Consider the following 50,535-nt stretch of genomic DNA (forward strand, 5'->3'; position numbering starts at 1 on the left):
TCCATTTTCCCTGTTAGTCCAGAAATGCCATTACATTCTGTTTCTGTTAGTCATGTTAAAAACATGCCATTCATGTTGATATCAGTTATGAGTCAGGGCTCTGCAGAAGCATGATGAAGGTTCCCCTGCCAGCCTGTACTCCTGTCCTCATTTATCTGCCGCCACAAGTTCATCCATCATGCTGACAGTGCAGAGTCGATGTAACAGAGCAGTGGTAGAGCATCAGAGCTGGCAATAAGGCCATACTGAACACGTAAATCATATGTGTGTGAAAAGGTCATTCAGTCATCAACACCTCTGCCCAAAGCTATACACTAAAAAAAAATACAATGTTGGATCAGTGTAAAAAAAAAAAAAAAGTATTTGGGTCACAAAAATATTTGACATTGATATAACTTATTCAGTTTAACCTGTATTTTTTAATTATTATTTTTAACTCTATGCAAACTATTTTCTGAAGGTGAAGCAAATTGTTTCTTTATTGACTCAATGCAAAAACAAATTCCACTGAATTTAATCTGAAATGTTAAAACTTCATGTAAACCACTTTTTGAAGATTGGAGCAAACAGATTATTTTAAGTAGTCTCGAATAAAAAATACAATTTGTCATTGTTTAAAATACATAGCAAATTAAATTTCAAAAATGTTTTTGATGGATGACTATTAATTTCTGTACAGTGGAGGTGACAGAAATAGTTTGATGGTTTCAGTATCTGCTGAGTCTCATGGAGGCCACAAAAAATGTTGCATCTCTTCTTGTTCCAGTCTTTAATCAGATGAACTGTGAGAATCTCTCGAAGCAAAAGAGCAACTCTGCTATGGATGGAAACAATAAATTAATCTTCACCAACACAGATCAGATTTGTGCCGTCAACACTGTGTGTTCGCACGACGGAAAGAACTGCTTATCAAAAATTGAATCATTCCACAGCATTGTGGGATATGTTTCTCAAGTTGTTTTCTAAATTGGTTCATGTAAATGTTTTATCTTACTCCACATTAAGGTTTTTCTAGTAAAAATGCAGTTTAGATTGTAATTAAAGGTGCTACAAGCAATTCTGGAAAAAGATAGTTGAGCCTCATTCTAGTGAGTAACCTGAGAATGAGATTCAACAATCAACTGTCTTTCTTCAGAATCACTTGTAGCACCTTCAAATATAGGAATATCATCTTAAAGGAACAGTTCACCCAAAAATCAAGAGCATTTTTTTTCCCTCTTACCTTTAGTGTTATTTATCAATGTAGATGGTGTGAGTTGCAGAGTTTTTTAGATATCAACCACAGTGATGTCTGCCCTCTCTCAAACATAGTGGATCTAGATGCCACTCAGCTGGTGGTGCAAGTCTCCAAAAACCTTATTTGAAAAACTCAACAGCAAGGTCTCTTTCCAGAAACCATGACTTGGTCAATCACCAGAGGCTGTTGCAAAGAATTTCATGTAGGAACTATTTTCTTCTATGCCAAGCGTTTCACCACACTGCCTCAGTAATCGATCAGCGATCAATGCAGGGTTTCTACTTGTTATTGCATCATATTGTACAGATATTATTGTGCATGCCGCTGTGTGTATTTGGTGAGGAGTTCATTTCTCTTCGCCATCAACTGAGGAAAATTGTCATGTTGCACAATCGAGAGCCCAGCATGATAAACAGTGGGTGACACGGACATCAGCGCTCAACTCTCATGACATCCTGTACTTCTTTTTCGTTTGATGTCAATCTCTTCACCTCATTTGTGATGCAGCTGACCATTGTTTTTTGTTAACGTGTGCTAAATATAGCCTGCGTCAACTGCGATAACAGAGGTTGTCACTCTGTGAGGAAATAAGCACAAGTGTGGTTGGAAACTAACTCACCACAACCACCTCACATTTCCAGCAACAGAAAAGGAAAAGTATGAGCGTTTAACTGCACTCAGCTATTCACTGCTTTACTTTCTCTTTCTCTCATTCAAATATATTCAACAACAAATATAAACACCACACTTGTTTTTCCCACTAATTTTTAATGAGTTTAAGTAAAGATCTAAGACTTCTTCTGTGCACAGAAAAGGACACTCTAAAATGTGCAGTTTGATTTGGAAAAAAGGCATTTATTAGACACTCAATTTTTCTCTATTTCACATAGGGCTACTGATACTTTTTTCCCCATAGTGGGGCATTTTTGGCCAATCAATCAATCAATCAATCAATAAATAACAACAAAACTACTATTACTACTACTAATAATAATAATAATACCATGTTTCTTGCATTTATGAAATTACTACAGTAAAGACAACTTTTGACAGTTTTTGTTATTTTTATTGTGGGATGCTATCACCAACTAAAAACAAAAGTGAGGGGTGGCCAGGTAGCTCAGCTGGTAGAGCTGTGAGTCCTCGGCAGCGGCCGTGGGCTTAACTCCAACTTGCAGCCTTTCAGTGCATGTCACCCCTCAACTTTCTCCCCCTTTCCTGTCATATCTTCAGCTGTCCTATCAATCAAGCCATGAAAATTAAAAAAATATATATTTAAAACAAAATGGAACAATTGCAGATAAAAAAAATCCACTGGCATGGGCTGGTCCACTAGAGTAGAGTAGTGGTAAAGAGCTATGCGAGTCCTCCTGAGTGACTTCTCAGCACATGAAGGTGCTTGTTTTGGAAATGTCTTTCAGCATCACTGTTTTTGTTTGCTAATTTCTCACTACAGATCAACCATACCAGTAAGCCAAGAGTGTTGTTGGTGAAAGCAAATGAATCTGTCCATGCTCTATTAAATTATCTATTTTCCTCTGAACCTTAATTTGGATGTAGCATCCCTAGCATCCCTCGCCAAGTGAGACTCAAGACTACTCACCAGCAAAATTTAGACTATGACACATTTTAGTTGAAAAAATATTTAAAGTTTTCTTCTTTTTTTGGGTGTATAGGCTAAACATTTTTAGAATTCTGGAGTGTAAAAATGTAAGAATCACTTTAGGCCCCCAACAATGAAAAATTAAAATGTTAAAATATAAAATTTATTCATTTCTGGGGTTTTTTTGGTCAAAGTGACAGGGTGCTGTTGGGGCATAAGAGCCACATGAAAAAATTGGTATCTGTAGCCTTATGTGAAATAGCTATAGATCACTGCCAGATAAATGTTTCTTTTTTTTTACAAGATCAAATACAGACTTTAGAGTGTTTTTTTTTATTGTGACCAGTTCAAGTCACACCTGTGCAATAATCCTGCTGTTTATTCAGATCTCTATATGCCACAATTGTTAGGTGAATGGATTATGGATTCATGCTCAATAACATGGATTTTAACAAATTTGTGAACAAATTTTGAGAGAAATAAACTTGTTGTTTACTTTAGCTCATTAAAATTATTCACTACACTTGCTATTTATGTGCACTTTGTGGGCAGAATTATTCAATATGCTGAAAAATTCACAAAGCAGACGTGTTGTCATGTTGTAGCTTTATTCAGTAGTAATATAAATGAGTTGAATCAGCAGACAGTGAGAAGCACCACTGGGCCCCACAGTGAAGGGACTCATACTTTTCACATCAGAACCCACTTGTTAAAGGTTGTTAAAACATCACTGAAGAATCTATTCAACTGAACAAAAACATCAACACAAAGCAGGAAGAAAAGGAGATGAATTACAAAAAGAATCCAAAATACATGGATGTATGTGACACACTGGTACATGACTTTTCCTTAACACTGAATGTTTTTCTACACAGCTTTCATTTTAGTTTTACTGACAGTGTCCTATAGTCCAATGTATGATCCACATCACTGTACCTTTATTACTGCAGCTACGGTAGGTTTAGTGATCCCTCTGTATACTTTGTGACTAATTCAGCGTCACATTGCACCAAGTTTGAGATTAAAACACAAAGATACAGTGACTCACAATCAATGCAACCCATGAGTTTAGAGTTCAAAACAGAGGAATTAAAATAGTAAAAGTGATGTACCATGTGATGAAAACAATATCTACAAGTTATTCTGAAGACATGGAAGATTTCTACAGTTTGTGTGAAGACATTTCAAACAAAGACAATGTGAAAAAAATAAATACAAAGGGGTGAGGTGGGACAGCTGAGTCGATCATATGGATTGACCATTTGAATATACAACACATCTGAATGTAGTTATGGTTTCTGGTAGGAATGTGACTTAGTGTATTCAATATTCAATATTCAATATTTAATAATATGCATCTGTTAATATATTTATTACATCCTCTTTTTCTAATCACATAGTTCATTACAGATCCTCCTGGCATGGAGTTGCTTGGGAGCGGGATGAGAAAGAGAGAGACAGAGAGAGAAAGAGAGGAGGGGGGAGGGGGCACATAAGTTACTATGGGAGTTTGCAGGAGTGGGGTGGGGATGGGGGTTTAGCAGGAGACCTCCATGGTCTGGGGTCCGGCCTGGTTGTCCAGGCCCCCGGTGGCGCTTCCCTCCAGCAGGCTGTTGAGGTTGTTGCGGCTACGACTGCTGTCCATGGAGGTGATGCTGGAGGAGGAGGTGGTGCGCGAGCGAGCCAGACGAGTCATTCCTGCTGACGGCACTGAAAAAGAGAGACAGGCATTAATATTCCAGTCACGCTGCGTGGAGACTCGGTGCAGTGTGGGAACATTCACATACGCAGATGCAACGACAACATACCATGCAAACAGTTCTCAAAATATATGGAAACTAATCAAATAAAAGAAATGCATCACAGAAAATTATTGCACGAGCGTCCACTGTTGAAAAGAACAGGACATGGAAACGAAATAAAGCATCTGCAATCCAACTGAACTGAAGCAACAGCAGCAGGTCATGCAACAAAATCGGACACTGAGGACAGAATCCATGCTAAGAGGACAAACTAAACTCCTACAGAGAGATGAATGTGTGTCAAAGTATGCAGAATGATCTCACTGTGTGTAATAGTGGCTGTTTCCACCACACTGAGGAGCTGCTGCTGCTGCTGAATACCAATACGAAGCAGAGCTCTCTGGAGAATTTCTGCATATATTGACATTTTATCCACTGTGGAGTGTTAAAAGACCAGTGGGTTCAAAGCCTTTCTAGTCTGGCAGCTGCTCGAGAACCCGGTACCTGATTCGTTGCTCAGGTGACTGAGAAGAACGTAGGGAACTGTAAGCAGTGAGTAAAGAAGGAAAGAAAGAGGGAGAAAGGTTGAAAATGTAGCTCTCATGTTGCTTCATCCCACCGCAGTGTATTCTTAATTCTGTTGCAGCTCTGTAGCTGTAGAGGACATGAAGCTGATTGCTATCAACAAACAGGTAAGAAATAATAGCATGTGTGCAAACTACAATCTTGATTTCTGGTATTTTTCTGGCAATTTCTCATGTGCATTTCACACTGTGGCGATGTGTTAATGAGGGAAAAGCAGCTTTCACAAACACGCTGAGGTGTTAAGATTTATTTTCCACACTTTCTCTGTGTGAAAACACTCTTTTTAATCTGTTCTAATCCTGCAGTGGCATTTACTCAACAGGGGGACTCGGTGGCCTTTACAGCAACACTGAGGCACCGGCACATCGGCTACACCCAAGGGTGCCTCCCACAGTAAAGGGTTTGGGAACAGGAGAGAGCAAAAGAGAATTAGCATTACAGAAAAACACACACAGACAGGCGTCATGTGTATGGCCAGAGCAGGCAAACCTACATTCATCACTTCATCCATCCATGAAGTCTGGTTGCAGGGTTCCTACACATCTTCCATTTCAAAATTCCAGACTTTTTTTTTTTTTTAGACTTCTCTGTAGATTTTTTCAGATAATATTTGACATCTAGTAGAAATAGCTAAATGTTTGTAAGTAAATGGGTTTAAAATCCAACTGTTAACATGTATGTTACATTCTGACTATGTGTGTTATTATGTTGCCAAATAATTGCCAGAAAAAAAAGACAGTTTGTTTACTTTTCTGACAGCTACATCACATCATAATGTTCTGACAAATATTTGGTCATTTGTGATGTTATGAATTAGGGGTGAGCAGTACACCAGTCACATCACCGTCACTGGTGTCACATACACCCATGACATCGATTTTGCAATACTGTTGTTGAGAAATATACTATACTTGTAGAACTGGAGTTACACCAGTAACTGCTATTTTTTCTAATGCCAACTCCAGTATATATGCAGACCATTTTACTTTGGACTGTTTTCTTAATGAGGGCAAGTAAAAAGCAAGCTTCACTTCAAAATTGAAACTCAAGGATCAAACTTGGAAGCTTCAATTTATATTGTTTTTATTGTGCTTTACTGTTTATTTTGCAGGTTAACTGGTTGTACCTGGCGTTAGAGTGTTAGGGGTCTGTGGCTAACATCTGTTGTACTCCCACATACCGGGACAATGTTGGACTAATGTAATGAACTATCAAGAGAAAATATGTGAGCTTTGAGACACATTTGCAGCCAGTTAAATAATGTGGTTGATGTGGGACATCATGTTTCTTTTTGTGGAAGTTCATATTGCAACACAAGCTCAGCTGATTTTATTGTTACACTAAAGCCTCCTCAGCTGCACTGTGTGTGTCTGTTGCTGCCACATATAAAAACTGCTGACAGACCTGCCCCGTGGTACACTGACTTATATTCATATACTACTGGTTATCTGCCAAATAAATGCTGTTGAGATGCCTAATCCAGCCTTTGTCTAACTCCAAGAGTTGATGCATCACATTACGTTTACTAGTTAATCTACATTATGGGGCAGCTACCCCTCTTGAAACATGTAGGCCTAAACCTCATTTCCATTCCTATTTGGAGCCAATAAACACATCTGTTTTTTTTAAAAAATCTTTTTTCTTTCATAAGCTACATTGCTTTACATCGCTAAAAAGAGATAGAATCATGCTTTAAGTATGCCCTACTAAGTATTTAATTTCAACACCACCAATGCAAAATAAAATAAAATAAAACAAAATTAAATAAATAAATAAATTTTAAATTCATATCAGCCACCCCTACTATGTAAATATACAATTCAAAAATATTGACACATTTTCTTTCAGATTAATTTGGTTGTTGCTGTCAGGACAGTCGGTACATTTATAGCACACTTGGGGCAGAGCTGGCTTATTTTTCAAGAGACAAACTCAAGCTCACTCTGGCTTGCGCTCTCTCACAAAGGACACTTTTTCACCAAATAAATTGTGGTTCTTGAACTGGTTCTGTTCAAGATCCTTGGAACCTTGGTGAACCTGCCTTCATTTCCACTAGTTTTGAGCACAACCATTACAATCAATGATATCATCAACAGAGTCCGTTGGAAAACACAGAACAACCTACAGAATATGACACGCCCACTTTGGTTCCCAAGAAAAAAACTGACAATTTTTGGTTCCAGCTGGGAACCAACTTTCCGAACCAGTTCATTTTTAGAGGAAATGTTTAGAACGGTTCAAAATTTGGTTCTTGAACCAGAATGGGGTTGGTCCCATTTTGGTGGAAAAGGGCCCACATTGGTAAACATACTGTTTGCACTGGCTGGTTGCTCCAATGTCATGAAAAAGACTTATTTATTTATTATGACAGTATTTTAAAAATTCCTAATTTTATATTTCAGAAAACAGAATAGGGTCAAAAGTCTGGAAACACACATAATTTTCCATGCTCTTCTTTCTTTCATTGCATACTTGATGATAATTTTTGCAACACTATTTTCATTTTCACCCAAAATAAATAAATAAATAAATAAATAAATAAATAAATAAATAAATAAATAAATAAATATATGTATATATATATATATGTATATATATATATATACATATATATATATATATATATATATATATATATATATATATATATATATATATATATATATATATATATATATATATAATGATGATGTGACATTTATTGAGGTCTGCACAAAACAAACATGTTTTCCTAAATCTGGAGAAGTCATTTATGCAGCACTACAGTACTTCATTATAATGCTGTTTTGTATTAAATTTTTCCTTTATCAAAAAAGTGCAGCTTCTGCGATTTGAATGTTGCACATGGCCATATTCTGATTTTGGAAATATTCCAATTAACTCTGTACCCTTACTTAAATCAAATTCCATACTTTTCTATACTGCGTAGGAACCCCCTGGTTCGTGCACTGCAAGTCAGTATTTTTCTTTGCAGATGAATGACTGTAAAAACCTGAAGGCCTGTTTAAGTATGCACTTTGAGTGTCTCTAGAAAGAGACTGCATCATTAAACAGTTGTGGACAGAAAAGAAAAGCACACCAGGGAAAGAAAAAAAAACAGAGGGTATTTTTTGACGCCCACTTCGAACTGAACAGGAAGTGAATTGCTGTTCAGCACAACTCGAGTGCCACTGTCATTTCAGTCATGCTAGAAGCACTTACACCTCACCTACTGAGGGTTGTGGGGGCCACACACTGCAAAGAGCAGAGAGGAAATGGCGTTAGCATTCACCCAGCCGCTTGGGCTGCCTCTTCGTGACCAGGATGACAAAAAACTGTGTCTTTTCATGCACTGTTGGCTGCAGTCCAAACCCCATCGGCAGGGGTGCTTCAGCAACAGGCTCACTGCAGACAGCAGTGAAAACAATTCTCATTTAAGTAACTTTTGTCATTGCACTCACGTCAACAGGAAATTCAGTGAAGAGCACACCTTTACCACAACCACGTCAGCTCAGCAAGTAAACAACTCTCGGACATTCAGAGTCAGCCAGTTTGAACCAGTATCATTTTATATTTTGATGTTTTTTTTTGTTTTTTTTTTATCACTGACCACAAGAAGCAAACGACAAGTGAGCATGATTACTTACTGTAGCCCATTCCCTGTACAAAGTACTTGAAGGCCTCAGCAAGTTTCCCTGGCTGTGAACAGATGAAAGATTAAAGTTAAAAGATAATTTAGACAAGAAATCTGCTAGAAAACATGGATGTGTGTCTCCACAAACAAAAAAACCCACCTGCACTACTTGGGGCAAGCCTCCACAATCAGCCATCTAAGAGAAAATGAACAGTCTCATTAACAAATTCTTTACAGAGTCAAAATTTGAATATTTTATTCATTCATTCAACAAGTGTATTACAAAAAGCTTCACCTTTAGCAGTGTGGTCTTGGTTGGATTTAACCTGGAATTGCACTCCACCTGAAACAAAAATGAGAAGTTCATACTGAACTTAACTGCAAACTTTTCAAACAGCTTCTTAGGTTACAGAGATGATGAACTCACCACAGCTTCAACGGCAGGTGATGTGTCACCAACCACCAGCAACGCAGGGCACCTAGACAGGAAAAAGATGAGCTGTATATTATATATATAATTATATATATAATATTCTCAAAACTGTGCACTCAGACAGATGTTTATTTGTATCATCTCTAAACCTACGTTAGTGTGTTGACTGTGTCCTCATTCAGACCTACAATTGGCCTTTCGATCTCCAGGTCCCGACGGCTGGTGCAGGGATACAGATTATGAGTTAGTGGAGTGATCTGGCTACAATGTCAGGTGACTTGGCAAGAAATCCTAATTTCCTGTACAGCTCATAATTTAATATTATACCCTTGTTTGTGTTTAGGTCTGGCTAACTGCAAGGTCTGATACTGGAAGAAGAATTTCCCTTATCTGTACCAACAAATGTTAGAAACTGCTTACAAAAAATGTTAAAGTGATAGTTCAGAATATTTGAAGTGGGGTTGTATAAGGTATTTATTGAGAGTCAATGTATTACCTACAGTAGATGGCAGTCAGCACATCCCCAGTTTGGAGAAGCAGAGAGGAGTACCAGTATTTTCCAATGGGAAACTGCTGTGATTTTGGATAAGCCAAAATCAACCAGACACCTTTGGCAAAGTCAGGAATTTTACATTGCAGAACACCAAGCTGTTGATCACCTGTTGCCTTGATCTGTTATTTAATTTGTGTTATTGTGAGACTTCAGTGTCAGGATAGTTTGAATTCACAGGCGTCACTCAATAAGACAAAACAAACTAACCAAGTGAGGCAGGAGTAGACTGACAACTCCTTTTTTTCTTTTTTCTTTTTTTTCTTTAGGAATGTAATTGCTTAGGAGAAAGCAATATTTGGCTTACATAATGACAGTCTCCCGTTGGAAAAAGCTGTCTAATGGTAATGTAAAGGAGTGACAATATTTTAAGTATAGCATATACTTAAACTGGTATTGATATTTTGAAGTAGCTAAAATACATTTTGTTGCTGACCCTGTCCACAGCCCTACATTGCTTAGCTTCCTACACCAGTAGTCCTACTGCTTTTCCAAACTGGAGTAATTGCAACCGCTACTGTACACTGGCTATCGATAAGTACCTCATGAAAGCCCACTACATATAATCTGAGCTATCCCTTTAATGCATACTGTATACAAATGTGTTGCATCATACTATTGGTAGGAGCCACAGAAGAGGGCCAGGTTGTCCTGGTTGATGTCTTGGGCAATGTGGAGGCGGTAGGTCTGGATCAGCTCCTGGTTCTCTGTCAGCTCATCCTGGTAAAAAGAACAGAGTGAAAAAAAAATGAGAAAGATGTTTTGAGCCATAAAGAACTAGAGTGAAATAAAGAGGCACATCCCATCTAAAGTACATGAAAGTAATGTGTACTAAATGTACAGGGAGATTTTTAAATTTGCATTAGCCATCCAAACAAGCTGTGGGATTTATATGCTCAGTTCAGTTAAGCTTCAGCACCGTCAGGTATTAAACTGAGTCTGTACTCCATATGTCACAGTCTAGCAGTCTGCATATGCAGGAGGACAGAAGGAGAATAATTAGTAAATGACTGCTTTATGAGGTAAAGGTATCGAGGGAAATCAAGAAAAGCCTCCTGAGGTTCAGTTACTGTTTCACACTGTCAATGAAAAAGGTCAACATGAAGAAAAAAAAGCAGAGGGTGAGTAATGTACTGCAAAAAGGACTCACGGTGCTGAAGTGGTGAGCCATGACGATATCCACTAAATTACTGGTCCATCCAGACAGCTGCAGACAAGAGGAGAGACATCCAGTTATGACTAACAGTTTACTTCAGAATCTTATGGTTATGGCTGTATAACTATGCCTGTGTCTGTATATATATTTGACTTTGACATTTAAAAAATGAGGCAATTATACAGAGAAGCCAAGTTTAAGTTTTAGAAATCGTGACGGATGTGGCATCCTGGCGACATATAGTAGCAATTAAGATGCATACCATTATAAATGCAACCTTAGTGGCTTGATTCAAGCCATGCAGCTCTGATCAACGTCACACTCTCTGTCTCTCATTTCCTGTCTCATCACTACTGTCACTATCCAATAATCTTTTATATACTTTTGCTATCTTGAGCCAAATAATAACATGAGAACAGATAAAGTGTGTTGTTTTTAATCCATATGGTACAAAACTTATATAAAGGTCTGCCTGACTCCATGAATGTGTACAGTACCCACAGCAGTGTTCACAGTATTAAATTACTGTAGTACACTACAATGCTGTGACTCAGCTTGTGTCCTGTACTTAAAGCAAATTAGTCCACTCCAAATGAAACAAATCTAAATGAATTAACATGAGAAGTGCTCTGACAAGTTAGTCCAGTAAAATCTGAGTTTTGATTAACTTTGAAGTGCCTTTAACCCAAAAACTGCAGCCAAACAACAAAGGATCACAGCCCTTGTTGGTGCCATTAAAGGTGCAGTAAGTGATTGTGGAGAAAGGAAGTTCATTGTTCAGTCTCATTCCCAGGTCATCAATTACTGATGCTTTGGGTTGGGAAGCACCAATCGAAAGCATTGGTACTTGACAACCTGGGAATGAGAACCATGTCATTTCTTAAGCCTGAAAACAGAGCCGAGAGGAGGAGCAGAAGTCTAGCTTTGTCTCAGACCACTTCAGTTATAATATACTGAAAGATTACTGTGGGTTTTTTGCCAGATAACACCAAAAATAAACTGCCTGCCCCAGCTTTAACTCCAACACTTCTAGCCAGGGAAAAAAAATGTATGTTTTAACTTTTTCTAAGTATATCAATGGTATAAACGGTGGCTGGGTAATAGTAATCTTATTTACTTCTTCCATCATATAAAATAGACTAGAATAAAGTGCATGGACTAAATAACATAAAATGGTAAGCTTAAAATAATAATTAGGGTAGAGAGGATCAAGGAGAGTGGTTGAACTGCAAAATGCATTCATTAATAACAACCTAACAAAAAGGCTTAAAAGGCTGGAAACTGAACTGAAATGGCTTATTAATGATTTAAGCAGTAGCTCTGTGTTGCAGAGCATACGGACCACAGAGGACCTTCTAGGTTCATGATGCAATGACAATACTGACCTTTGAAGCTGCCCAGTCAATCCAGCCTTCAGCACATGGGTCGACATTGATCAGAACGAGCCCCTCGACCAGGGTGGGGTTGTTCAGCTGTGAAGGAACAGACACATGTCAGTGCCAACTCAAAGGTGTAACTGTATGAGCATGGGTGCCATCTTTCGGGTGCTGTGGTGTTCTTACAGTTCTCAGTTTTCACTTTTGTGCACACCTAGTGTGGTTTAGTCTTGACAAGATTCAGTGATCCAGGCAACTAAATCAGTGATTTTCAGATGCATTCATTATAATATTTATTTATTTTTTAAATTCTTAATTATGAAATGCTTCATAGTTCAACAAAAAATATTTAATTGTTTAAATTGAAAACAGTTCATAGATTCCATTCTAGTATAATATTTTCTATAACTCTTGATAAATATTTATAAATATATGAATCTTCCTCCCGCCAGTCAAGTACATGTCATCCATTAGTGGTAGGAACTGGGTCTCTCTACATTTCTTTTGTGTTGTTCTTTCACCATGTATGCATGTAGAAAAATGTGCAAAAAGTAGGTTATGTCAAGGGACATACATGAGAAGGTTCCTGGTATATTTCATATCTTGTAAGGGGTCCTTGGCTGAGAAAAAAGATGAGAACCTCTGAACTAAAGGAATTGTTCTCTGCATAGCAATAACTTCACAACGAGAGAATGAAGTTCATAATTTTTGCCCAAGGTTGTATGTATTCCCTCAGCAGTGAAGATACAGGATCAAACCGCTGCAGTTTTCTCTAACATGATGAAAAGTGAAGCACGCTGTGTGTTTAAATGAAGACATTAAACAATGGATGAAATTCTCGGTTTCTAAATTAAGGGGTGCAGTTTTGGAATAGCCTGAAGACAGAGAAGGGATGTCTGGGGAAATCTAAGATCCATCTCGCTCAGTGCTGAGGGAATACTGCGGATGCTGCTTTCAACACGATGCAAATGCAATGCAGCAACAGCTGCTATAAATCTATCAAGGGTAAACACATTTTGTTCCAAGGCAGTTAAAGAAAATGCATTTCAGAATCAATTTTCTTCATTAATTCTAAACAAGAGCAGGCTCTCTCTCTAATCCCAACACCTTCCCTTTTTACCCCCTGACCACCATCCTCTCTTTTCATTATTCATCTTTCAGCGCTCCCTCGCTCCTCTCTGTCACTTCTAGCTCTTTCTGCTCTATTGTACACAGATCATGCTTATTTTAGCTTCGTTGCGTTCAGTGTGGAAACAAGATGAAAGCAACTGAAAAGGAGAGAATCACCAAGGTGATTCATCATCTGGAGAATGGCAGCATATGCAGCAGACTGTGGAGAAACCTTATGCCCTGTGTGGGCTGGATGGGAGGCTTTAATGTTCAGTAATGTAACAAGCTGTGTGGCCTGAAAAGCTTCAATTATTGCAGGCGAGACATAGAGGACACACACAAAAAAAATACTTTGTGGGGGGAATAACATCAGAAAAATAAAGAGTTGAAAGTGTAGACACTCTGGTCCTGATGAGGACTCACTGCAAAACGGGTGAGGATGTACGCTCCTGCTCCCACGCCAATGCCGATCACGCTGTTGACCCTGCAGAGAAATCACCGGTTACTATGGGACTGGAGATGAACTGTCAATTTATGCACATTATCATTGATCAGCTATCGACACTCACTTGAGCTGAGTCATTACAGATGGCAGCATTTCAGCCAACTCGTCCATGGTTGGGTAGCGATAACTGGAGATGAAACACATGTATGGTTGTTTGAATTAATCAGAAAAACTGCGTTTATCATATCCATGAATGTTCTTATTCATCCGGGTCATTGTAATCTCAAAAAAAGATTAAATCAAAGGCAACTGGACTTGTTTTTATGTCTTTGAAGCTTCATCAGTTCGTGCCTAGTCTGAGTTAGTCTGACAGGCATGAACTGATGAAGCTTCTTGGATGAGAGGCAAAACGTCTTCAAAGAGATCCAGAGAGTCCAGTTGCCTTCGATTTAAGCTTTTCTTGAGATAGTGTGTTCATAAATTTAAACACTCAAACACTTTTCAGCTAATTGGCTGGACCATGAATGTGCCTCCATTAGTAAATGAACTACTGGTCCACTTTACATTCAAACGAAATGAACTGAATGCGGCACAGAAAATAAATGTGTTCCCATTCATCAGTGCATGTAAAGCCAGTCTGACACCCACCCACTAGGGAAGGGAGGTGCACCCTCCTGCTGGCCAGGCGCGTCCACGTGCACCACGGCAAAGTGCTGCGTGATCTCCTGCATGTCCTCATAGTTGAAAAGAGTGTTGAAGCACGACTTGTCTAGAAAGTTGCAAACAGAGTTTGTGAGAGTTCAGGAGTTTAAAGTCTGTCTGGGACCTCAGTGTGACCATCAGGTGCAGATGCTAAATTAAAACAGTCTCATCACGTCCAGGACATTGTGCATTGATGAGTCTATTTTTGGCTGACTTACGGTTGAGGCCGATGTCGTGATAGGTGAGGATGACGGGTCTGTTGCCCTTGGGAACACCTCTCATTGTCACATGGAGAACGCCATGGGGAGTCTCAATGTCATGCTCCTGCAGGCAGGGAGAAGACAAGAGTGTTCAGGACAGATGAAACAATATATGGTGTATGTAAAAAGTCTGCACACAAGACTTAATATTCAACAACTTTGATGACATATTTGTCTGTGGCATGGCCACTGTTGTCACATGTAAAGCAAAAAAGATGTTTCAATACCTTTTTTCATTCCTAATACTGACTCTAATATCTTTTCAGCAAATGATGAATACCAGTCCTTACCAACATTACTTTGCCATCCTGGCAGAAAAAGGCATACAGGACGCTGCTGCAGAGTTGCAGGGTCCTGCTTTATGCTTTATGTATTCAATCGGGGTTATTTTCCAATACTTGTACAGAAACAATTCTAATTTAAAGGAGAATTCTGACTGAAAAAAACAATGATTCTGTGTTTGCAGCTAAAGCCTTATATAGGTCTTACCTCAGAACTACAGAATCATCCAAAAACTATTAAAGACAAATAAAAGAGTCATACTGCTACATTTGCCTTCATTATGATGAACTAGCAACATATAGAACAATATCCTCCAGCACGCTCAGTAACTTCTGCACAACATATCATTAGAGGCATAGAAAATGCAGACTAGAGTTCAGGTGGACTAGCGGTTTACTAATATGGGTTTTTCGATGGCTGATGCCTATATTTCAAAATGTGATGTGGTATTTGAGAGAAAGTGGAATACATTATATCAGAAGTGATGTCATTCAACTGCATTACTCTATACATTATAACATAATATATATTTAATGTTAGTCAATAACGGCTTTGGATTAGATTTGTTGTCATTCAGGACAAATGTGTTAAATTTTAGAAAAGATGCTAGTGACTGAGGACTTTTGAGCAAAGGTTCAGCCTATAGCAGAACAGTGACAGTTTTAATACATGGTTTCACACTAAATTTTTCACCACCTTCTCAGAATTCACAAGGGTGAAGACTAATGTCATTCCACAACTGCCACTCTGACAAGGCTGTCTGCTGATGCGTCTACAGACACTTTCTGTCCATTATCTTTGAGCAGCAATTGGCTGATGTCGATTATCTTAAAATGCCAGATAATCGGCCAGATTAATCAGCTGACCGATTAACCAGTCTATCACTTATGCAGCCATAGATTTGTGTCAAAATTGTTAGTATTATTGTTGTTGTGCTGTCCATGTTATTTGAAATTACAGAATATCATCAAATGGAAATGAATCAATGGCTCTTCTAAGTATTTTTAATCATTTCTAAACCATAATGGAGTTCTTTGGCATGGAGGCACAAGCTATAGCACATAAAGCTGTGGCTACACAGGAAATATTAATCAGTAATATACATTAATTTTAGTGTTGTTTTATTCACAGGAAGCTTTATGCTTTAAGCAGTGGAATATTAATTATGCGGTGTGTGGGCTTTTTCACTTTATATGAACATTATCTCAGCCACGCACAAAGCAGGTTATCCATGTGAATCCCACAACAGACATAAAGTTACAATTTCAGTTTAATAAAGTGTTTATGCCATACTGACTGATAAACTAGACACATATGAACAAGGGAAGTGAAAAAAATGCAATCTACATCAACGCTTGAACAGAGATTTAACACAGTGATGATTTCATTCACAAAAATTTGATACAGGAGACACATACGGACACATACATAAGCAAACACACAGCGACTAACACAACATTTGGGCTCTATCTCAAATTGCGGATGCAGAGCATGCACCTCTTCGACCACACATCCCCTGTACCCTTGGACAAACAAAGCACTGAGGGCGGTCTGGAAAGCAGTCTTTTTATCCAAGGCTCGCAGTGCTTTCACAAGTGTGACTCTGCAAAAATGAACATCTTTGCCCATTAAACCCATTAAAAAAGCTCACACCAGCTTCATCGTTTCCTTTTGAATATCTGTCTCTGTTGAACACGAGGAAGCCCCATGTCAGTACTTCACAGTGCTTTCTACAAGAACACACAAAAACTACACAATAAACGGCTTAAGGGTGATTGCAGCTGACACTCTATTTGACTGGAAGACCCTGTTATGTTACTAAGATCAATGTGGGATAGGTTAAAAGATGACACCGCAAAACCAGTAAGGAAGTGTGACATGAGTGTTAATGAGATTCGGAAAGGCTGTAGGAAGTGACATAATGGGAAGCAATAAAATATACAGGAAGTGACAATGCCAGTGTCCGGACATCCCTCAGAATCACAGCATTATTTTGCATCACACCCGCAGAAAGATACACACTTCCCAAGGTCAGGATGACGTGGTGCTGCATACAATGGTGTGCAAAGATTTAGCTACGTGTATGTGTGTGTGTGTTTGTACTGCACAGACCCTGAGCGGCGGGCGGGGCACAGCACTCGCCTGGTCTGAAGGCCCACCGGTCATCAATAATAAAGAGAGTAAGCCTTGGCGGATGAGATACAGGTTATGGCTGACAGACACAGGGGGAGCGTGACTGTGACTGTGCACACTGCTGTTTCTCCTCCAGCATTCCCACTGCAGACACTTAGCTGATGGATATGTGTCACACTGTCTCCTCAGAGGAAATGAAGGTTAATTCTCAAGGACAAGGCTGCAGTCATTTGCATCTGCAATCTGTAATGGACACAGCAACACAGGAGAGAAACTACTCATCCTGTCAGCAATGGAATGAGAGATCTTCATTTGTGTGGGTGTTGCTACAGAGATTAGCCTGTCGCACAAAACATGACAACTACTGCACACGAAAGCAACACAACGCTGACTGTGTGCGACAGTGTTATATATCTCTCTTCTGAGATGGCATGAATCCTGAAGTAACTCTCCTGCTGACAAGAAGCCTTGAACTCATCGGAGGCCTTTTCACAGATAATGGAATGATTCTGCAACCTCGGCCTCGTGGAGAGGGCAGAACAGAACAACCTGTTATAGACTAGGTAAAGGGGAGTCTCCATGCCTGTGTTGCTGCTGCAGAATTTTCGTTTTAGACAAGGACGGAGTCAAGGACACACAGCGTAGAAAGAGGGGCCTTGCTATAAGGACTGAAGCAAAAACACTTGTTCAAATGCCTCCCTTCTGTCATGTCCATGTACTGTCCATGTGCCAGAAAAAGCAGGCGTGTATGCCCCGCCTGTGATAGGAAATGAAAATGGTGACGGGAACATAGAGGGGGAAACAGAGAATGAAGATGAGATAGATAGATAGATAGAAGAAGAGACAGAGAGAGTCTAGGAGTGGATGGGAGGAAATAGAGCGTGAAAGCAAGCAGGGACAGTGTGACAGAGACAGGAGAGAAGACAGAGGGAGTCCTGTATGACTAACACAAGGGTGTGCCGTAAAACAGAAGGGGCGCAGCGCTTAAATTTATCATGCCTTTCCAGCCATGTCCTGGCACAAACAAGGGTGGAGAATCAAGGAGAAAAGGGCTGTGGAAAGGGAGTAAGGGACCTTTTATTTAACAATTTGGCTTGTGGCATAGTTTGAAAGCTGTATTGATCTCAGGGAGAGCTCATATATAACCCAAACATGTATGGATTCATGTGTATTTCAAGAAAACAGACACAGGGTGGGGCTGATAGCCTGGACAGCTGGAGGGGAAAAAGAGGGAGAGCACTGCAATGGCAGCAACCCCCTTCTCCTCATTTGTGGTGGCTAGTAGTTTGACAATGTGGATGTGTGGATGTTTAGGGGTGTTGTAGGTGAGACAGTAATACTGAGTAGGTGTTTGTACTTGAGGAGAGGTTCAGGAGGTCGTCTGGGACAAGTAGGGGGCAGCTGGATTTTGGTCCCATGAACGAAGGGAGAAAGACGTGGGGTGAGGTGAAAAAAGCAGAGCAGTATGTCATGCTGTTCTCTTCCCGCAATCCCTCCTTTATCAATCGCGCCTCCCCCTCCTCCTCCCAATTTTCCCTGCCCTGCCATGAAGGGCATCAATCACCTCTGAGAGCAGCATTACGGGGCAAGAACAGCCAGCAAATGACTTTAGTTTACACATGAGAACATATGCAGACACACATCCGTGTTCTCCAGTGGGATCATGCCACCCTGCTCTCCTTTGACACAAACACAGCCCTCCCCACCTGCCGCACATGTACAGGGCGTGTGTGTCATCAAAGCAGTGGGTTGAAACTACAAACTCAAGGTCTCTGCAGGGGAGGGAAGGAGAAGTCGCTAGAGTGGTCTCGGTGTGTTGCTGCTACATTGTACATGGGGGTGAATGACCTCCCTGCCTGTTCTCAGGGATAACAGAAGACAATGCTGCACCATCCACCATTCACCAGGCAAAACACGCATCCCTGCAGTTGTGGACAAACACTAAAGTACACAGAAACATGCACCATATTGATGGACACCCACATGCTGGCAGGCACGTACACATCCTCTGCTTGTGGCTTTTGCAGACTCAGAGACACTTGAGTAGGAACTCCACACAGGCATCTTTCATATCAACACATTAAAATGCACATTTAGACTGCACACATGGGCACTCTGTGACCTGTAGGCACGCGCGCACACACACACACACACACACACACACACTAAACAAATGATCAGCCCACACAAGCAGCTGTCCGGAGAGAAATAGCCCAAAGTCTCAGCCGTCTGCTGTAAGTGGTGACAAGAAAGCCAGGAAAGACCCCCACCAGCTTTTCCCCTTTCCAGAGCCAGCTGCTGTCACACTGCCTTTTCTGGGGAGACCGTACAACAACCTCCACCCGCCCCCCTACAGACTAATCTGAACCAGAACCCCCTGCTGCAACCACCCAGCCAGGTGTGTCAAGGCAAGATGCATTTGTCACTCACCACTCCGTTCCCAGAGCATGCAATCTGGTCCAGGTCCAGAATAGCTGACATGTTTTTCCCACGCAGGAGAGGAGTGTGTTATGCTATGTGCGAGTGTGTGCTGGTCAGCTTTGAAGATCTCCAAAAAGGAGGAGGAGGAGGAGGAGAAGGAGGAGGGAGGGAGCGCTGTTTGGTAGGAAGGGAGGGATGTAAAGGGTGAGGCGGCTAACAGCAGCAGCGAGCGGCAAGGAAGAGAGGGAGGAGAAAGACACAGCAGAGAGGGAGTGAGGAGGAGATGGGTAAATAATCTGAATGAAAGCAGATGAGGGGAGGGGTGGAGACGATGCAGAGAGAAGACAAGAAGAGAGAGACAGAGACAAGAGGTGGGAAAGAGAGCAGGAAAAAGAGACAGAGGGGGAGGAGAGTGAGACTGCAGTTTGTGCTTGGTAGTCACAGCGCGTCCATACATCCAGTCACCAGTGCATCTAATTGGACTACGGAGGGTCAGGTGGGTAGAGAGAGAGGGTGGGGCTTGGAGGAGAATGGAGGAGAGGAGGGGGTGGGATGTGTGTGTAGAAGAAGAGGGGTGATGGGGTGCAAAAGATGCAGAGAGAGGCAGTCCTGGAAAAAAATGGGCAGGCTGCTGACGTCACTCAGCGATACTGATAAAGAGAGGAGAGGAGAGGAGAGGAGAGGAGAGGAGAGGAGAGGAGAGGAGAGGGGCTGACTTTGACAGCTCGCCCTGGGCTGCATCAGCAAAATGGCTGCTCTACAATGAGATTTACCAACACTTATCTACAGATTCACTTTAACTTCTTCACCTTACTGAAATAAGAAAATATCTCAGCATTCATATCATAATCAGATCTGTTAATGACTTCTAATTGCAAAGGTGAGTCACTCTGCAGGACTAGCGTAAAATGCAACAGTCTGACACACAGCCTCCCTGCAAACGTTGGCTCATACCGCAAAATCTTCTTGTAAATCTTAGTAGTCATTTCCGTATTGATATTCAAAAGATAACCCTCATTATATTTCACAGTTGCCAGAAAATAAACCCACTAGGAGATACTATTTTTATTCACCATTCACAACCCTACATGAGAGGATCTATTTCCCCTCAACCTGCCTCTGAGTTATTTGATCCACATAGTTTATTGATCTCTCCTTTTCTACTCTCCTCTGTCTGCACAGCTGCAAGCAGGGCAGGGTGTCACGACTTTGTTGGAGACAGGCAGCTCCGTGCAGCCAATGGCACACTTCCAAAGCACAGAGTGGGTGGGATCACAAAGATGAGAGGTGTTTCATTGGTTGGTCAAGGTAGTAGTATGTTTGGTTGTGAAGCGCTGTTTCTCCTCTAAAGGTTTCCCTGTCCTAACCTACAGAGGGTGCCACTGACACACATGTAGTGTATGTACATTTCAAAAAATAAAAAGTTCATGTGCAGACTGGACATATGATGCAATAAGAGGGGAGCATATCTGATATTTTATTTCCTTTAGCAATTTATTTTCCACCGCATTAATTCTTTTTGTTCCATCTTCAGTCATTTCAAGCCAGACTGCATTCAGACTGTGACTAATAGTATGCATCATACTATCATTTATGCCAGATTATAATGCACATATGATCTTTTAGCCTCTTTTCTGTGATATTGTATTAAGGTATTTCTTGCCTTCTTTGTATTTTTGCTGTTATTGTATTGTTGTATTTATTTTCATCTGTGTTGAGGCATATACTATCCCACCTGCCTCAACTGGAAAGCCCTTTGCTCAGCTCCTGTTGTTTCTAAATGTGCCATAAACTGAATTGACTTGACATATGACTGGTCACATAAGCTCATGGAGATGATGTGTGTGACATGATCTGTACCCTTTCCTCGACAGAGCAGGTGCCTCTTGTGTCAGATAGTACGTTTCATTCTATGCCTCAGTGGGACACTGCAGTCTGAGGAGTCATTCAGCACTTGGTGATGTGCTGCTCTGCAGAGCTCTGCTCAGTGCAGAGGTTTGCAGAATTTTAAGGTTTGATTTCTACACGCCCAACTTATTAAATTCAGGAAAAACATGTTGAATCATTTTGTGTAACATCTTGTATTAAACTATCCATCACATGATGTGACATGATACACCACATGACAATTTTATCCTCTTGGTGGTGACTGAGCAACATCTGTGCAATACCCTGTGTTTCTGTGACTATAAAGCCTCTCCTTGGGACACTGAGGACAATCAAGAACAGGAAAAGCACAGCAACCAAAAAACACATTAAAACAAAACACAGCCCTTCAGCCAAACATTCAGAAGGCTTATGGCGCCCTCTGCTGCTCGTAATGAGTCAGTGACCATTTAAAAAGCCAAAGACAAGACTTGGCAGCCATTTGTCTAAGAAACAAAGAAGGCAGCTTCTTCTAGTCTTTGTGCTGAAATGGTACAAGGTCAAGAAGATCATATAAATATTCAGCCTAATAAATGATAATGAGTAGACTGTCTGGAACAAACAAAAATAATTAATAATGGTAAAAATAGACAATGAACTAAAATTGGGCTCTAGTTAATGACTATTTTCATTATTGATTAATCTGCTGATTAATTTCACAAATAAGTGATTAGTTTCTTATAGGCATGCGCATTTTGTACATTTCTCAAGACTGGTAATTGAAGACATTAACACTAGATTTTTCTAACAATTCTAGCAGCACAAGTTATTTGAAACAAATTCATGAAGCACAAACAATTTAAATGAAGGGAATAAAATAAAGGCTCTAGCTCAAAATGACTGCTCTTGTCTGCCTGTCTGACTTCAATAAATGTCTCTGCCAAATGAAATTGTGTCAAATGGGGCACAATTACTGTCATTTCTGCACTAACGAGGCAGACCAAACCAAACTGTTAGAAAACCTGTGAGCTCTGGAGAAATGGTCCACAAAACTTATGTTGTCGATTAAATCTATCCATCTATCTAAATTGGTTAAATTCTAAAATTAAATTCTTAATAAAATTTAATGATCAACCATTTATATCCCTTGTCATTTAGTCCATAAAATGCCTAGAAATTGTGAAAAATGCTCATCACAATAAGCAAATTGTTTATTTTGTCCAACCAACACCCCAAAGCCCTGAAACTCTTCATTTGGTATCACAAATGGCAAAGAAAAGCAGCAAACCCTTACAAATAAGAAGCTGGAACCAGCAAATGTTTGCCATTTTTACTGGAAAAAAATGACTGAAATTATTTAGCAATTAGCAAAATAGTTGATAATTTATTTTCTTTTGATCAACTAATTGTTTCAAATCTAAACTAAAACATTGCATGCTTTTGGATTTCTTGGAAACCATCTCAACAGCAACCATCAACCATAATCTATTTTTAAAGTGTACAGTCAGCCATTTCCACGCCCATGAAGTGTTCTCAAGTATGCACTTTAATGCACAGCAGTGTCCCATGAGTGGAGGAGGCTGACTCACACCTTCCTCCCCTCCTAACTTCTCAGTGGCGTAAGCAGGACATCATAAGGAACACGAGACTGCAGCACCACGCCCTGTTGGATCTTTTCTCTGACCTCACCTCATCACCACCACCACCTACCTCATGCAGGTGCACAGGGTTCTATACTTGCAGGGTTCTGGCATGACTGTTGCAGTACCTGTGGACTGCCTATAGTAGGAGTCATAGTAGCAGGAAGAGAGGAGAGCAGCTGGATTTGTCCTCCAGCTGCTGGAATGTCACATTGGCTGCTTAGAGTGATGGTGCAGCGGTGTGGACCCCTCCCCCACCACACATAGACTGTATTCATGGGAAAGTCTGCTGCTAATGCTTTGTACTGCATGTGGTGGTGGTAGTCAGGTACTGTGCTGTGCTGCTAAGGGTTCAACTCTGTCTACACTTGCCAAAGAAACATCAGTTTGTCATGGTCAGGCATGTTTTTGGTTTACATTTGGAGGTCAGAAGTTGGGGATTTCACCTGGGAAATGACCAGGAACTCTGACTTAAACATAGCATTTTATCAGTCCACCTCAAACCAGTCTTGTTGTACACTTGCACACAAAAATGCAGAAGGCTAAAATAGCAGTAGAATAGAATATCTTCTACTTCATATGTTTTCCACTGAAAAGAATTTCAAACAAATGCTATTAAATATAGCTTGCTGCCACAATTTATCCTTGATACTGAGCTAGCTAAATTGCTAATAAGCTAGCTAATGCTGCTTTTCTCAGAATTTCTGCCCTTATGGCTTATAAAAGAAAAGAAAACATTTTAATTTCTATGAATTCTAAAGTACAAATTCATAAAGAAAACTATACTTTCTTCCAGCCCTTTAAATTCATGTACTATTTATAATTTGACAACAGGCCCCTTTCACAGCAGACATTTTAACTTGTAATAATAATAATGATACTAATAATAATAATAATATGGAAGACAACCAAATAGCATTCATTCTAAGAATGATCAGTATGAGGATTTGTCTTAATACTTCATTGAGAACGTTACTGTGTGAGGTCAAAATGGCTGCCATGGAAATAAGGTCAAATACACTCAAGTCTACCTCAGTACCACTGAGACAAATCCTGGTACATTTTGTTCTTGAAAGTACAACTGCAGGACCTGGACTGAATCTCAAGAGGATGGGTAGAAAGAAATCACACTGAAAATATGAGTGAGTCCAGCATTTTATGAATGTTAATGTACTAGTGACAATGCAAACAGGAGAGGATGCTGGGGAGCATGCAGCATGCCTGCTCCAGCTAACGTGCTCTCCCCTGCCTGCAGCAGCTATATTTAGCACTGGTGGGATGCTGGAAGCAGCCGTGACTGCAGAAAGTGAGAGAGGGATGAAAGGTTTAACCCTTTGCAGCCACGATGCTCATGAAACACAGCAGAGTATTTGCCTGTGGGAAGTCAATCCTCATGCAAGAGGATCCTTGAGAAAAAGCCAATTGCGTAGCATAGAGGTGGAGGGCCAGCAATCCCATTCCCTCTGCAAAGAAACCACCATCAAAGAAAAAGATCTGGAACACAGCCCGCTCAAGGACAATAACCCATTTTGCTTGAACAGTAATTATCCTCATATTATCACATAAAAAGACCTGACTATGGTTGAAATGCTTACTGTGAAAAGGCAAGCATGGTTTCTGCAACGCAATCACACATTTACTGAAAGCACTGCACCTGTATACCTCTTCTTGACATTTACTGGTACAGTAAAGATCACCTACATCCATCACAATAACAAAGACAAAAGAACCATCCCTACACATATAATTTAATACTAATTTTCCTCAATTTGAAATACACACCATAATATATTTAAACAGGACACCTAGTGCCACATGAAACACAGTGTAAAGTCTGATAATGCTGTTAAAAATCTCTAGAATCAGTGCTATACCAAACCTGTCCTCTATATTTTAAACTGAAAAAAAAAAAAAAAAATACCACTCCAAAACATCCACTTCCACTTAGGTAGGGATGGATATTGGTACTCAGTACTTTTAAGGTATCAACCAAAATAACATGTACTAATTTGAATCAAAACTTGTTGAGTAAAACAACTCCTGCGTTTGATTTGTTTGGTATCCAGATCTAGAAAAAATGTCTATAGGTTTGGTATTGCTCCTCACAGCTAATCATCACAAGTATTCTTTGATTTACTGGACGTGTGACTAAAAATTGATTATTTCAAGTATGTTTCCATTCACAAGATGGGTATTGAATAAAGTAGAAAAGGCAGGCTATCAAATGAAGTACTCCACTGGTATCAGTATCACTTTAAGGGTACTGGTATTGGTACTAGTATCATACTTTTTTTAACAACATCAAACCCTACCAATTGATTTTTTCATTTTTTTGTATTTTTCTTTTAATACAGGGTTTGACTATAGAGAGTGACAAGGGCTGATATGCAATAAAGACCCAAACTGATACCATCCTCACATGAATTATTTACCAGAATAGTTCACTGATTTTTTAGATTTGTGTGAGATGTACTCATGTTTACATGGCCACCAGCATGTGTGATACCACAGTCACTCCCGAAGCCTTTGTGTTTAGAACAACAAACAAACACAATGCTAACTCCTAAATCCTCTTTATATGCATATCCCAAACCTTGCCCTTGCAACAACAAATATGACACAAATGTGACAGAGCTTTGGTTTGTCATATCAGTACAAACATGTGCCAGTATATATAAACAAATACAGTATACATTCATTCAAAACAAAGAAAACCTGAAACTAATGTTTTCGGCTCTTTTATCATTTTGATAGAAAATTCTTTGCCCCTTCCCCCACAGACACACAGATGCACTCAAAAGCACTTGACAAAAAAAGCACTCAAATGCCACCTTGAAAAGTTAATGACCAGTGTGGCGGATAGCCCTCCTTGACTTATCCTAAAAAAAAACCTACACCACCACTAGCATGTGGTGTGAGGTAAAACTGGAATCCGCCTGTGAGGAATGACGTTCACATGTAGGGCAAGCAAACAAATGGCTTCAGTTGTAGGGGTCAAAGGATGGGGCCATGTCCAAATGCCCCAACCCCCTTTCACTACATAACAGCACCTCCTCTAACCATGGGCAGAACAGTACTTAGTGTAGGAGCAGAAAGGAGCACTCACCTGGCAGTCGAAATCTTGAAAGTTGCGTGCATTCTGCAAGATAAATTAAAGAGGAGAGTTAAAATATACCATGAGCTCATAGATGCCATATTTCTATATTTAAGCCATATATTTTGTCAGAATTACATCAAAACATTTGGTCATTATGCTACAAACAATAATCATGTCAGATCAGTTTGATTTAACATTTTGGCGGCGGGATCCACGTAGAAGAGAACTATGCTCAGATTGCAGAGAACTCAGCAAGTTACAGATTTAAACTGAGCCTGGTGCAATGTCTACTGGTAACTGCTGCAATTTCTGAATATCATGGGGTGAAACTTCATTTGGCTGTTTATGGATCCTTTGGGCCAATCGATTAACACTGGGATACATAATTGTGGCAATTTTCTGATCACAGCAAGTTATGACTGCAAAACCGCATATTTTTAGGAAACAAATTCAATCAACATCATTAACACTTACGTACGCACAACATTGTATGTGAAATGAGTTTAGCTTTTAATATCATAACAACTAAATTCTTTACAAATATTATATAGGCTAAGTAATGGTGCCACATTTTTACAAAGAGTCTTCTCTTGGCTGGGACTACAGAATACATGGTTAGTGAAGCGAGAATGGGCAGCAGCAACAGAGAAGATTCTTGTGGGGATTCAGTTGTAGGCTACACCAGTAGGGTGCCTACAAATGTAGAGGCAGATGGTGGCTATAAAGCCATCCCTTTCCTCTTCTGCTGAAATAGTGGTGCAGCAGAAATCATGGGAAAAACATGTTTCTAGTCTCCATTATTCAATTACTGTAATCCGGTCAGGTGCCTAAGTATTGTAGAAAAGTGATTAAAGTACAGAAAGGAGCTAAAATTTTGAGGTCTCTTTACAAAGCACCTTCAACAAGGTCAGCTACCTCAACATGTTTTACAGGTTTTAACAAGTTTTAGTAATTAAGAATTAAGTAATCTGGCTGGTCAAAGTTACAATGCAACTGTCCTTTTGTGTTTTAGTTGTTATGTCAACTGTTGCACTAGTCAAGGAATTAATAACAGAGTTCCTACAGCTTTTTAAAGGGAAATTTCAAGCACTTTTTGAGCACTTTCAAGGCACCTAAACCAAATATTTCTAGTCTTTTGAAGCCTTTATCATCACATCTAAATTGCGATACTGGATAGAACTAAAAAAAACCACCCTGTTTTCATTTTGGTGCCCATGTCAATTAATGTACTTCCACTCCATGTCTTATATGAGACACCCAGAGGCAACAGTAAATATAATGACAGGATTGTTTCATTTCAATATTTTAAAAAAAAGTGGTTTCCAAGGGTGATTTTGTAAATCAAACATGAGATCATGTTTTAAATCAAGCATTTTTCATGAAATGTATTCAAATTCAAGGATATAGCGAATGTTGAAAACATTACAGTTAGAATTAAGCATTTTCCAAACTTTTTGGACTTAGTACAAACTCTGTAATTATTCCTTCTTGCTTTTTTCCTTTTATGTATTCTCTACTTTGAAGTTTAACTATAATCACATACATCTGTGACCTTTGCTGAAGGCCATTAAAACTGTTATGTTGTTATGGTAATCTTACTAGTGCAGACAGCACTGTTTGCTGCATCCACAATGTAATCATTGATATAATATCTGTATGGAAATCAGGATCTGTTTTCATCACTTCTACACTGGATCAGACAGAAAATGAGAGTCCTCCATCATTACTGTTATCACGTCATTATCTCTGTCTGCTTTCAAGGCTTCTGGTCTGCCTTTTTGATGAGCTGGCCACTAGGTGGAGTGAGAGGTCAGTGCCAGGATCATTCATTCAGATGATTCTTTATGATGTATATTCTCTACCCTGTCACCTCACACAGGACATCTCCCTTACGTGGCATGCAACCCTACACAGAGAAGTATCCTCTTGCTGTTAAATCTTTAGACCCCCGACTGAGGTGACGCAATTCCCTCAGACAAGATCCTTCACTACTCACTGTTCCTCTGAGGCACAATGCCCCCCTGACTGTCTGTGACAGCTGCCTGGGGGGAGAACAAAACACTCTGGTGTACCCACAGACACACCCTCTTTCTAATCAGCTAATCAGCTGTTGAGATGGAGCAGGGAAGAGGAGGAAGAGGAGGAAGGACAGAGGAGGATGGGAAGTGCTTTGATCTGCCGTTGAGTTTTTTTTCTCCTGCATACTGCCTTCTGTTTTTGCGTCGCTCGCTGGCTAGAATCTTTCAAGCTCTTAGAAATAGCTTCTCCTTTGATCTCTCTTGTACTTGCTTGACGGTCTTTTCTGACTCGGAGTATCTTACGTTATATACTCCGCTTCTCTTCTTCTCTCTTGCCTCATTCTGTCTACAACCTTTTTTTCTATTGACTTGCTCTCTCCCTTCTTTTCTTTCCCCTCTCCACAGTCGAGCCGATATGAATAATTCACTTTGATGAACGGGACTGCAGAGTGTGCATGCCTTGCGTATTAGCGTATGTATTTGCCTGCTGGGGCCATATGGGGTGCTCATTCGCTTTAAGTGTGCACTGCCTGTCTATTAAGTTTGTGTTTGCGTGGCTCTACAGTACATTTTGGTTTGGGTGCACAGTTGTGTGCCTGTTGCAGCGGCAGCTCGTCACTGTCCTGTTGTCCCCACCACAACTCACCTTGTTGGTCAGCAGCGGCTTGATCTCAGTCAGCTGTACATCCTGCAACTCATCCATCTTCCTATCTCGTCACTGTAAACCACTCTGTCAAAGGAGAAAAATAGAAAATATTCTACTCACTGATAATAAGCATCAGAAGTTAGGAAAGCAACATTGTACATTCTGAGAGCATTGCATAAGATAGCATTGCTGGCACCAATGAACATGTTCATTCAAGGCGAGGCAGATGTCACTATAAATCATGTCTGTCTTTCTTTGTACCTTTCAAAATGATGAATAAAATTCCTCAAAAGTGACAGAGGATGTCTGATTTCATCATTCAATCATTTATAGCTGAATCATTTTTGATGGTGCCTCTGTTTGCTGCAACTAACAAGCTTTTTATTATCAATTATTATTGACATTAGAGCTGTATTAAAAATATTTGCACCATGTCAACACAGAATACTCATAACATACACACACACAAACACACCAAGAGAGTGTGTTTCACTCTTAGTGTGTACATAAAATGAATTGCAGTCTGATTATTAGAGTTAGGCTAGAGATTGTTAGATTCAACAAGGGTTCAACACTAACCACTAGGGACGCGTATGATTAGTCGACTATACGATTAAACATTCACACCCACGCTAGTCGGCACCAGAAATACTAGTTGTTTAAAATATTTATCAATATTTCATTCATGCACAATGCCAGTTATCTGTTGCCTCTAAGATTTTATGCAGCCAGACGCCACTAATCGGGGCTGCAACACTGTCAGATGGCAGCCCCTCTCGTCCAGCGCGTATACCCCAATCGACCTGGCAACACCGGATGTTTATATCAGCAAAGTCGGACAGATGAATGTAGACTGTGACAAAATATATTCACTTGAAACGTGCCCACATTAAGCACATACACGAACATAAACCTGCAAGCGGAACTGCTGCTGCTGCTACTACTGCTGCTAGCACTGCTAACGTTAGCCACACTGTGTGTCAGGCTGGCAGCTAACGTTAGCTCTGGGGCCTTTACCCGCAGACACTGTGACCCTCTTCGGTCTGAGAAGGTGAAGCATTTAGTGAGTTGTTGTCATGTTTTGTACATTAATGTGTAAGGCTTGTATTGCACAAAGCAAAGTAGTGCACATTTCAGTGGCATTTAAAGTACGATTTGGCGATTGTTGATTGCGATTAATTAAAAAGTTAAAAAGTGACCACAGAGGAATTAAAACGTTCCTCTGTGGTCACCAAATATTCCATGTCACCACCAAGTTTTATGCCCATAGTGTCATCTTGATTCCTTTGTGCCTTAAAATTCAACATTTTACAAAAACAGCAAATAGTCATCCTCACCAGCTAGCTACTGACATGTCGGGGCTACTACAGTATGGGTTTACCAAGTCTACTCAAACTAATGCAATTCTTACAGAAAAATCAGAAACACAAAAAGTGGACTATGAAGAAATTAAACAGCACCAAAATTTTTAACAGTGAATGGAAGCAGGAGTTTAGGTGGCTAAAATATGACACATTTAAAGACATCATGTACTGCCCTTTCCTCAACTAGCTCATTCATTAGAAACAATGCCTTCAGGAAACACCCCATTACAACTGATGGGAGAAATGGACAACATCAGTGTCACAATTAAGGTGGGCTGTGTTAAGCTGTGTTAAAATGCCTATTGTTTTTACACAAGTTTACATTTGGGCCAAGAAAAATGTACCCCCCTTGGGGGGACCATAAACTATGAACGATTTTAGATGTAAAAACTAAAATATTATTTGTTAAACTATGGAGCATTTAGTAAAAAATACAGTAATAAATACATATTTTTTGTGTCATAATTTAAATGAATGTTTCTGAAAACCTTTCACGGACCCCTTGGCAGAGTGCCACGGATGCCTGGGGCTCCCTGGACCCCTATTTGAGAACCACTGGTTTGGACCAGTGGGTGTAGAGCCACAGCAAGAGGGGGGTCATAGATGACCAGGGTAGAGAATGTTGAGCAGACCTAAAGTTGCATGAAAACAGAAAAAATGTGTTTGACTGTCTTTTGACTTTTGTATTGTCCTGTGTGCTGTATCTTGCTATGTTGCTCTTGGCCAGCACAACAATTCCCCTCTGGGATCATATTAAATTTTGAACTGGTTAAACTATGATTCATGTGGAGACATGTCTGGGTGGCATTTTTATGTCATTTCTGCTGCCCTTGTTGTTTTTACCATTTGTATTTCTTATATTCCTTATTTCACTGTACAGCACTTTGGTCAGCCTCGGTTGTTTTTAATGTGCTTTATAAATAAACTTGACTTGACATAAATAAACAAAAACATACTGAAGTAACAAGACTATCTTTCAAACCTGAATTTCTTGCTTATTTCATTAAATATCAACTTGCCTCATTTTATTAGTACTTTCACCTGGTATTTTTGACAACTGATAAAAATGAAATAGACTGATTCTTTTTTTACGTCCTGAGGGGATAGTTAAGACTTCAATGTGTATAAAAATGTGTATTTGTGTAAAAACACAATTTCTCATAGGCCAAGGTGAGCAAGTCAAAGTCATTGTTCCGTTTGTATAGCTGAATGCCATTACTGGAAGTTACTAGTTCAGAATGATATAAAACAGAATTAACAACAATTTCTTAAATTTAATAAAAAGAACAAGAAAAAATGTTTGGGAGTTCTGTTTGGTAAATAACTTAACCGATCATTCGACTAATCTATCAACCAACTACCTTCCAGTACTGGGTACAGTTCATGACAACAAAGCCTACCCATATGATACAGATCGATTAAGTATGGGGCGAAAGGAGGAGGCAGCAGGTAGTGACGTCACAAGTACAGCCCTCACAGTACTTCTCTCTTCTCCAGGGTACCTCGTCTTCTTGATATATTTCATACATATATAATGATACAAGAGCTTGTTGGGAAGGGAATAGAGGGCATTTTCTCTATCACTTCTCAGGGAAAGGTCACACTTCCAGTCCACACAGATGGTGCAAACATGCAGACACATAAAGATGGATCAGGGCAGGTTGAACAAGAAGCTCTAAAGCCCACATAATTTGTTTTCCCCTTGAAACCAGCCGTTTGTCCCTGCACATAATAATTGGACAAAATGTGCCCCTCCCCCACTTTTCCTGATACAGTACCTCTTAGGCCTTGCCTGTTTGCACAAGGTGAGGACAAGAAGTGGTATTGAATTACCAGGCTGTGCCCAGGAGAGCGGCTCGTGTTGCACATAACAGCAGATGGAGCCTCTGCCTCTTCTAGGTCAATGCTTACAACTGGAAGACAAAGCCGAAGCTGCTTGCACCGCACCACAAACAGACTTAATACAAAAAGATTGCATTACACATAATGCTAACAAACAAACATGAAGTAAGGGCAACTGGGCAGGTGACTAGCCAAATGAGGGAGTGGCGATAATCACTTCCTGAGTCAGAGCCAACCCCAGTGGAACGACCTTGAGATGATGGTATCAGATAACCTTGAGTGTTGGTTAGTGATGGCTCTAACAGTGAACTGACAGCGGGAGGTACCGGCAATGATGACGTTGTCTTGCCATGTCTGTGTCACCAGCAGTTTCATCCTCTGATTGCCTGACAAAGGTCTGAACAGACAGCTGCCTGTTGACGCATGAATCGGGTCAGGGGTCGTCCTGCTCTGGCAACAGATTGCACCTTGCTTGGGAACAACCAGGGAAGCAGATGGATACAACTGTGCACAATCCTCAAATTACATAAAACAGTCAGGAAAAAAATGTAGAAACATCAAGTGTTGGACGTACTCAGCCATCAGCAGCATGGGGAGTGAAAACATGCCCGGCAAAATCCCTGCTGACAAATCCGGCTCAATGGTGGAACTAAATAATATTTAGACAAGTGAACAAGGAAAAAAGAAAAACAAATACTCTGCATGCTTGAGCGTATTGGCCGGATCAATCCAACACTTCCTCAGGCTGTCACAGAAAGTGGGAGGGAGGTGAAAGCCGCTTTAATTGTAGCAGGCTAGCCGGGTAATCAAGGTGTTAAGGGAGACGGGGTCAGGGTGAGCTTAAAACAACTGACAGACTGACTGGGTGGCTTTCACTGCCCAACCCCACTGACCCCTTACACTAGGTTACCCGGGCAACTAACTACCAGTGCTCCCCCATCCTTCTGTGCTTCTTCCACTTGAAAGAAAGATGTGTCCCCTAGGGGGCCTCCAGCAGATCTCAAGCCCCCTCTACCTTGACTCAAATCACCTGAAAGAACATCAGATCCCATTTAGCAAAATCCACCGCCACCGTGTCCTACCTACCCACTCCATGCCTGCTCTACCGTTCAGCATTCACAGCTGTTGCCATAGAGACAAAGCTGGCTGCCGATGTTTATTCTAAGCTGGGCTAGCCCCAAGGGACAGATGTGAGGCGAGGAGACAAGGGGAATAGATAGTGGTAGAAATGAGAGGATTTGATCAAGTGAAGCTCAAAACACGTGCTTTGAGCAGCATTTACCCCCGACAATCACTGGGACTCAAATGAGCCATGCAGACTGTCTCGGTATGACAGCAAAGCTGAGTGTAATTGGAATAGAAAATCAGAAGTTGCCCCAGATGACAGGAGGGAAACTCCATTTGCAATCTGTGCAGCTTGCGGGCTTTGTCCCATATTCACACCATACCATTAATGTGGATGAGGATGTGGGAAGGGATTGAGGGAGCTGATGATGTGGAACATGTCCCCCTTGCCTCGACAGCAGGAGTGTCCGTTGTGCCGGATCACTCTCACAAATGGTCTCCCCGACATCAGAATCTGTGTCTCTCAGCTCTTTCGCTTGAAGATGAGTAACATGCAAATTACATGCTGGCTGTCACACATGATTTTCTTTGCCTGTTTTTCAGGTCTATTTGCCTGTATACATGGCACATAGCTATCGCTATTGCCATGCAGCGAGGGACATGGGGGCCTGTACTGGGTGAACAAATGGCAGCTGAAACAAATCTGTGTCAGAGGAAAGCCACATGAGGCCCTTTCTGTGCAGCAAAGGTCAGTCGTCACTCTAGCATAGTGTCAGCGCTGCCTCCGGGAGACCGGGAAGTTTTTAATTCAGATACAATTACAGCAAAGGCATGTTGAAATCTGTCAGTTTAATAAATAGACTTATTAAACTTATTTAGCATCCCTCCCTCTCTCCTCACATGCTGGCAAGCACCGGTCTCTCCTACCTCACACACATCATCCTGTCTCTATGGCTGGAAGAAGAGAGAGGATGTGCCTTTACCTTAACACTGAGCCGCATGCAGGTGCCAGGATGCATGTATGTGTGGACACGGACGCGTGTGCCAAAACACCTACTGTAGATATACGTGTCTCTGCCAACAAAAAGGAGTCCTGTAGCTGCCATGTCAGCAGACGGCGCTGAGAGATCGATGAACACATCCCCTGCTCCTCCTCCCGCTTTTCCTCCCTCCCATATCTTCCTCTCCCCCTCCACTCTACGCACTCTCTCCCTGTCTTTGTCTATCCATCTCCATCTCACCTTGGGCCGTCAGGAGGTCTGGGCAAGATGCATGATGGACGACTGAGAGCCCAGCTGTGATGCTGACCCCTCCCTTTATTAGCCCCTTCAATTAGGCCTCTTTGCTCTTTATCACCATGGCAACCATGAATTCAGATTTACTTCTTGTCATTATCATTCACATCATGGCTGTGCTATGACTTTGACCTCTTTGGCCTCAGGTTGACCACAGTGAATGTCAGCACAGTAACCTCATATTAACCCACCTCAGGGTCTCTATGGAGACCCTGACTCAGCCATCAGGTGTATTGCCATGGTGATAACAGAAACCTTTCACTGTCCACACATTGTCACCCTCTATAGTAAGAGAGGTTTACAGCAAAGGTGGTGAAATTGTGGTGAAAGGTTGTGCTTGCTATTAAACTCAGTCTTTCACATAAAAAATATAAAAAAAATTGTCAGTGAGATTAAAAAGGGCTTATGCTTGATGGTGATATAGAAAAATACAGTACAAACAGGTCACGTCTAATGCAATGGAAATACAGTCAAAACTATACAGTTACAGAGTAAGGAGAGTGTCTACAATCACTGTATATGTGCATCTATGTGTTTTGCCACATTACACAGATGAACAATTTATTAATTCAAAAACATTATGGTTTATTTATTATATGTATTAATATTTACAGGCACAATCCCTTGATGGATATCTTCTGTGGTATGCAAAAGGATTTCTTGCTTGAAAACAGGCTCAGACTTGCATAAATTTAGATGAATGTTTTGGTTTCTCTCTCTGACAGCAAGTTTTTACCAGTTCTGAGAAAGTGGCTTATTTGATGTGTGTTAATTTTTTTTTTTTTTTTTACACAAAACCATGTATTTCTGTTGACTTAGTGTGGAAGTAGTTTGACCATGAAGTACGAAAAATTCTGTGGTAGTTTTCCATAGGAGACAAATCAATCACTTGACTATAGCATCATACATAGAAAAAACAGTGGTCATCGTTTATTCCTCCTTGACATCATGGCCACACTGACACCACATTATGACTCCTGAGCCTCTGCAGATCTATGGAGATGGTTCAGACAGAGCATTGATGAGCTGGCCTATTTCTAGACGGATAATATCATGAAGGGCCAACAACGCCTTTCCCAAATATGCCTTCTGTTGCCCAGAAGCAGAGTATAACCTCCACTGTTTCTCCTAGAAACCTAGAAATTACATAAAGTATATTTTACATACCGTTAACTGGGGAATTTTTGCCAGTTGTCTGTAACACACTGAACTAAATACTACAAACTTGGCCCAGTTTACCATGGTTTTCTACACTAACTTCTGGGGTTGCACAACTGGATGAATATAATGGCTATCAGTCACTAGTGCAGTTGATTGCTGGTTGGCTATTTGGATATTTTTTAGTATTTTATTTTGTTAATGTATTGGTCTTCCTCCAAAGAACGAGTGACAGCTGCTGCTCAGTGACACTCATTCAGCAGCAAAGTACACACCCACTGAGCTGAAGAACTAGTGAGAGAAAAACAGCCCTTGCAGCCAGAATATTTTCACATCAGCCACAGAGAATTAAGGACTTATTTGAGTTGATGATGGCAGAGTTGATGATGGCTACTGAGTTGTAGAACTAGTTAAAGGAAAATGAGTTATCAAAACAATTATTTCTCAGTTCTTTAAAAGAGAGAAAGTTGAATTTAGAACGTGTGCAGCTTTTTTCAGATTAATAGGGAAAGTAGTTGTGACAGTTAGGGCTGTCAAAGTTAACACGTTAATAATGTGCCAACGCAAATTCCTTTTAGCGCCACTAATTTTTTTAATGCGTGATTGATGCATGGTCTGTTATATTGGCCTGACTCATAGTTTGAATCACCAGCTGGAAACGAATTAGCTCACAGAGGCGAAGACGCGAGCTTCTGTCACCCGACAATGTTAACAGGCTTGTCTATTTAGGCAACTGGCTCAGTGCAAAGAAACAGAATTACAGGAGGAGGGATATGAGCAAGTCCTGATGGATTGAAATGAAGTAAAAGTCAAGAAAAAAAGCTGACCCACAGCAGAGAGAGAGGGGGAGAAAGCATGTCAATATAGACAGATGTGTCAACTTGATATGAAATCTATTTATGATCATGAATCATACTATTGGGGTGCCCATATAGCTCAGTTGGTAGGGTGTGTGCATCATGTGTTGAGGCTATCAGTCCTCTGCAGTGGCTGCTGGTTCAATTCCCACCTGCGTGTCATCCCCTCTCTCCCCCTTTCCTGTCATATCTTCAGCTGTCCTATGTTAATAAAGGCAAAAAGCCCCAAAAAGAATCTAAAAAAAAAAAAAAAAAAATCATACTATTAACATACACTTCTGTGGTGCATTATTTTTTACTCCAAGTCAGATTTGTGTTCTTTTAAATACTTAACTACTTCATGCTAATTGATTGTAACAGCGGGGGAGGAGAGACGAGCTGCAGAGAGGAGTGAGGGAGGGCGAGCGAGTGTGTGAAGTACTGACCGATATAAAAACTTTATAGATGATGAATCCTGATGTTACTGTGCAGTTCTGTGGTTTAAACTCTACAGATTAAAATATCTGTCGCTGCACAGGCCAAACTGGCTGCTCGTCTCCTCCACAAAATGTTTGTCACTGCGCTGCATTATTGTAAGTCATGACGAAGAGTCCAGACTCTGTCTCTCCTTTTCATCACCTTGGTGTGTGTCAGTGTGCAGTTTGCTGTCTGCTGTGGTCTAAAACATCCTCACTGATGAGAGCTGCCTTAATACAAAAACATGAATATCTCTGTATCTTTTAATCATTATATAGACTGAGCTGAATATAGGCGAGGTCCTCAGAGGACAATATTTTATTAAAGAAATAAACCATTATTAACAATAATAATACTAAATAAATAAATAAATGGATGAATGTATATAAACAGCGACCTTTTACTAAACTACTGCCTGTTCTGTGGTGTTGAAATTTTAAATCTGAATATTTCTCATTGTTTTTGGTCAATGTATTTTATTTAATACCGCTACATTTGAATTACACTTTAAACACTTGAAAAATTTTGAACAAAAGAGATGTGTGATTATTTTGTGATTAATCATAATTAACTTCAGACACTCATGTGATTAAATATTTTAATCACTTGACAGCACTAGTGACAATATTTTATTTCTTGACATTCTGTGAGTTTATTTGGGTTATTTATTGAACCTAGCAAACATAATATAGCAAACTGGAAAACTGGGAGAGAGCACCTGCAAGAATATATCAGCAATTCCTGGTTGTTGGGCTGAAGCGGGCCATTTGGACATTTTTCATCATATTGCCCTATCATGAACTGTTTCAGATGTTAAAAGCTGACAAAACCATCCATATGAACATGTTTGCACTGATTCTAGACTGATTCTAGACGGTTAGAGCAAAAGAGCAGATTTAGCCTAGCCTTCCAAGCCACTGAAGGACACACCTTAATGGGCTGCGACCATCAAAAGATCCAGGACACAGCCAACAATCACAATTACCAACTCATTTCCAGCGATAGGAATTAGTGTCATCTGCCTGTCTGCTTTCTGCGGGAACCAAATTATTGTAATGACAGTTCCTATCACAGAGGAACACAAGCATGTCTGTCCTCAACTGGAGCCCCAATCTGTAGTCAGCACTTCACCAGGCTTCACATCACAACAGAAAATAGGCCGGCACAAATTCCAGAGATACTACCCTCCTGCCAACGGCCCAACTTCTACGCCTGCCCGCCTTTGTGTGCAGGAGTGTTTTGCTGTCAGGGCTACAAACAAGTGGAAACAACTTATCCCTGCACAGTCACCAGTGTGGTGACGTCTTGCTCTTAGACAGGGAGACTTTTCCATCCAGGGGAGCGTTACTAGAAATTTCTTTTCCAACTTTTTCGTAACAAGGCCAAGTCTGTGTTTACAGTTCTGCGGAGGTAGCAATCCCGCCGGAGTAAAGCTAATGGACTGTGACAAGGCTCAGTTCCAGATTATTGCCCTAACCTGGGCAGTTTGGTAAGAGAATTAGAAGAAGGAAATCCATTTGTTTGGCATTTTAGCCACCACCCCCTCTTGTCAGGTCAATAAAGAACCTGGGTGATAGAAAAGATAGTTGAATTTTTATTCTGTTCTATTCTTGAGGCAAGAAAAGAATCTGATCTGGAGTTTGCTCTTTTGTTCTCTGTCATGGAAAAGTTGACCTATAGTGCAGAACATCCCCTGCTGATACTGTCAGCAAACACGCACAGATGAACGAGCACACTCACACTCACACACAGCTCCCCATGCTTCATGTCTACTTAATTAAATGACAGCTTGCTCTCCCGAGGCCCCATCATCTGCCTTACAGCTTATATGATTCTCCTGATACAAGCTGACGGAACATTTTTTTTGTCTTCTTTTGAAAATATAACAAAAACTATGATGAGACATCTCCTCTGATGTCTTTTTCTGTCATGATTCTATCAAAATGGTCTATTCTTATCCAATATCCAACTTCAAAATGTGGAACAACACCCACCTCTGGCTTTTCAACCAAGCTGAAAACAATGGATTAGGCAGCTTTGAGACATGATCCTGCTCAGGTGTAAGCCCACATAAAGGACGTAGATATATGCACATCACCGCTGAATAGATGACAAAGCAAAAAGGGAATGTAAGATAAGCAACTCAATCTGTCAGAGAAGTTATTTTAAGACGGTTAATAAGAGAAACAAATCTTCCTCCTCAAATACCGACCTCCTTGTTTGATCCATCCTGGATTAAAAAGGTCTAATAAATGCTAAATACAGCATTACTATAATTGGCTCATCCCCTCTGAATCTCAAAGCAGACCCACTCAGTCACTTCCACATTTAATATCTTGAGCCTACGGCCAGCCATAACTCAGAATGTAGGTGATAAAAATGTTGTAGAGGTTGTACTCAGAAGGGACATGGGATATTACACACACAGAGACCATATTGCAAGTGCTGCTGTGAAAGTATAAGACATACACACATCCAATGGCATTTGTGTATGGGAGGAGACTTGTGACCTTGTCTTCTGGGTCTTGATATTTATTCATAGAGAGTACATCATTGTCTCTTCAAAACGTGTCTAATGAACCATACGATTGCATCTTTTTATAGAGGAAATCCTGAACTGGTCATCCATCACTTGAATTTTTTGTGCGTATGTCTGGGAGGAAAAGCCTGGTTCATCAGCAAAGACACAGATTGGCACGTAGCAGCCACTGCACTGACCTGCCTGCCAAAAAAGGGGGCCCCCCTCTACACATGCCAAAACCATGACCTCGATACTTACGCAGGATTGGGGAGAGCCGCTGTTGCACTCACAGACATCCATAAAAATAGGCACAATAATCTCCACATACAGCACACACATACAATCTCAAATAACTAAAAGCAGTGTCTACACTAGGCTTGCCACAGTGGTAGGTGTTACACCTTTTATATTAGTTGCCCACCATCCCCACCGTCATTATGCTTTTGTTTTATTATAGATATGAAATCCATTTAATTGCTTTTTTGGTTTCGGTGCCCTCATTTGTCACATAAAAAACTGCAATTCATAAAATGCTAAGTATGTTGTTAATACTGAATCGGATGACACACTACAAGCCAACACGTTACAGGTTCACAAACATCCTGAATGCATCATGCCTTTTAGTTCAAAAGCCTACGAAAATAGCCGACCGCACTCTTTGCCGACTAGCTAACCATATATTAGGCCAATTCCAATTTTCAGTGTCTCTAAGAACTATAGCTTACAGCATTCACAAACATTTTCGCCAGTTTTCTTGTAAAAATTAAATTGGATGTTCACACTAAAACACTGACTATTAAATATTCATTAAATACTATTTTACATTTTCTCCAAAGTCCTCCAGTTTACAGCCAGACCTTATTATATTTTTATATTAAGATTAAGAATCGCGAGAATCATGGAATCTCGTGGGATTTCGCCGGACCCGATTTAACGTGATCTCATGTGGAAGCAGATGTAAACAAACTGGAGACTGATGCGGTGCAACAGTTTGCTTCAGTAAAATTTTGCCGTGACAAAAACAGATGCAGAAGTTAAACTAGTCTGGATGAGAAAATGTTTTAGGAGACACATCAATACAGGTTGTTTATTCTTCATCCAGAACAGGAGGTGAGATTTTAACTGTCCTAATGTGAACAGCAGTCTGCTGCTGGCTAACATTAGCCTGAAGAGCTACAAAGTTTACAGCTGTTCTGCAACATTGTCAGCTGCTCTGTTTCGTTGTAGACTGTCTGTCTTCTCTTTATCCTATTCTCGGAATCTGTCGCTAACACCAACTTCATGCAAGCATGTGTCTGAGTGTGTGTAGCTGTGATCAGCGCTGTGGTGGGTGTGTCAGTCACTGTCAGTTTGTCTGCTGCGTGCATGACGTGACCATCGTGCAGAACACGTGTGTGACAATGACAGGCACAGAATTGGATATGTGACACTGACCGGCTGATCACCGGTCAGGGCCGATCACGCTAAAAACTGTCTGGTTCCGGTCTCTGGCTGGTTGAGCGGTGCATCCAGTTTTCAGTGAAGACTGGATTTACAAAGCCTACTCAAACTGCAAACGTCATCCTTAGAGAGGAACCAGAAATACAAGGTGGACTATGAAAAAACAAAATACCAATGAAGTAGGAGTAAGTGGAAGCAGGAGTTTAATTGGCTTGAGTATGATGCATCTAATGATGTAATCTGTACAGTGTGTGCTGCTAGTTTTCTCAATTAGCCAAGATGTCTAGCTTGTTTTTGTCATCAGAAAGACCACATTGTTCGCCCCTATAGCTCAGTCGGTAGGGTGTGTGCACCATATATTGAGGTTGTTAGTCCTCTGCAGCGGCCGCCGGTTCAAATCCCGCCTGCAGCTCATTTGCTGCATGTCATCCCCTCTCTCTTCACCCCCCTTTCCTGTCATACCTTCAGCTGTCACTATCAATAAAGGCAAAAAAGCCCAAAAAATATCCTTTAAAAAAAAAAGAAAGACCACATTGTTTACATTTGGGCCACCAAAAATTTACCACCAAACCCACCAAACCCAAAGGGTCAGTATTTAAAGAAATATTAGTGTCTATCCCTGAAGGAGCTAACATTACAACTGACTTCTGCTTAACGTAAGCGTTACTTTACAACTCGCCTGTCGACATCAGCTACACTTGTTGGGTCATTGTGGAGGATGTCCGATATACCTGGGAACTCAAATCTAATGAACCAACCTTCACAACAGTCATTTTGTTCAAAGTAAGGGGAGGATTTAAATATCTAATGTTTGATATCAAAGTAATGAGAAATAACTTTTCTTGTAAAATGTCTGGTATAATTGGCAAGGCACATTTTGTCACAGTTTATTAACCAGTGGAATAATTTCCTCACTGTGGCATCCCTAGTAGACACACTCAGAGTAGAAAATACACTCATACAAAGCTCTAATCCTACAAGACCCCTCTCATTACTCTCTGAGGGCTTTTAAAGAATTACTCCTAGAGGGGCCACTTTATCTGCTAATGGCCTTATGAGATTAAAGAGCAGCATCTGGCTGTATTGATTTATAACCATATATCTATTGGCATGATCAACATGCTTCATCTCTCATATGAAAACACACACAGTGAGAGATTCTCAGAGGACAGCTAGCTGACTTCCCAAATACAGTGCTATGGTTCTTAAAATTATTTGTCATAACTTCCAGCCACACGCTAAATTTACTGCACTAATACAGACCCAGAGACCAACAGCAATATTTTCCACTGGCGAAGTGATGTCTCAGACCAGCAATCTGGAAACTCCATTAGGCCTCTGTCAGACAAGGAAGTGTATGTAGCAGTTATGAATTTTGTATGTGTATGGTATGTAAGGCCTTGTGTGTGAGGGCAGCTGGGATGTGAGTCAGCCCTCCTATGTTCCACCCTGCTCAGTACATTGTACTATACAGTATAGCCACACAGAGTTACGCAGGCATCTATTTTGGGCTTCATGTTTAAGTAAAGAAGTGGTCCCCACAATGAGCTGCGTATCAGTTTTAAGAGAGACTTATGAGTCAGTCAGTGTTTTCCTTTATGCTAATGTGTCCCCTCGCTTCACTCACTTTCATCTCTTCCTTATGTCTTAGCTCCTCCCAGCAAGGATGTGAGAGAGACATGCGAGGAAGAGACACAAGGATGGAGGCATCAAAGCTGTCAAATGAGAAATCCTTGGTTCCATAGTGTCAGTCTTAAGTGACTCTACTTATTTGCGTATGGCATTTACAAATCATGCCACTTGATAAAAGACTTTTGCATAGGATACACCTGTGCTTCCTTGCTCTAGGCTCCTCCAGAGGCCTCCTCTCTCCTCGCCTGTGTATTTAAGGGACTGGAAGACCCTCCATGATGGCAGAGGGGGAAAGATTTCTGGGTCACGGGAGGAGAGAGGACGTGAGGAGGCATAAGTTAGCATAATGAAAAGCACCCAATGTGTTTTGACTTAGACATGTCCTCTTGCCCCCCAACCCCTCCTCCTCCTTTGACTACAATCTAAGACTGGACAATACAATAAAATAAAATTTGCAAAGTAATGACATCCAAAATTAACTCTTAATGCCCTGAATTTGCTCATATTGCATTTTTTAACTGTCTGAATGCCATCTAATTAAACCAAAAAAAGGCTATGGTAGAGGTGTTTTGACTTATTTAGCCTGCTTAGACAGTTTTACACTTTTATTAAGGTTGCCCAGACATATCGGAGTCATTTCAGACCTAAACACCAAATGAATTTATTATTCTCCCGTTACACCATAAAATTTCTTACAGTACATGGTGACTTCAGGTAGGCTAATTCCCAATATAGTTCCACCCAATTTTAACCTGAGCAGAGCCTGTGTAGAAGTGAAAAGACCTGCACAAGTGTGAACATTTGGCACTTTTTATATATATTTCCAGTCAGTGTTTAAGATAAATGTGTTGCTATAAATTCCCCAGTGTGTGCTATATTGACCCAGAGTCAAAATTCTAATGCTGCCAAATCTTTTGTTCTTCCTGCATTCAATGATGTCACTGGATGCAAGTAAAAATCACATGCTATTTCAACGTGGATTTCTAGACTGCACCCCTGTATGGCAGGGGGCATCCTTGTATGAGTGATTTTGCCACCTAACGCTATGGCATGGTGAACAAAATAATAGTTAAATGCAAGGATGGTGATACAAGGCAACATGGGGATCGGAAACTCATGTGCAATACATCCTTGTACATGTTGGTACTGCCAGCACAGCTCCACGAGCAAGAGAACTCAGTCGGTCAATAGACCTTTTTCACAGTAACCATTCTGACATGAAATACTAGGGCAGACACAGGTGTTATTAAAGTTCTGTTCCATTCAGGTCAGGGTGTTGGTGTTGTTGGTACATTAACTCACTGGAAAGGCTCTGCAACACAAAATGGAGCAAAACTTTAATTAGTATCAATGATAGCACCTGTTTGCCCACAATTTCATGACAATATGGCTGTCGTGAAAAGGGTCAATAAAGCATGAACTTAAGAATTTAATGCTTCCTTGACTACAATTACCATCTACATTGACTGGATGGACACATGAAAAGTGTCAAATTTTCCCATTAACTGTTCTTATGTAATTTATCAGGACAAAGCTATCAGAAGTGCAGCTGGAGCAATTGAAATATTATTCATTTTTAAATAAATGAACAAAAACCTACACCATGAGATATTATCCGGTCCAACAACAAGACATTACTGGGTCTACATTACAGGTTCTAAAGGGGTGTGAACAATGGCAGTATACAATATATTCAGTCTGTGCTCTCACACGCTCTCATACACACATGCGCATACACACATGCACACAGACACTCATATATGATGTTTTTCATCTTTCTTTTCACTGCACATAATACCCTGCAAGGTGCTGCCACAGCTGATCCCTTCAAACGATGATAAACAGACAAATAAGAGAATTTCAATACAGATAGCTGTAGCTACACGACACACATCATCAATAAATCAATACACACTAGCATAGACAGGTCTTATACAAAGGAAGGCGTGGAGGGAGGATGAGGTAAAAGGGAGAAAAATATCATCACGACTAAGTAGGGGCACCATGAGGCAAATGAGTCTTGATAAATCTGCTGTGATAGGTCAGAGAGGTGTGTGAGCCCGTCTGAATGAGTCGGAGCTCATCCTGATATCTGGCTATAAATAAGAGTGAATGGCCAGGCCTGTCGGCCCTGCACTCAGTGCTGCTAACAGAGTACCTGCCCCTACTCCGCCACGCTAGGCTAGCTGCCGCTCAGTCTGTGGGGATTTCCTCTGCCATGCTCACTTGAGCAGACAGCCCAGAGAAAGACAAAGTGCGAGGGGGATGCTGTGTGTGCTGAGCGTGTGTGTGTGTGTGTCCTGTGTCCCAGCTGGCTCAAGTGAACAGGCAGAGTTTCCAGAACAGCAGAGTCCTGCTGGAGGCTCCGCAGGATCTATAGACCGCGGTCAGACTGGCCGAAGGGCAGCTGTGGAAGCAGCAGTGAGACCATCTGTGTAGCCAGGCCACTAGCTCTCACACAAATACACACAATATCACACACACTCACAATCTTACACACACCCACAGAATCAGTTGAACAAGCTGAGGGGAAACATTAGAAAGTGCTTCTATAAAACATTAACACAGCAGCACAGGGACATGAGAAGCCTTGTGCCCAGAGATAGTAAAGACCTCTGCCTGTGAACACACGGAGGTCTTTGAATCAGAACATGTATCAGCCTGTTTCTCTGTCTGAATCAGTGCTAAGAGGCCTGTTGCCTCACAGGAACACAGACTCTGCTAATAGAGTTATCCATGTGGTCAGCTTGGCTGTCACAATGACTGATTACTGACAACTCAATCTCCCACAGAAACACAGAGGTGGCTCCTCTGGCGCCTTCCTCTGCGAATGCTCACTGTGGAGGTCGGCGGTGTCCTTGGCAACCACGGGGCCCCCCCTCTCTGAGCCATCCTCAGCTCAGCTGGTGGCGCCGCTGAAATCGAATGACCTTTTTCACCATCATTTACATAAAGTCATTCTCTTCTCATCACGACAACCAACGCAATGTGGACTGCTTTACCAGTCAGCATAGCTCCCAATTGGCTCTTAGGAGGCTCTGAGCAGTTATCCTTAACTTTCAATGCAGTAATAAGATATCAGTGAGTCATGAAAAGGCATGGACAATTATTTCTCTTCCTCAAATGCATCAAAAGCATAAATGTGTTTAACACGTCATGACTCACACTGAGCTACACATACTCACCAGGGACCCAGTCCCCCCCACGTCAAATTGGCTATTTACGAATCATCTCTGTCTGAACTGTTTCTAGCAGGAACACAGCCTGAGGGGAGGATCTTCAAACCACCAGGGCACTGTATCTGCCATTTGCTCAGTCACAACCACTAAAGCATTTAACTTTCCGAGGTGCTCCCTAGACCATTAAACCAAGCCGTGTATGAAATGATTCAAGCTGCACGCAGCCTATCATGAGACACTGTAAATAAAGCTGTGTGCTGCTTACATGTTTGAGTTTAAGAGAGCCTACTGTGTGGTGAGTGTGTGCCTGGCTTATTTGTATCTATGACAAACTGGGATTTGTCTCAGTGAAGAACTGGAACATCCTCTTTCATTTCTTCCCATCTCTGTCACACACACATATTCATGAACACAATGAGAAGAACACAATGAGATTTTTCAGTGGGAATAGAATCCTAAAATCCCACACCGAGTTAGGGTATTAGCACCTTGGGTTCCATCATCTTGAAGTCAATAGGATTTTTGTTATTTGCTTGAAATAAGACCTGTGGTTAACACAAGCTTAAGAGATTTTAATGTTGTGTTCATTGTGGTGGTGACGCTGAGTCTCCCAACCATGGTGTAGCTCGCTTATGGCCTAGCATTAGCTTTTTACTTCTGCCAACTGCATTCATGATTCAAAACCCATAAAAGCAATGTTTTTTGTGAAGATTATCCTGTTGATTTAAATGTGCACATCATAAACTTTTGTTCCTCACAGACCTTACTTTCTGCACTAATACAAAATCCAGTGGAAAAAATCCATTGGCTTTTTGTGGAAGGAACCAGAGCAATGCTAGTCTGACTTTCTAGATACAATCTGTGGATATAAGCCTGCCATTGGATGACTTGTGTCAGTCAGCATTGCAGTGTCTGCTATCGTTGTTTTCAAAGTCCCCAAGAAACAACAACCTCAGAGATAGCAACCTACAAGATTAAATAGAAAATTAACCTCTTGGTAGCTTGCTGTAATAGCTAATAGCTGTAACCTTTTATTCTGCAGTGATGTAGCACTGCCTAACATGACTATGATTGGTGTAGAGAAATACAAACAAGCCAGAGCATTTTCCCCCTACAGCAGAATGACAATGCGTAGCGCCAGCCAGACCTTTCTCCAGCAGTGAGCACAATGGAGATAGGTTCGGCTATGCAACTTCCTGTTTGGCCTAAAAAATATGACATCCCTCCAACACTCCATAGTCTCTCTTAATTCGACAAAGGAAGAGGAAATCAAATGATGACCCCCAGAGAAAGAAAATGGGGAACTGAGGCTTGATGTAGCACACTTTGTGCAGTAAGTATACTGTATATGTGTAGGTGTATAGGGGAAGGTTCTTAAAATATATGATCCTTATTGACGAGCAACACTGAAGGACAGTCTGGGGTGTCCAGAGGTCCAGCTTGGCTTGTATCCAACACTTTGAATCAACAAGCTTACCACCTGTGCTCTGCTTCTCCTCATCACCACCTGCTGATACTGCTGATGCTGATAAAGAAAATGGAGTCAGACAGAACCCGCCCTCCAGCAGGGGTGTGATCCAGCAGATAAGAGTGTCTGAAAAATGTGTGAAATGGACACTGCTGCAACCTCACGTAAACCTGTTGCTAGCAACCATCTCTGGTGTTTTGTCGTTTGTTTTGTTTGCTATTAGTATATTTATCCACAAGTCCATCACTGCAGAAAGAATGATGGAGCAGGGATAAAGGTGATAGATGTCTGAATAAGCTTTTCGGCAGAGGTCAAGGGAAATTCAAGAAGTTTGTGTGCAACCAAAAAAACAGCTGATGTGTATGCATCAGCTGTTTTCAGTCTAAAAGCTTGAAGCGGCTGTGCAGAGTTGGTGCTGTAACTCTAGGCCCGGTACAGCTTAAATTACAGATGCACTTCAGTTACAAAAACACACCAGCAGAGCTCCAGGAGGGTCAGGCTGAGAAACCGACACACAATATGATGTGAACATCATCCTGTTGGCTATGAATGTTTCAGAAACAGTCTTAGTTGGGACAAGATGACTGAAAGGCAACAACAAAACGTGACTAAGACGTGCTGAGATCTGAGTTAATATTATTATTCCAATTAGGACAAGAAGTCACAGTAAATGTCCAAGTCTGGCACAGGTTATGTTTTGCCCTGCAGGGTTGGCAAGCCTATAGACACAGTAATGCTGAGGTGAGAGTGAACACAAGGCAGACTGGCTGTCAGCACAGTGGCTTAATTACTGTCTCCATCTCTCCAGTGAGTGTTATTCCCTGACATTCATCCCTGCAAGAAATCCTCTCCTACACCAGAGTATTTCTCACTTTTTTTGTACTCTGTAATCCCCATAATAAATTATGTGCAAATTGTAATCCACACTGAAAGGCACCTTAATCGTGTCGTTTCTTGATACCGACATATTGAAATGACATTATATCATTCACTTACAGTATTAGTGCAATATAAAGTACAGTACAGTTGCATTGTGCTGCGGTTGTTTTTACTCTGAATCCTAAGGTAAGTTTGTTTAATTTCTACAGGCAGTTGTGGAAGTTGTAATTCCTCCATAGTTGAGAAGAATGAGAACAGAAGTAACAGCTTTAAAACAAAGTGTTATAATAAAGCACATAAAGCCGATTTAATTTTTTTTTATGTCAGTGTGGGTTAATAATCAGAGCCTAGAAACACCAGATGGACACACTTCCTTGGGATCTTTAAGATCTCCCGTACAGAATGTGGCTTAATAAACAACTTATGACACTCCCATTAGTTAGGCAGTAGGTATTCAATGTAATGATCAACCAGGAGCAGACTGATTTCAACGATATGGCAATAAACTTCACTCAACTACCCACTATCTGCTCCTTGAAAACAAAAGCCTAGTTTACAGATCAGCTTACAGAAAGACATTTTCTGTTAATACTATAGTTTGTTATCTACTGGCCTTTCGAGTCTTACCAACAGTCTTTAGCAACAGTGTTGTGAGTGACAACAAACGCCTGGTTGTTGCTTGTTGTGTAAGCTCCATTCAAGCCTTTCTGACCATGTGACACTGGTTGAGGGCATTGTGGGAGATAGAACACCTGAATTTAACCCTATTGCCATGAATCAATATCACACTAAAGATCAGTTTATTAGAGAACAGAATTAAGGCTTTAATATACATATAGTATATCTGTGGTACTTAATACAAAGGTTATAATGACCTTCTACTTCATGGTATTTTTAAATCTCCTGTAACTAAAATTACTTTAATATCCCCACTGTTCTTGACATTTTACTGGGAAACTGCAGAACACACCGTCCTTTCAAAATACATCCCAAAATGACAGAGGTTATTTTTAGTAAAGGGAAACACCTGATGCCCACTCTCTTACACTTCCCACCTGTGTGACCTTCGCATAGCCACCAGTGACATTGTCATCCATCAAGTGGAGTCTGAATGGTGTGTAACACCTGCATCTACATTATTATGATATCATTGTGATTGGTCTGATTGATTATGGAGGATCTGCCAAGTCTAGACTCAGACAGCGTTTGGAGAAATGTGCAGAATGAAGAGTATTATCTCCAGTGACAGACATCATGGGAGAAAGCAAGAAGCCACACATTCAACACACTCACAGCTTTGATGGGGGTTAGCTAGCGTTAAATGTGTCCTGCTCAAATGAAATTCTAACTGGAAATCACGTTAATTTTTCTCTAGTACACGCATTTGTAGGCTTCAACTTGTATTATGATACTAAACAATTAGTTTATAACCTAACCTGTTGTCATTAGTATATAAATCGTTAATTTCTGTTCGTACATGGATTTTAGGTGTGAACTCTGTATTACATTACATTGACTACATTCATCAAGCTATAGCGGTTAAGCTAACGTTTTTAGATGTTTTAGCTCGGTAACTGATAATGTAATGCATCGTGACAGGCCTCGTTTTATTAAAAATAGCTGGAACCTAAGTTATGATTTAGCAGGTACAGATTGAAACAGGGAACAAACTACTATTAACACGTTCAGCACTGACAAAACGAAGATACGGTGTGAAAACAGCCGTTATGTCGCATTACTGTTGAGAGGAGCAGAGATGAACTCATTTCATTTGAGCTGCAGGTTTTCTAAGTGAAGCCGCTTCGCTCAGTGAAGTAACGTAGCTACATCCGTTGGTTGCCCCGGTGTTTTAACGTCTGTTTTAATTAACTCTAGTACAACAATGTTGTTTCTAACGCCTGCCTTCATTCTTCTAAGAAACGAGGCGATACACAGACAGCAAGGTGAACAGGTTGGGAAATCCAGCGAGCTGAGATAATCTCCTGTGGCATCGGGCACATCTGTAAATGGTAAATGGGAAAATTATACCGCGAAAACGCGGATGTAAAACTCACCTCGTCGGTAAAACAAGTGTCCGGTTGGTCCCAGTCAATTTCTCTCCAGTTATATTGTTGAATATTAACGTTAAAATGTATATTCAAGTATACAGTACACACTGCTCCTCCTTCCTGCCGCTTCCTCTGCCTCAACTAGTATTTCGATGTGACTCTGGGCGGAACTACACGCTGCGTCGCAGACACCGCGGAGGAGCCAATGGGAGGAGGCGGTGCACAGCACAGTCAGGAAGAGCACAAAAGAGGTCTCACTCCGCTCCGAAATAAAAATGAAGACGAGACTCTGCTTCAAAGCACGCTGAATCTCGAAGGGAGCCATTGATTTGCGAAAATCTCGCGAGACTTGTGCTTGTTGGATCAATGTGCATGTTGTATAAACTAAGCACGTTGTATAACACGACAACGCTATA

General features: G+C 40.8%; 1 protein-coding gene across 3 annotated transcripts; it reads right to left on the reverse strand.

The window, feature by feature from the left end:
• Window positions 1-3,431: 3,431 nt before the first annotated feature.
• ndrg3a (ndrg family member 3a) lies at window positions 3,432-50,284 on the reverse strand. Of its 3 annotated transcripts, XM_084728450.1 has the most exons (17): window positions 50,126-50,284; window positions 28,916-28,999; window positions 26,261-26,293; window positions 14,771-14,876; window positions 14,499-14,619; window positions 13,975-14,037; window positions 13,829-13,889; window positions 12,305-12,391; window positions 10,914-10,970; window positions 10,380-10,483; window positions 9,367-9,432; window positions 9,208-9,259; window positions 9,076-9,123; window positions 8,941-8,976; window positions 8,794-8,845; window positions 5,087-5,125; window positions 3,432-4,550 (listed from the first exon to the last, which is right to left on the reverse strand). In XM_084728450.1, the coding sequence occupies exons 2-17, from the start codon at window positions 28,970-28,972 to the stop codon at window positions 4,378-4,380; spliced, it is 1,155 nt and encodes a 384-aa protein (XP_084584576.1). In that variant the 5' UTR covers window positions 28,973-28,999; window positions 50,126-50,284; the 3' UTR covers window positions 3,432-4,377. The 3 variants fall into 3 exon arrangements, with proteins under 3 accessions (XP_084584576.1, XP_084584584.1, XP_084584593.1); XM_084728458.1 differs by lacking the exon at window positions 5,087-5,125; XM_084728467.1 differs by lacking the exons at window positions 26,261-26,293; window positions 28,916-28,999; window positions 50,126-50,284 and adding an exon at window positions 19,658-20,021.
• Window positions 50,285-50,535: the final 251 nt, after the last annotated feature.

The sequence above is a fragment of the Lutjanus erythropterus genome, chromosome 2 (assembly GCF_056507025.1).
Source record: "Lutjanus erythropterus isolate fLutEry1 chromosome 2, fLutEry1.hap2, whole genome shotgun sequence".
Lineage (NCBI taxonomy): Eukaryota > Metazoa > Chordata > Actinopteri > Lutjaniformes > Lutjanidae > Lutjanus > Lutjanus erythropterus.

What these genes read in the sequence shown, in the direction of transcription:
- ndrg3a (XM_084728450.1), bottom strand. Translation starts at nt 28,972, where the DNA reads ATGGATGAGTTGCAGGATGTACAGCTGACTGAGATCAAGCCGCTGCTG. An exon ending in TGGCTCACCACTTCAGCACC is followed by an intron (nt 10,484 to 10,913) that starts GTGAGTCCTTTT and finishes TCTTTTTACCAG; the next exon opens with GATGAGCTGACAGAGAACCA. An exon ending in TGTACAGGGAATGGGCTACA is followed by an intron (nt 5,126 to 8,793) that starts GTAAGTAATCAT and finishes CACTGCTTACAG; the next exon opens with TTCCCTACGTTCTTCTCAGT.